The sequence below is a fragment of the Xenopus laevis genome, chromosome 4L (assembly GCF_017654675.1).
Source record: "Xenopus laevis strain J_2021 chromosome 4L, Xenopus_laevis_v10.1, whole genome shotgun sequence".
Lineage (NCBI taxonomy): Eukaryota > Metazoa > Chordata > Amphibia > Anura > Pipidae > Xenopus > Xenopus laevis.
Genome location: NC_054377.1, coordinates 40,093,969 through 40,166,057, shown reverse-complemented (window position 1 = coordinate 40,166,057; position 72,089 = coordinate 40,093,969). Strand labels below are relative to the sequence as shown.

Sequence of the window (72,089 nt, the reverse complement as noted above, 5' to 3'; positions counted from 1 at the left end):
CCAGGCCTCCAAAGTTCAGCCTTCGCTATAGTGACATATATATTTTATATATTCAGTGTCTTGTGCATTGGACCCTATGCTCAGTAACTGACAGCAGCACAGAGCATGTGCAGTGAATCAGCAGAAAAAAAGATGAGGAGCTACAAGGTCATTTTTAGGCTGGTATAGTAGCCCAAAACATAATGTACAACATTTCTATCCTACTTCTTTAGTTAAGCTTTAGTTCTCTTTAACTTTGATATAGCTATTATATCCCTCATTAAGCACCTCTTCTCGGTTGTGAACAATCCTAGTTCAGCCAAGCTTACTTTCATACCTAATATCAGCTTAGCTCCAGTGCTCTTCTTTAGAGTTTCTAACTCTCCTCCCATGAAGCTATACCCCTTTTAATGCAAGGCATTACCTGGCTGGTCCTACCTGCTGCTGACTGGCATTACTTGCTACAGTTGTGGTTTAATAAAAAGGATCCCTAGGGGCACTCTCTCGCTAGCAGACAAGGTCTTTGGGCCATCTGCACTGGCCATGTGGGGGGGGGGATGTATAATTTCTCTAGGATGGCCTTAGATATTCAAAATTTAGTGACTCCTACCTAATGATAATAGTGCTTCACTTGTGCTTATCCTGCTATAGCATTTTGTCACTAAAGTTTGTATCATAGATCAGGTGATTGCATACTGGAGGGGTGTAATACTCCAAATAAGGCTTCTACCAAAGTAGCTCACCATTTCCATTTATTATCACACAATGCAGAACTGTATTTTGTCTCAAGCTGTGAGCAACCTAGGCATTGTTTTCCTCTGGCAGTATATGTAAAATACAGGATTCTTTATAGTTTAGGAGATTTCAACACCAATCCCTAGCCTGATCGTTAATCTCATGCAAAAAATATTCTAAAAACAATCTTCTTTTTATATAATGCCAGGATTATTTGCTTTAGACTAATAACGTGACTAAAATGTATAATCGCTACTGTGTAACAGAAGAAATAACCTACTAATGTGGGCCTGAAATTGAACTTAGCATTTTGGGCAAGCATAACACTGATAAATCTTACATAATTCTTACTGGTTATAACCTTTTCTCCACCAAGCAATCACGTGATGCTGGGAAATTTAATATAGCCCAGACATATAGATTCTGTTGTCAGTAGGCTGCTGACCCCTTTGCTAACAATGTAGAATCTACAACTTCACAGTTCCAACAAAACTCCTTTTGTTTACTTGAGCTAATTCACGGTTATTGTTATAATTTGATATGCTTAAAGGACATGTAAAGCCTACATTTTCCTACCATGTATATAAGTTTGGCACATCTCCACCACCCAAATGGCATTATTTGTTCTGCATACATCTCCTCCGTTTTCCAGCGTCTTTAAATTTCCCTAAAACAAATAGCAGCTTTCACCAGGAGGCCATTTTCCCTCTGACACATCATCAGTGCATTTATATCTGCAAACAGCACATATGCAATGTAACGTTCATGCAATTAAAGAATGCAGGCGCTTGGATTGAGCACAGTAATGGTGAATCTGAGCTCAGGAGAGGGATTTAAAAATAGGAGCAGACAGCTAAAGCAGAGATTCTATTGGAACCAGCAATACTCTACTCCATTGCAATCTGTCTTCGAAGTTACAGATCTACTCCACTACCTTTGGTATTATTAATCCCCTGTTGAGTCTTCTCATATTGGGCTAACTGCTTCCTTACAGTATAACCAAGCCATGGAGCCCAAAGGAGAGTCATCTTCGCTGCAGGATTTATCTTAGCAAATAGCAGCACACACTCAGGCAGTTATAGTTTTTCAGGGAGTATATCAAGTTATGCAAAGCCAACTTCAAGTCCTTCTTTCCCTGCCGCTCCTGCTCTGTCTGTCTCGACCTCTGGGGACCCAGCTGTTCCTTCTTCTCCCTCTGAGACTAAAGTTGCCACACCAGACAAATTTTCTGGGGACCAAAGATCTTTTCAGACTTTCATCAACAGCTGTCGATTACTATTTACTGTACATTAAAACCTCAGTCTTACCGAAATGATTGAACTGATTGAACAGATTTGAATGGGAGTTAACAAATTATCCCTCTTCTGGCAGCATTGACACTTCCATTCAAGCTTTGGCCACTCTGTATGATGGCCACTCTGAGTCCACTCTACGCTCTCTTTGTCAGCGCCACAGATCTGTTGGAGAATATGTTGCTTTGTCCATTGTTATGGCTTTGGACACTCAGTGGAACAATAGGGCCACCAAATACCAGATCCATATGAGCCTATCTGAGCTCCTCAGGGATGAATTAGCCAGGGTGGGTATCCCTGACTCTCTTGAAGACTTGCTCAAGCTTTCTGTACAAATTGATAGATATCTTAACGGAGAGACGTCCTGGTCTTCTTTTCCAGAATGGGTTCTTCCAAAGTTTTGCCTCCTATCCTACTATCCTTCTTCAAAACCTGAACCAATGCTAATTTGGGTAGTCCGTAGCTCCCTATCTGCAGAAGAAAGACTCTGGCACTGACGATTAAATTTGTCCCTCTATTGTGGTCACATACTCAAGAATTGTCCCACACGGCCTGAGGGTAAACCTCCTTCCCATTGTTCCTTGACTGTAAATTTCCCTCCTCAGCTGCACCCTTATCTTCTACTCCATCTCTCCTTACAGTGGGACCGAGGAAAGATTGATGTGGATGCCATTGTTGATTCCTCTTCTTCCTAAAGACTAATCAGTTCCCATTAAGATGGCAGATGGTCCAGTTTTCGTTGAGACTGCACATATTTTTCCTTCCTCTTTGCTTGTGCACTGTGAGTTAATAAAGTTTGATGTGGTGGAATCTCTGCTCTTCCCTGTCATCCTTGGAATTCCATGGTTGAAAGCTCACAACCCTAGCATCGACTAGCATTCAGGGATCATTACTTTCCACTCTTCTGTCATAATATTTGTTTTCCTCCTCCCAAAGCCTTGAATGTTGCATACTTTGATGAGGATACACAACAATTTGTCCCACAGGTATACAATGTCTTATCGGATGATTTTAAAAAGAAAAAATTGGATTCTCTGTCTCCTCACAGAAGTTCCGATTACCCTGACTACTTGCTTTCTGGAGTAGCTATACCTTTTTTGTAGAGAATTTATCCTCTTGAAGGATTTTATTGATGAAAATCTCAAGAAAGGCTTTATTCTCCCGCTGGGGTCGGTATCTTTTTCGTAGAGAAATAGGATCATTCATTGAGACCATGCATTGATTACCGCAAATTGAATAAAATAACCGTCAAGAATCGCTTCCCATTACCTCTTATCTCAGAACTGTTTCAAAGAATCAGTCATTTCAAAATTTTCTCCAAACCTGATCTCAGGTGTATTTTTACAATTTTAGCTCAGAGAAAACTGATTTTTTAGGCTTACAAATTTACATAGAAGAGGTCCAAATCTATACACGTACTTTTTTAAAACTGTTGAATAATTGTTAACAATTATTTTCTGGCCACAAGCAATCATAACCCTCAATGGATCTAAAAGATTACACAGGGACAGTTTAGGCGAATAAGGAAAAACTGTAGTAATTTGGAAAATTATGATGCACAATCCAGGGTTCTAACAGTTTTTAGAAAGAGGCAATAAAGAAAAAGATATACAGGAAGCATATAAGACAGTTAGACAACAAGATAGAGGTAAGATGCTAGAATACAAGAGTGTGGCATCCAATATGTATGTAAGACCAATAGAAAATTGAAAGAGCGAATAGGAGAGCATATTAATAATATATTTAAGGGAAATAGAAAAAAATTCAGTTTCCAAGCATTTCTCTGAAAACACAACAGATGCCCAGTTGGCCTAAGATGGTTTGGCATTGAGAGGGTTAAAGTCCATTGGGGGGGGGTGAATTGGTAACTAATACATTGCAAAGGGAGAGCTGGTAGATACATAAGTTAAAATTGTTATATCTAAATGGTCTAAATGTTGATTTTGATTTGTTTGGTGGCAAACAAATTAAGAATACTCCACTATATTATTTTTCTGTTTTTTCCCCCTCAAATATTTTTTTTAGGTATACAGCAATTTATTTTGAAACTGTTGATCTCAGGGGTACTTACAACTTGATCCATATTCGGGAAGGCGATGAATTGAAGAATGCTTTCCGTTCCAGTTATGGACAAGTACACTGTAATGCTCTTCGGACTTCGCAATGCCCCTGCCACATTTCAACATTTTGTAAACAATATATTTCATGATTAACTGAATTAATTTGTCATTGTATATCTTGACAACATTCTTCTCCTCTTCTTTAAAAATAACACAGAAGACTATTCAATTTTTAGCATTTCGTGTTTCCAACCAAGGTTTCAAAATGGATTCTAAGAAAGTTGAAGCTACTCTGAATTGGCCTCCTCCTGCTGACCATAAAGGTGTACAACAATTTATAGGTTTCCATAACTTCTATAGAAAGTGTATTAATGGCTTCTCTGCTATTATTAAACCTCTTACTGACTAGTAATAAAATTAAGTTGTTGTGGTCCACGTGGCTCAACAAGCTTTTGAATATTTAAAGAAGCTTTTTACTTCTACTATTTTGGTACACCCAGATTCCTCTTAGCCTTTTATCCTTGAGGTCGATACCTCTGAAGTAGTTATCGGAGCTGTACTCAAGATCCAGTCTTAAAGAGTTGCTACACCCAGTAGCCTTCTTTTCCAGGAAACTAAGCCCTACTGAGAGGAATTATGATGTTGGGGATCAAGTGTGCTCTGGAAGAGTGATGTCATCTTCTTGAAGGGATGCTTCATCTTCACAGATCACAAAAATTTAGAATATCTTCGTTCCGCAAGATGACTTAATCCTCGTCAAGCTATATGGGCACGTTTCCTTTCCGTTTTCCATTCCACATCACTTACAAGCCTGGTTCCAAAAATACTAAAGCAGATGCTTTGTCTAGACTATTTCCGGTGGAAGAGGTTACCACAGTCACAGATACCATTTTTCAGCCTGGACACTTTCTTTTACTTCATTCTTCATTTATTGAAAAACTTAGAAAGAACCCTCAGTCCATCCAAGACTATTTCAACTCTGGGAACTTCTATCAACAAGACACTCTTCTGTTTTATAACAATAGATTAGTAGTTCATCCTACCTTACATGCCTTGAAATTAATTCACAATCATCCTTTGGCAGGACATACGGGATCCATAAGACTTTGGAACTGGTGAGACGTTCTTTTTCTGGTGGCCTTCTATTGTGAAAGACTGCATTGCTTATGTACGTTCCTGTGAGTTGTGTGCAAGGTTTAAGTCTTCCTGTACCAAACCTAGTGGGTTACTATGCCCTCTGCCTCTTCCTTAGATACCTTGGAGTTCTATATCTATGGATTTCATTGTAAAACTTCCTCCATCCAGTGAATGTAATACTTTTTTCGTGGTAGTGGATCGTCTCACTAAGATAACTCACTTCATTCCCCTTCCTCGTCTATCTTCTGCCTCAACTACTGCAGACATCTTCATTAAGGAGATTGTAAGATTACACAGTATGCCTAGAGAAATTATCTCAGATTGTGGTACTCAGTTTTCTCGAAATTTTTGACTGCCAGCTATGGCCTGACTGGAGGCCAGGAATCCATAATCTGTATTGTCACACTGCCTTGCCACACTATACCATAGATACTATGACATCTACTCTCCCCAAATGACTGATTATATATATATATATACACTGATACTTGGGTGCCTCATAAATATTGTGTCCTTAAAACATTATTTCAGACACCGTCAGCTGACTCAATGACTTAATATGCAAGACACAATACTGTGTATGTATATGCTGCCATCCTTACCCCGGGTCTAGAGCATTGGTTTAAGACTCAAGGTATGGGTAAAGATTGAGAAAGTATACTGCTAATGGTATAGTTGCTATCATGGAATGTATGAGGTCTCAATTCTAAAATAAAAAGGGGCCTGATATTTCTGGAAGTCATCTCTGGACCTCTTCTTACAAGAGATAAACTTAACAGGTCAACATATTTTAGGCCCAAAGAAATCAAGGGTCTCTATAGCATATAATTCTATTTATTCAAAATATGCCAGAGAGGTGTCTATTCTTTTTAAAAAGAGAACTCACTTTACATTATGCAGTCTATCTGACAAATTTGATAGCTATCTTATACATTGTAAGTTGCATAATATATAGCTGACTCTACTTAATGTTTATATACCACCCCCCATTCAACTCCACAATCCTAGATAAAATAGCATCTAAAGTACTAGAACTTCCAGCAGTTCCACTGAGCATTATTGGTGACTTTAACTGCATGATGAACCCCAGACAGACAAGAGCCCTCTAGGAACAAGAATTTGAACTCCTCTCAGCGATGGCGCATATGGGAAAAACAGATGTATGGAAGTGGCGACATACCACAAGCAGACTTACTGTCTAGAGCTCTATCAGACTATTCCCCCGGTACTTTTAAAACTCAGTTTGGGGACAATTTAGCCTTCACACACCTGGAGACTAACCCCCACCTGGCTCAAGGAGAAAGAAAGTCAGAAAGTAGCAGCAGACTTTAAAAAATACTGGAGCTCAACCCAATATGATCCCAATATGATCTGGGACTCAGCCAAAGCAGTGCTCGAGGGGTCCTTTACCAATCAATAAAAAAAAGCGCAGGTACCATGAAACTAGATCCCTGTAATGGAAATGGAAGTCATTACACCCAAGATGGCTATGGCATCCAAGATGGCGACGGCATCCAAAATGGCGACTCCCTGCCTCTCCATGTGGATCCTGCTGGTTGCAGCGCTATGACGGCAGCGTCTTCCCGCCTGCCGATAGGTCGCAGGCGAAGGAATGGTCACCGGTGTCAGAATGTGCGCCGGAGCCTAAACGGCAGCGTCAGAAGATGCGCCGGCGTCTAAACGCCAGCGTCCTGACGCCATTGCGCTCAAACTTTGGCGCCAATCCTGGCCTATATAAGCCTTCTGGACATTGTAGACATTGCCCAAGTATAGGTTTAACTTCGTGTATTCCTGGGTGTGTTATTACTGATTGATTCCTGTGTACCAACCTTGCCTGTTATTCGGATTGAACCTTCTCTGCCTGGATTGAACTATTGCCTGGACTTTTGACAACTCTCTTGCCTTACCCTTCTGATACCGCAAACTTTGGTTTTACTACCTGCCTCCTCCTTGGTCCGCACTACAACTGTGCCTTCGGGCTCTTACAATCCCATTTCGAGACACAAATAGATGCAGCAGAACAGAAATATAGTGAAAATATTAGTCAGGAAAATAAACAAAACCTAAAGGTGGCTCAACAAAAATTGGAATTAATGCTGACCAGCTCTAGACTGAGATTCAAAATAGGCCCCGGCATTTCAGGTACAGTACACAGAGGCCCAAATAGGCCACACAGAAGCCCAAACAGCCTCACTAGCCCAATAAGTCTGTCTATGGTAATTTACAGCATCCCATCTGGCATTTGCCAGAACCCAGAACCCGCTGCCAATGCATATTTAAAAATAGTGTAAAATGCCCACTTGAAACTACCCTCCAGGGGATTAGTTATCAATTCACAGAATATCGCAAGGACTTTCTTGGAAAACTATTATGATCTATTTAAATCTGCTATGAATGTCACAGCTGAGCAAAAAGACATTCTTAGAAGTAATGTACTTGCTTCTGATATCCCTCTGACAACAGCTCCTAACACAATTAAAAATTGCACAGGCAATTACACAATTAACCCCAAATAAAAGCCCTGGCCCAGATGGGTTACTTATCGTAAAATAAGTGGTCCCCAGACTGGAACAGACATACAACCTATCATACATATTTCTACTACTACTTTCTATGACACACAGATGTTGTCATATCCAAGCTAGACAGGGATCCCTAATACTTCAGCTCCTACAGATCCATATCTCTGCTACAGTAAATGTAGACATCAAAATACTAGCAAAACTTTTACCCATATGACTCAAAGGTGATCACAGATATCATACCCCCAGACCAAGTGGGATTCATGCCAGGAAAATCACAACAGTAAACATCAGGTGTTTCTTCACAAATATACAAACTAGATACGAGAACATAGGCTCCAGGGTAATACTGTCTCTTGACACCAATAAAACATTCATTACTGTAGAATAACACTTTCTTGGTGCTGTCTTGCAAAAGTTTGGATTTGGGACAGGTTTTACAAAATGTAACAAAATGCTGTATAAACAAGCCATGGCACAAGTATATACAAATGGGGTACAGTCACCGCAGGTGAAACTAGGTAGAGTCAAAAATTTGTCGCACATCAAAAAAAATTTCTTGCCCATAGAGTTTAATGCATTTTGGAGAATTTTTGCAGTTTCACAAATTTTTGGCGAAGCAAAATGGGTCAGATTCACCCTCTTCACCTTTTAGTAAATTGACGATGTCCCTGGGAATTGTCTTTCTGTCTAATTTTTGCAAGAAAAGCCCACTTCACCCTTTAGTAAATCTGCCCCCAAATTTCCAGCTTTGTATGAGAAAGGGCATATAGACATACCCAGCTTAATGGCCGAAGACTGGGAGGAAACTGTTGAGGACCCATATACCCATTTCATGTCTGTCTAATCCAATGTAAATTCTTGCACAGAGTATACATTACACTACAAAAACTGCACTCCATTGGGGCCAAAGAAAATTGGATCCACATGCGGTGGGACTGCCCCACATTACCAAATACTGCGACACAGTCACAAAATATCTAATGGATGATCTAGGCTTAGCACCAATAACAGATATTAAAGGGGTTGTTCACCTTTAAATTAACTTTTAGTATGATGTATGTGATATTCTGAGACAATTTGCAATTGGTTTTCATTTTAAATTATTTGTGATTTTTGAGTTATTTAGCATTTTATTCAGCAGTGATCCATTTTGCAGTTTCAGCACTCTGGTTGCTAGGGTCCAAATTACCCTACCAATCATGCACTGATTTGAATAAGAGACTGGAATATGAAAAGAAGAGGCCCCGAATAGAAAAAGTAGGCCCAATACAAAACCCTGTGTCACCCTCTGTACACTCACGTGCAGGTGGGCCATATGTCAGCCATGGCACTTGACATTTGGCTTTTTTTTCCACTTGACAAATATAGTACCTACACCTTGTTCTGATTTCTCCACTTGATAAATACAGTACCTTCACCTTGTTTTAATTCCTGGCTGAATAGACAAGGCTTAGTAAGTATGTATACTGAAATCAAATTGCAGGGCAGCAGTAAAGAAAGACATCAGCATTTGTAAGCACATGTAGGCAGTGTAGGAGCCCTGTCCTAATGACCTATGGACTGATCCAGGGACTGCTCCGATTGCCTTCTTGGAGTCAGGAAGGACATTTTTTCCATTTATGAAAAATATAGTTGCAGAGGTTAGGCATTTTAATCTCACAATAAAGCACAGAGGTCTGGAAAATCCAGTTTTTCTTCAAAGTATCTCAATTAGAGTGAATAAATCTCTCCAGACACATGGTTGGCTAAAATACATCTCCCAAAGGGGCCTGTCATTAACGCATTTAAAGTGCACTTTTGATTCTGTGTCATGCTTTTCTGCCTATAACAACATTTTTAATCCATATTAAATTGTCCATTACTCAGTGACTGCCATGATTTTTTTTAGAGCAGAAAAGGATTATGACACAGCTGGATCAAGTAATTGCTGTGAACAGGAACATACGCATTGATGGTTGGAAAATTAAAGATTGTAAATAGTACATTTACACAATGCAGTGAATTTAACTACAGGTTGTACATGCTCATCAAAATATTCCCGAAAACCATTAAAATCATGAATGCTACTCTTTTCAGAATAAGTGCAGGGATGTTGCATAAATAGTGCATACTTTCAATCATACAGAATACAGTTTCTAAAGTAAATAAAAGAAAATATATATATATTATAGCATTAGGAGTTTCTATTAGATATTAGTTTATATTAACACTCTGTGGTGTAGCTATGGGGGTAGCCATTCAAGCACAGTATTCAGAAGATAGCAGATAAGTTCTGAAGAATACCATTGTTTACTACAGAGCTTATCTGTTATCTGCTGTGTATCCTGCACATTTTCTTAGCTTTAAAATTGCTGCCCCGTGGCTACACAGCAGCTTGTTTATATAAAATATAGTAGTGTTTCTGAAGCAAACACATCAGTTGTAGCAGAGCACTGAACAGTACACTATATTTTAATTTTTTCTTACTGTTCCTTTAAGAGTTTGTAGGCACAACAGTGATGGAGCCCTCCAACTATAAATGGGATTTCAATTAAGGGGAGTAAGAAACTAATGAAGTATAAGGGAAAACACACATATATATATATGTGTAGGGACATACACCAAAGTTAGGTGGACATACACATGGTACTGCAAAAGAACTAGTAGTACACACAATACATCACACAGCACAAAATATCTCAGTTCAAGTGATTTATTAAGGTGAATTAGGGCATAGCATCTTATAGCAATATTTGTGCATAGCAGAATGTAATCTGCCCACTAAAAGTTGGTTAATTTCATGTTTTTGGAGTGACATGCTTCAGCCACTTCTTATTCCAGATTTTTTTTTTAACCAGTAATGGTTACCCAAGGGTATAATTGTGGCATTTCATTATTATACACCCATGCATAATTTAAGCAGGCTTCAGGAACTTGCCATACATAATTTAAGCAGGCTTCAGAAAGGTTCAAGAACTATATATATATATATATATAGACAAATACAAGATTCCTCTGCACTCAACCCATTATCAATATATTTAAGACAGCGACATTTTGTGCATACTGCTACTGAAAAATGCCTTACCCTTTAAACAAAACAGGGATTGTTTGTCCATATATTGCAATATATTTAAGCTGGCCAACTACGTCAAAGTCATCCCATATCTGGCCAGTCCTATGCTCAATTTTCATCTGATTCATTAAGAATTCTATGGTTTAATTATACATTTTATAAAAGGGACGAATACGTTTTACCTGCAACTTACTAGCTGCTTTCAAAGTAAAACTCCCAAACTTGGCTGCCCTTTTATTAGACACCAGTGGGATCACCTGACTATAGTTGGAGGGGGTGGGAGCTACAACATGGAGCTGGTCACTGCTCCTGTATAACTATAACAAACAGGGGAAAGTTGTGCTCACCACTAGTTTTTTAAATCATTAGGCGGGGGTGCAATGAGGGTGTGACCACAAAAAACATATAGACAAATACAAGATTCCTCTGCACTCAACCCATTATCAATATATTTAAGACAGCGACATTTTGTGCATACTGCTACTGAAAAATGCCTTACCCTTTAAACAAAACAGGGATTGTTTGTCCATATATTGCAATATATTTAAGATGAAAATTGAGCATAGGACTGGCCAGATATGGGATGACTTTGACGTAGTTGGCCAGCTTAAATATATTGCAATATATGGACAAACAATCCCTGTTTTGTTTAAAGGGTAAGGCATTTTTCAGTAGCAGTATGCACAAAATGTCTTAAATATATTGATAATGGGTTGAGTGCAGAGGAATCTTGTATTTGTCTATATGTTTTTTGTGGTCACACCCTCATTGCACCCCCGCCTAATGATTTTAAAAACTAGTGGTGGGCACAACTTTCCCCTGTTTGTTATATATATATATATATATATATATATATATATATATATATATATATATATATATATAGATATATATAGATATATATAGATATATATATATCTATATATATATAAAAGAGCTATACTGTGGTAAGTTTTTGCAGATATTAACTCCACCTTCACTCTTCATGATAATGTTTTTACAGGTCCTAGTGATTTAACAAAGCTACTAAAATCATATTCTATTGAATAAACCCCATAATCTGATATAATTGACAATATTTTCCAATAGGCATAAGGAATAAAGTTCAACAAAATGTACTATATAAATACATATTTTATTCACAGAATATACTAATCATAACTTTCATATTTTATGAGACATATCTTACCATATGCCATAAGCACAATGGTTATACAGGTAGAATATAGCACTATTGTGACATCAGAACCTAGATATTGATTTTTCACCACAAAATAAAAAACTGCAGGGTAAAAGGTTACTACACAGTCCCACATCCAGGAGCTCTGGTTGTGGGGTCCACTGTCAGCAGTATAAAAGAATTAGTTACATTTAGACACTTTTTGGGGAGCAACATGCAAAATATTAAAGCATTTGCATTTCTGTATTAACTAAAGTACAGAACAAAGGATCAGCTCTAAAATAAATAATTTAGCTTTTTTCCAAGTTCACTGAGACTTCAAGCTACAAAATTGACCTATGTGCCCTTTACTTTCACATAGGCTGGGCAATTAATATGCAGTTTACATTGAAATATGTTTAGCAGCATCCCACTTCCTACTATTATAATATCTTTGCTGCTTTTTGCTGTAAATGACAAAAATAATAACCTTTAAAAAAACATGCTTAGCATGTGAACCATTCCATAGTACATTGCAGAGCATTAGATATTTGAAGGTTCTGCCTTCTATCTTTAATCTGGTAGCTTTCTAGCACAAGTGAGCCATTCCAAATAACCACCTGTACCTATAAATTCCAGAAGCGCATCCAGATTACAGAATAATACTGTTCACCCTCTTCTTGCTTTTTGACCATATCTTTAACTAAATCTGTAGCACCCGAGTGTTTCTAGAATAGCCCGTGAAGCCTCTTCTCCTTTTCCACAGCACATGTCCAGGCACTCTCTAGCTCTCTCTGTAAGAGTCATTTTTGAATTGATATTCTCATAGTCACCTCTAGAGAGGACCTTAGATGATCTCATGATGTCTAGAATCTTGTTGAGTTGTCCTTCTGTTACACCATTTAAAATGCTTTCTCGATTTTTGATCAATATCTCTGCACAGCTTTCACTCTTGTAGAAACCTAAATAGAGCAAAAGTGGAGAGAATAATAAAAAAACGAAAGATGTGGTATGGAATAAAATGTGGGCAATATTACCCAGTCTACACATTCTTTCATTATTTCTTTAGAATGGACCTATATCATTGATCTTCTTTAACCCTACTGAATAACATTTTACATGGCAAAGGGCAGAACAGCAAAGTTGTAAAGTTTGTAACATATATATAATCAAAAAAATCTTCAAGTTGCTGGAATGACTGACCCTGACAACCAGAATTTTAAAATGCAGAATTTTAAAATGCAGGTATCAAAACAGTTTAGGTAGCATAAAAGTGGCAAAAGGTCAAACAGTGAAAGCAGTGAGGTGGAGATGGAGGTTGTTGCTAAAATTGTAGGTCCTGGCGGGTGATGTGGTCATACATCTGAGACGGTTAATAAATGATTTTTCTGATTTGAACACAATTAGAAGTGGATTTTGCTTTGCAGGAATTGCGCAAGACAGTTTTTTCTTTGCCTCGCTACAAAACCTTGTCATAAATTTACACTTGTAGCTCATAAAGTATAATAATCCCTTCTATAATGTTAAAGATGTAGGGGTCATACAACTCTTTGTTGACTTCTAAAAACCTAAAATTTACATAACTTATAGTAGTGGACACATTATGCTCTATACATTTGTTGGATTGGGCTCTAAGTTAACTAGTGACCACCATGGTTTTTTTTTCCAGGGAAAAGTAGCAGCAACAAAATGCGTAGAAACCTCACAGGTCATTTTCTACTGAGTAAAATAGTAAGTGTAATAAAAGCTCATGGTCCCCAGGTGAATTTCAGGTGATTGTCACTACCCTAGAGTTACTCAACTCTACTCAAGAGTTGTTCAATTTTCAGTCACTGGGAAGCAACTCATTATAACTTTTTGCTAAGAAAGTAGGCGTGGACTTTGGACTTTGCTAAAGCATTCAATAAAATACCACACAGAAGGTTAATGGTTAAATTAAGATATGTTAGCCTGGAACATAGTATTTGTACCTGGATAGAGAACTGGCTGAAGGATAGATTACAAAGAATGGTAGTAAATTGAACATTTTCTGATTGGACCAGTGTTGTTAGTGGAGTACTGCAGGGCTCTGTACTTGGCCCTTTGCTTTTCAACTTGTTTATTAATGACCTACTGATGATACTAAATTGTGCAGAACTATAAGTTTCATGCAGTCTGTTACCACTTTGCAGAGTGATTTGACTAGATTAGAAAACTGGGCAGCAACCTGGAAAATGAGGTTCAATGTAGATAAATGCAAGGCTATGCACTTTGGTAGAAACAATATAATTGCAAGTTATACACTAAATTGCAGTGCGTTGGGGGTTTCCTTAATTGAGAAGGATCTATGGATTTTTGTAGTTAGCAAGATGTCTAATTCCAGGCAGTGTCATTCTGTGGCAAATAGTTCAGAATAGCAACTTTCTGTCTTTTATAAAAAGGGCATTAACTCAAGGGATGAAAACATAATTTTGCCTCTTTATATGCCCCTGGTGGTAAGGCCTCACCTGAAATATGCAGTGCAGTTTTGGGCTCCATTCCTTAAAAGGATATATGTAAGAAGATGATTGGGTTTGTGTATATGAACATGTGTATATTGTATGTGTTAAGGGTATGTTGAATGCTGTAAAAATGTTGAACTGGTTGAAAGTGTTAAATGGTTGAGACTGTAATGTGTAAAAATCACCACAAGGTGGTAGTGGTGTCAAGCAAGTGAATCTTTAAGGTTTCATGTGGTGACCTGGGGAAAGGCACATGCACTGAAGTAAGAACAGCACATGTACAGTAGATGTTAAAGGGATGGTTAATTAAGGAAAGTATATAAAGGGAAAACATATTCATGGGTGGTCAATGGATGCATCTGAAAGTAGATAGTAGTAAGGCTACAAGTACAAGTACTAGCTACTATAGATAGTTAGTTGAACACTAGAATGGGTAGCCAAGACCCCAACGAGGAGTTAGTGGCTTAGGAGCCAAGGCTTTGCCAGTGAGGGCCGGAGTGTTAGGGGAACACGAACATCCTGAAGGAGGGGGCGAAAGAAAATCCTATCTGGAGTAGGCCAGAGGGGCATAGGACGTATGCCGGACTGGTAGGACCAGAAGGTGGAAGAAAAGTCCTACCCTGAAAGGTCAGTGGAAGCAGGGAGGTGGTAAGTGACCCTGGAAAAGGGTGTTCCTGTGTCTCCGGTGACTCTGTGTGAGGGGTTCGCTATATAAAGAAGTTATTGCTCTGTAAGAAAGGGAGTTATTGACACCTTGGGAATGTGCTTGGACTGTACAAAAGTTAATGGATCTTGTTGAAGTGTTCCAATAAATATTCTTCGTTTTATTAACCATCGGTGTGGATTCCCATCCTTGGAGTAAAGTCTGGTTTCCATGGTGACAGCGGAGCATTAACCCTTTACCCCCTTACATATACATGAGCTGGAGTGAGTGCAGAGACTAAACTGGTTAAGGGGATGGAATATTTTAACTATGAGGGTAGGGTAGGTAGGGTAGAGGTTGCAGAATGCACTGCCGGATGATGTTGTGATGGCTGATTTTTCTTAATCACCTTTAAGAGGGGCTTGGATGATTCTTGGAAAAGCCTAATATCCAAGGCTATAATGATACTAAAATCTACAGTTAATAAAGATATTGGTATACAGTATATACTTTCAGTGGTTGTATGTAGGTATGTGCACTGGGTTGGAGGGGTTGAACTTGATGGACTTTGGTCTTTTTTTATTTTATTTTTTTAAATAATTTTTATTTCGTTTTGCAATAACATACAGAAAGGGGAAAAAAAGCATAGACATAATGGCAAGGACTTTGGTCTTTTTTAATCCAACTTAACTATGTAACTATGATCAAACTGCCTTATATGTAACGTAATTGGAGAATTCTAGTTTGTATTCTCACCTTTGGATGCTGAGTGAATATTTATCCTTTGGGACCACCTGTAGCAATGAGATCTGTCAGGATTTTGACACTCAATGGTTGGCAAGAAATGGGTAATTGGAGAGTACTTTCCGGTTGCAGGCAGACTAGCTATAGGAAAGAAAAACAAGTTAACTTTTTAATATATTTGTGCAGCAGTATTCTGTTAGCATTAGACATTCTGACAAGTTGAGAAGGGTCAGTCAGGTTAGCAAAACAGCCAGATTTAGGAACTTAACCTATAGGTAGATTTTAAGGGGTTATTTACTAAACTCGGGCAAAAACTAACATTTTTTGAAGAAAAAAACCCTTGAATTTTTAGTGATTTATTATACCCAAAAGCTGCAAATAGTCAGAATCTGAAAATCTGCCATCTCAAACCTGTTGAGGTCATGTATAAGACAATGGGAGATGCCCCTTTTACAATTTGAAGATATTGCAATCTGCGATGGCTTTCGTTCGATAATCTGAAAAATTCGGGGGTTTCAGGCATTTTTTCCCCCACACGACTTTTTCAAGTTATTTTATTGATAAATAGTATAATATTGTGGATGGAATTTTGGTCCAACTTGGTTTAGTAAAAATATGAGATAAACTCGAGATTTAGTAAATAACCCCCTTAATATACATTAATATTTTGAAAAATAGTTTTTCCCACAACTTGGGAACCTCTTCTAGGGGTATATTATCACTTACCGCTCCTTTGCTCCCGGGGATGTTCTAGGCCTTTAAATAATAATGCCTGACTCTCATCGGGAACACTCTGTGCTCGACTTCTCTGAACAGATTTACTGTTGCTCACCGAGCAGGAAATCTGCAATGAAGGAAATGAAAAATTGTTTTACATCTTGGTTGCTAGGCAGTCACAAAGAACAGTATATTATTATTTATGTAATTCATACAGAGAGCATCTGTCATTTTGGGGTCAAAGAAGGGATTTTCCCCCAATGAGCTTGAACTTGATCTGATTATGAGTGGAAAAGGCTTATTAGTCCAGGAGCAAAATTTTGTTTAGCGAACACTAAAATATTGATGACATTCTATTTCCATCTATATCCCTCGTCCTCTGCATTCTTACATAAAACATACATCCTTCTGGATCAGTTACAGGTTATGTAGGATTTGAAGTAGCAAATCTTATAAGCATTCTCTTTTTCATTAAGTTATTAAAAATTAGTATTTATTTAGTTTATTATAACAAAATACATTTTTTTCAATGATGTATAAAGCACAAGGAAGTCTGAAGACCAAAACATCCTTCATGGACACTTACATCCAAGAACCGAATATCAAACTCTTGTGCAGAAGTTGGTAAAGTCTGTTCTGCCCTCTCCTGTAACAAAATATTATTACAATCAGTTCAAACATTTGGGCGTTAGGGCTATAGTTTTGACCTTTAGTGTATACTGTTGTGTATAGTGTATACTGTTTTTTTGTGAAAAAAGCAGTCCACCAATAACACTCTAGATCGATCGCAGCCGAGAATGGGCCTTTGCATATGCTGCCATGGGTGTAGGAATATTCTGTACCAGTGGTGCTTTTACTAAACAGCTCACTTCTACTTCTACCCTTAGTTTAAAAAGCTGAGGTCATACTAAACAGAGACTTTTTGCTGTTTGGCTGCACAAGTCTGACTTTCTAGGAACTTCATTGCTTATACTGCTTGGTCAGAATTCAGAGGACTCCTTACACAAATGAATAACTGGGGCCCTATGTATAGGTTTTGCAGACATACCTCTCTTTATGTATCCTGTGCCTGTTGTCCTTGGGAGGTGAAAGGAGGTCTTAACACGTTTTTCCCCTTAAGAACAAGGGCATTAGGACCCCATCATGTTGTTTAAAGAAACAGTAACATCGAAAAAACAAAGTGTTTCAAAGTAATATTATTTATTATTAATATGTATTTATAGAGCGCCAACATATTGCACAGCACTGAAGTAATAAAAAATTGAATGCAATGTTGCCCTGCACTGGTAAAACTGCTTCAGAAACACTACTATTGTTTAAATAAGCTGCTGTGTAGCAACGAGGGCATCCATTAAAAGGAGAAAAGGTTCAGGTTACACAGCAGATAGCAGATGAGCCCTATAGAACATAATGATGTTATCTTTTATCCACTATTTAATCTGTGCCATATGGCCTTTTTTCATTGTCCGCCATTGCTACACAGCAGCTTGTTTATATGAACTATAGTAGTGTTTGTGAAGAAAATTTTTACCAGTGCAGGGCAACAGTACATGATATTTTCATTACTTTAAAACACTTTCATTTTTGGTGTTACAGTTCCTTTAAGTTGTCAATAACTGTTGATTTTTGCCTTTCTCTTCTAGGTTGTGTCAGGCAGCCTCGAGCTGATTCTTGTATAGTTCTGTTTCATTGTGGGTGGGAGGCACCAGTCGTTCGTTTTGTGGAGAGCCAGGGTGTGCAAGCGTGGTGACTTTCCATTAATCCTTGGTGGGTGACTTGCCACTGTACGTATGAGTAGGGTTGTCACCTTTCTGTTGCTCATGATCTGGGTATGGGGCGGTGTGATAATGTCACAGGGGTGGTTAAGTGACATTGCGGGTGGGGTGAGAGGAGTCTCGGGGGCGGGGCTATGACATTGTGATCAGCGACTGGCCGGTCTCCATGTCAATCAAGGGAGATCGTGCCCGGTTTCCCTTATTTGGAAAACTGGGCAGACTGTCTTGACACAGGCAGCCTTTCTGAAAACCAGGCTGTCCAGTTCAAATCTGGACTGGTGGCAACCCTATGTATGAGTATGGTTGTGTCTATGTATGAGAGAGATTGAGGGGCAAATCATTAATATTAAATCTAAATTTTTTACCACAATTTGGCCAGATGTCTTTTAAAATATTATAAAAAAAAGAAAATATGGCAATTATAAGAGTTGCCATAAAAGTCAGGGAATTGTATCTTCAGTTAAGCTGATAATTGTATGTTATGCCAGTCAGGTTATCAATGTGCTTGAAAATGAATGAAAAAAATATGATTCCCTATTAATCGATATTTAATGCAATTGTGGTTAAGGCATTTTACATTGTACCAAGAATTTAATAAACTAGCCCAATAGATAACATACCTGTCAACTATACTGCAGTCCCAGATAGCAGTCTTGCAAGATGAGACTTTGCAGACAAGCAATTTAAGGAACAATAGTGGACACAGGCCAGTGCTGCACTCTTTACACTTTTGCACCCCATAGCACCCTTGAACTTGACTCTTGGATGGATGGTTATTTAATTCTAGTATACATTACATGGCAGTGTAGACCCCAAGTTTATTCTTCAATAAAATTAATTAATAATCATCCCTGTAGCATCAACTCCTATGTCAAATATTTTTTATCCTAAAACTTAGCCTCACAACATCAGCCTATGTTACACTGAGCATTTACGGTGTCACTAATACTCTAAACATATCTTAACAAGATGGGGAGCTGCTGTGGACAACACTGAAAGGCATTCTCTATCCCAGGCTCATACAGGTTTTTTTCTAAGGCATTCTATGTTTGGGCTATGCATATGTGCCTCACATTGCTATTTGCTGTGATAGCTTATACATGGAAAAAGTTCATGAAAGTCACAAGAGTTCCAACCTTATTTCTGATGAGGCAATCAACCGATTTCTGTATCATATCACTACTAAAGTTTTGTAAGACCCGTTGGAAGTGGTTAAAGCACACTGAAAGAAAAAGAAAAATATAAATAAAGAAATACTTGACTTAATATCTAAATCAGTCATGTGGGTTGGATTGAAGCCAGAAATATCACTAAGTATTTAAATGCACAAATAAGGTATAAGACAAGGTGCGTAAACTGTAAAATCTTTCAGCTTGAAATCATGCTAAGAGTCAGTAACACTATAAAAAAGTTATACAAAAAATGTAAAGAAGCTGTAGATTTGGATTTAAACCCCATCTGTAAAAACCCCAACTTTTATTTTGATTGCTGGGCCCCTATAGTAACTGCTTTAAATACATTCAGTACAGGGTTTCCTTGTCTGTGACAGAACTCTGCACTTTGTGCTGGATTTTTAATCTAGCACAAGATGCACAGTGCACCCATTGCTCTTGATGAAAGTACTCTGGACATGGATACAGTTTTGCACCCTTCAGTGCTCATGGCCTATAGTAAATACTGACAGCATTTGAAATACAATGGCTTTAGTACCTAATAGGTGATAAATGGAGATCAAGTTATTTGTACAACCTGGGGGACATAGTACACTCATAATACTTTTTACAGGTTTTTTTACCAAAAATGCATTCATTATTCTTTCCCAGTATTGTACTGCAATTGTGCCTGTCACTATCAGTAAAAATCTTTGAACAAATGTATTTTCTAGGTAGTAAATGGGTGCATTTTGGTACAATTTATGTCACCATGTAAAGGGTACCTTATTGGTGGTATATAGGTGTTCATTGCATATATATGTTTACCGCATATTTTTCCCTTCCGCTGTGTAGTTCACCTTTAAGTTAACTTTTAGTATGTTATAGATTGCCTAATTCTAAGCAGCTTTTCAATTGGCCTTAACTTTCTTTATTTTTATAGTTTGTAAATTATTTCCCTTCTTCTTTCAAATGGGGGGGGGCACTGACCCATCTAAAACAAAACTGTTCTGTAAGACTACAAATTAATTGTCATTGCTACTTTTTATTATTCATTTTTCTATCTGGGGCCTCTCCTATTCCTTCTAGTCTCTTATTCAAAACAATGTATGCTTGCTAGGATAATTTTTTTACATTTTTGCTGAACCGGAGAGCTGCTGAATAATAAAATTTATTACAAATAATAAAAAATGGAAACCAATTGTAAACTATCTCAGAATATCACTCTCTGTATCAACCTAATTTAAAGGTGAACAAACCCTTTAAACAGATACCCCACTTCACCCTAACATCTGGAGATGAAAACGAATGAAAATGAATACGTTAAAGGGGCTCTATCGCGAAAATGAAAATTTAATATAAGCTTCATCTTACTGATATACAAAACTTTCTAAATACAGTCTATTAAAAGTCTGTACTGTTTATGAAATAATCAAGTTACTCTTCACTCTCCTCCTCTGAGTAACATGTCAGTCTTAATTCTGTCTTCATGCAGTAGGTGTAGTCAGTTTTTAATTGACAGTTAGGTCGAATACATCTGTTGGGGGGTTGCACCCACACTTTATAAAAAACAACTGGATCTGTTGGAAATCATGTTTCTCTGCGTGCGCGGTGTTTGCCAGAGTCTGTTATTTTGTAACCTTTTGTTTGTGAGTTGGTTATTTGACTTATTCTGCTAAGAAAGGGAGCCCCCCCCAACAGACATTAGACCTACCTGTCAATCAAAATCTGACCCAGACCTCAGCATGAACAGAGCACGGGGTTATGGAGAGTGAGCTACTGGACTAATTTGATTTCTTAACAGTACAGAATTTTTAATTGATCCTATGCAATTTTCCCAGCGCTTCCCTTAACTTTTCATTTTCTCAATAGATGCTCTTTAAGAAAATGGTGCAGTCCAAACTGAGTCACACTGCAAAAGACTTGTAAAAGAAGTGTTTAACAACTTGTAGTAGCTAAGAAAATTGCCATAAACAGTGCTGGCCGCTTCTGTTCTCCAGAGGATCATGCTCAAGATCAGTGATCCCCAACCAATGGCTTGTGAGCAACATGTTGCTCACTGACCCCTTGGATATTGCTCCTAGTGACCTCAAACCAGGTGCTTGTTTTTCATTCCTGGCTTGGAGACGAGAAGTTTTGGTTGCATTAAAATCAGGTGTACTGCCAAATAAAGCCTCCTGTAGGCTGACAGTTCACATAAGGGCTACCAAATCATAGCCAATAATAGGCTTTATTTGGCATCCCCAGGAACTTTTTTCATGCTTGTGTTGCTCCTCAACTCTGTTTTTATATTTGGTGGCTCATGTGTAAAAAAGGTTGGGAACCCCTACTTTAGATATATGTAAGCCATGGCAAATAATGCATATACCAGACAAGTGTTCTTAGAATGTGATGCTGCCATCAGCTCCCTCAATGATGCTTGGGCGATTTCCAAGTGGCCACCAAGTCCTTATGGACATGGTTCAGAGGATATCAGCCATTGTTACCATGGTACGGACAGAAAATTAAGGATGGGTGGAGGTGAAGGGGGTGCTGTTCGTGACTTTTGATTAGTCATTTTGGTTTTGACTGTGCTACAACAGAGTAACTGTAAATAATAACCCATTTTGTGCTACCTATAGGAATATCTATAATTTTAAATTACCCTTTAATAAGCAGGCTTGTATAAGTAGATATGAATGCTGTTTCATATTGGAATGTAATATGAAAATATTATAATTATTATAATGCATAATAAAGAAATATCATAGCATAATTAACAAGCATTCTTTAAAACCAAATCCTGGCACACCAGTCATTGAGGGTCTCATGTGAGGGTCTTGGTGCCAGCAGAAGTTAACAAACTGAGTGAGGTCCTCAAGTCGAGCAGACTGGATATTTTCTGCATTTAAAAGTAATTCCAAGTTGGGTTGTGGTCTAAGGCCTCTACTGATACAAGTTGCCAGCTTCAAAGAATTGGAAATATCTGTGACAAAGAGAAAAGGGTTTCAATAGTGTCAAAACAAAAAGAGTATTAGTTTGATACAAAGAGGCATTAATGTTAGGGTTTGGGTGGAGGGAGCCCTTGGGGTTTTTAGGGGACCCCTAGCATTCATATTTAGGACATTTTATGCAGATACGTTACAAAATGGGGCATATAATGGGGTAAAATGCAAGCTTTGTGACGATTTTCAGAAATTTTATCAAAACACTTTGATTGCCAATATGCATAGATTTACCAAACTATGTGGCGTACAAAGGCATCCAAATGAAAACAGCGCATGTGAAATTTTCATCCTGGCTGTTGCAATCTGAGCACTAAGGGGGCGATTCATCAAGCTCGAGTGAAGGATTCGAATTAAAAAACTTCGAATTTCGAGTGGTTTTTTGTGCTCCTCGACTATCGTATTGGCGTAAATTCGCCTGAGTAGAATGATTCGAATAGATCGAGCGCAAAAATGCTGCGACTATTCGCCATTCGATAGTCGAAGTACTGGATCGAGCGCAAAAACGCTGCGAATATTCGCACATTCGATAATCGAAGTACTGTCTCTTTTAAAAATACTTCGACTGCCTACTTCGGCACCTAAAACCTACCGAATTGCTTTAAAAGCCTATGGGAAAGTCCCATAGACTTGTTTTCCAAGTTTTTGATCGAATAAAAAGGCATTCGATCGATGAAAATCCTTCAAGCGAATATTCGATCGGGCGCCTTTTCGCCTGGCGAATATTCGCCAATTCGACTATTCGCCAGCGCGTAAATTCGCCCGAATTGCCTATTCGATTCTATTCCCCAGTCGAATTTCGAGGGATTTAACCCCTCGAAATTCGACCATTGATACATCTGCCCCTTAGTGTGTGTATTATGTGCCATAAGACTCCCTAACAGTATGGAGACCCTAGAAAACCATATATTTTCAAAATTCTGACAAATCCAAAATGGATAAATATATCCTTCTACTGCAAACTACCAAACTGCAAAGCCATGCTGAATGTTTTGATGAAATTTTTGAAAATCATTACAAAGCTTACATTTTAACTCATAATATGCCCCATATTTTGTAACATATTAGCGTAAACATGAATTGCAGTGTGAAATGCAATGATAAATGCACCAAAATCCCCAAAATTGCAAATTAATCACCGAAATAACATACAAAAGGTATTGCGCAGTATGGTTAGCGATACGCTATATACGCAATAAAAATAATGGCAATAAAAAAATGTTGAGGCAAAAAAACAGACGATGCAATAAGAAAAAAAAGCCACAAAATACTATAAGTGCATATGCGTGTGTACACTTGGCAAATTGCGTGTTATTTGTGTGTGTAAGTAGGTGTGTGCTGTGCTGTGAATGTGTGTGACACCTCCCGAATAATGTGTGTTTAAAGGAGAACCCTTATTCATAAATACCCCTTCCCTACACAGTCCTCCCCCTGCTCCCCCCAGCCTAGGTGTAAACTCCGGTAATTGCTCTTAAGTATTTACTTACCTCTCTTTGCAGTTTTAAAGCAGTGGAGCTCACGGGCGCCATCTTCCAGCACTTTGGGTCTTCTTTCTTCCCTTCGGCTATTTCACTGACTTTCGGCGCATGCGCAGTTGTTTGGAACTGGAATATTGCTACAACTGTGCATGCGCCGATACGGCACTTACTGAAGCACCGAAGATGGCCCCCGTGAGCTCCGCTGCGCTGAATCTGCAAAGAGATGTAAGTAAAGACTTTGGGGCAATTACCGGAGTTTACACCTAGGTTGGAGGGGAGCAGGGGGAGGGACTATTTAGGGTAGGGGGGTAGGTATGTATTAGTGTAATAAGTGTGTGTTTGTGTGTGTGTAACACTAACCTGGATAGAGGCTGAAAATTCGGGTGGGGGAGCTGGAGAGGGTCCCACCAAGAGGTAGCCTTTGCCCAGGATTCGGTGGGGGCAGCACTGAGAGTTCAGAAAGCTCTTGCAGCAGCGCAGTAAATATATTGACCTTTTATATATATATTCCTTACCATGAGCCACTATTTTATGATGGTCTTTGTGCTCCCTCAGAAATCACCTGACCAGAAATACTGCAGCTATAACCCTTAGTAGTTAAAATAGCGATTTTGTATTTAAAATTACCAAATAGCATATACTGCTAGAAAGGTATATTTTTGTGAAAATGGTGTGAAGCAGGGTTTTACATATGGCCAGTTCTGAAATGTTTTATACCAATGTTGTTGGTATAGTTTTCCTTTAAAGGGACAGCGTTTAAATTTGTGGCCAGACAGAACATACATATAATCCTATAATCACATAGATCTGAAGCATTAGTTTTGGAGTTTTTTTCTACGAATTTGAAAACAAGAATAGGAGTCTTTATTTTATAGTAAATAATCCTACATTATATTAAATGACTTTACTGATAATAATTTCTGATTATGAATTGTATTCTCTCTGTATTGCTAAATAAAGTGTTGTTTAATGAACCATATGCTGATTCATAATTATAATATGAATTCATATGAATGAATACGTACTCTCCTAATGAATGTTCTGTTTTGGTAACAGTTACAGAATTAGGCAATAATTTGAGTAAAGGTATAGGATCTGTTATCTAGAAACTTGTTATCCAAAAAGCTTCAAATTACGGAAAGGCTGTCTCCCATAGATTCCATTTTAACAAAATAATTAAATGTTTTTTCTTTTTCTCTGTAACAATAAAACAGTACCTTATACTTGATCCCAACTAAGATATAATTAATCGTTATTGGATGCAAAACCAACCAATTGGGTTTATTTAATATTTAAATTAATTTTTAGTAGACGAGGTATGAAGTTCCAAATTAAGGAAAGATCCAATATCTAGAAAAGCTCATGTCCCGAGCATGTCTTTCCCTGGGTGAAGGTGCAGTTACCACATTCTACTATGTTTCCCAACAAGAGTTAGAGAGGATCTATGTGGTATTCTAACATAGGTGTTGTTTTATTTTTATCCTTTTTAGCCAAATATAAATCAATTGCTGTATGTTATTTATCATTGTCTACACGATGAGGGTGAAAAAAAAAATAATGCTTTACAATTATAATACTCCTTTACCAGTATTCTGTTTGGAATTACAGGTCCCATACCTGTACTACTTATATTAGTGGCACTTGCCTTGAAAAGGAACTTTCCTGCTGAACATTTCCCAGGCAATTATCCCAAAACTAGGGAAAAAAATAAAGAATATTAAATTCAGAAAGGCAGTTACATTGAAAAGCTTATCCAACAAGTAGGAATTGAGTATACAGATATGTATAAAATCATATGTATATATATATATATATATATATATATATATATATATATATATATATATATATATATATATATATATATATATATATATATATATATATATATATATATATATATAGAACTGGAAATGCCTGTATTAGTATTTACAATGGCTCAAAAGAAGCTAGCACACACAGGAATTATGGAGAAAAAAAAAGGTTTGAATTTTAACAGAAAAAAACTAACCTAACTAGCCGAAACGTTAGTTTTTTTCTGTTAAAATAAAAACCTTTTTTTCTCCATAAGTCCTGTGTGTGCTAGCTTCTTTTGAGCCATTATATATATATATATATATATATATATATATATCTATATATATATATATATATATATATATATATATATATATATATATATATATATACACACACACACACACACACACACACACTTATTTGACAAGTTAAAAAAGTTTATAGTCGAAGTTGATGCAGAAAAAGTCACATCCATTAAGTTCTCCCTTTCCATCAAATACTTGTTTTACTTGTGTTTACTGATCAAGAAGAGGGTGAAACATATTCCTATAAAGTTTCTGCTGACCCCCCCCCAAAGATATTTATCCTTTTTTTTTACAACTTAAAAATAATAATCATACCCTTTTGTGCCACTGTATCCAACATAAAGAGACACTTGGATTCCAGTCTTAGTTATAAGATTACCCTCACTCTTTTCACCTTAATTACTTTATTTATTCCAATTGAAATCTATGTTATGGGCGGCTGGGCCTACACTATGCATGAATTATAATGGAGGGTATATAAGGGAAATTACCTCCTCTGATGAAGTGCCCAATGGCACTAAACATGTAAAGAGGGCAAAACATGGCGACCATTTGGCACTAAGATGCACCTTTTAGTCATTTGGTATGATGTTTGGTTCCACTGTATAGAGCACTTGTAAGGCCCCATCTAGAATATGCCGAACAGTTTTGGTCTCCATCACTCAAACAGGACATTATTGTATTAGAGAGGGTACAGAGAAGGTCAACTAAGCTGGTAAAAGGTATGGAAAATCTTAGCTATGAGGCAAGACTGGCCAAATTGGGGAAGTTCACGCTGGAGAAGAGGAGTTTAAGGGAAGATATGATAACTATGTATAAATATATAAGGGGATCATATAATAATATCTCTAATGCTTTATTTACCAGTAGGTCTTTGCAGCTGACACAAGGGCACCCATTCCGATTAGAAGAAAAGAGGTTCTGCCTAAATATTCGGAAGGGGTTTTTTACATAAGAGCTGTGAAGATGTGGAATTCTCTCCCTGAATCAATTGTAGAGGCTGATACATTAGATAGCTTTAAGAAGGGGTTGGACTGGTTTTTAGCAAGTGAGGGAATACAGGGTTATGTAAGATAGTTCATAGTACAGTGAACTGTACAGTTAATCCAGGGACTAGTCCGATTGCCATTTTGGAGTCAGGAAGGAATTTTTCCCCCCTTTGAGGCAAATTGGAGAGACTTCAGATGTTTTTTTTTGCCTTCCTCTGGATCAACTAGCAATTAGGCAGATTAAAAAAAACCAAAAAAAACTAAAAGGTTGAACTTGATGGACCTGTGTCTTTTTTCAACCTTACTTACTATGTTACTATGTGCATAAATAATTTAAGTATCTGTAAACAATATGACAATATTCACTAAAGGGCAAAGTGACTAACGTTCGTGAAAATTCAATTCAAAATTCATATCTTTTCGGGACTTCGCCGATTTACTAACGGGCGCAGGCGTAACTTCGCTAGCGAAGTAGATAGACTTTAGTGTTACTTTGCACTCTTACGCCAGACGAAGCTTTGCTCTGGCGAAAGAGCGTTACTTTGCTAATTCACTAAGATGCACCTTTTACTCAACGTTACCTGTTCCGCCAGACTTGCCTTTGCCAGCTCAGACCAGGCGAAGTGCAATGGAATGTATAAGGCTTCTTCAATTTTTAGTTGTCCCAAAAAACAGATATGGGTATCCGGCCTCCCCCATACATTTCCTAACATATGGTGCATAAACTATACACTGGGCACATGTGTAGGGCATTATAACAACTTTATTTTATTTTATTAATAATGTAATGTAATGTATTTGCTGCAACATATACATCCATTCAAATTTAACTTCCCGCCGTGTGCAAATTAGCCAACGTTAGCAAAACTTTGTTTCGCTTAACTTCGGATTTTAGTGAATTAGCGTTGTCCTGGCAAATCTACACCTGGCGAGGTGTTGCCATGTGAGTGAAGCCGGCGCTGGCGAATTTCCGCAGGTTAGTGAATTTGCCCCTATATGTTTTGGTAATTGACCACGCTAATTTGATTGCCTATTATTGCATATTCAGGGCCTTAGTGGAAAACTTCACACATTTGATGACTTGTTTCTATCCTATTCTTTTTTTTAAATTCTTTTTTAAAATTGTTATGTGAATGGGATCTGTTGAGCTGATAGCATGCAATTAGCTGTCTAAAACAGGTTATATCTCAGAAACAACTAATTTGAAAATGAATGTAAATTGCAAATATAAATAGAGAATCTATTTTAGTAATTTTACCAAATGGATTTTTTTGGGTTTGGGTCTAAGGTTGGATAACATAACCAAGAAAGATACAATGCTCATGTATCATACACGCACAGAACATACTTCCTGTGTCTGCAGAAACCCAGTGAAAAATTTATTTTTGACTTGGGTGAGTCACATGAACCTTGTCTTATGATTTACAGGAAAAAGTACTAACTGGTGTTAAGTAAAAGGGAGTTGCAATATTGTGGTCTGCATTGCGTCACCATGAAACATTCACTGGAAATCAGACAGCAAAATAAATAGTTCTCAAAAGCAGATGTTTTTTTCATATTATTTTTTAGTACATTCTGTGATGCTACAGGTACAGCAATGTATTCTGCCAACTGGAATTACAGTATTGCCAAAATAATATTAAGTTTTAATGATATTTAGATTTGTTGGAGATGCACTGTAGCAGTGGCTCATCATTTGAATCTGATGGTTAATGCCTAATGCCTTGAAGAGTGGCTGGGAACACTTCTTGGACAAGCATAATGTCCAAGGCTACAGTAATCTCAAGATCTATAATTTGTTTTACATATGTATGAGTGTATCAATAGGTCTATATATGTATGTGTATATACGTGCACTGGGAGTCATTTAGAAAGGTTGAACTTGATGGCCTGTTTAACCAAAATTAACAGCATCTCTCAATAAGATCATAAATGACAAAACCATTATGCATTATATTAATGTCATTTATGTTAATATGCACATGTGTATATTAACCTGTAAGTATCATCTGCCAGTGTTGGTACAGCACTCTTTAGCCTATCAGGTGATAGGTACACAATACTGTCTTCATCATCTTTATTACCACCTTCTGAAGTAGGCAAGAAGCTTGTTTGCATCCTTAATAGCCCATATTTTGATATCTGTGGTATGGGAAAAAAATTGAAGTAGTAAATGTAAATACAAAATTTAGAAATAACAGTTCTATTTTTAAAAATACCTTGGAATTTTAGACTAAATGACAACTATGTACAAAAGCATGCTTAGTGCACTAACATTGCCATCTTAATGTAATTATGGTGTAAAAATGTGTTAGTGATGTGTTAGCATGAAAAAAGATGCAGAATAACCAGTACTGAGTGTTGTCACTTATAGGATTTTATTTCAAGTCTGAGGTTGTATAAATAATTGGCATAATTTTCATTATTAGTCTAGTATAAAATATATTATACACCTTTATAAATATACATATTTTCCTGAGTAAGTGTCTCCTCACCTTTGCATGATACTTTGCATCCAAGTGGATGTTAGATGGCTTCAGTGTCCTGTGCATGACAGGACAGGGCAGATTGTGTAGATAATGCAATCCCTCTGCAATGTCTGAAAGAATCCGAACACACACACACACTGGCAGCACAGGATATAGTTCCCGCTGAAATCAGAAACAGAAACAGGTCAAAATATAAACTTCATTATGGTGTATCCTGCAACCTTTTGCTGCCAATTAAATAATGGCTAAATGTATTGCTCTTTGTTGTTTTGACATTGTTAAAGTTACATTCTCTTGCTAAAATAAGCAATCGCACATCAATTTTAGGACTGAATAGGCGCATACCCTAAAGAAATATACTCTGTCTAAATAAAATAAAAATCAACAGTTTCCTGAATATATACAATTTTTAGTGCTCTCTTGTTTGTCTCATCATAGATAGATAGACACAGATACATATAAAATACTCAAAAGACATGTAAACTCATACCTCCCAACATTTTGGAAATAAAAAGAGGGATAAAAAAGTTGCCATGGGCAGTGTGGGAAAAATGTTTTGATCACGCCCATTTTGTGGCCACACCCCCTAATTACCATGTTAATTTTACAAAAATTGGCAGGTTATGAAAGTCTGAACATATTTCTTTTTTTTCCAGTTATTACAGTTTTGCTAATGAAGGTGAGTTGCCCTTTTAGCTATGAGGCTAACTTCTGTTAAGAGACCTGTTATATTATATTGTTACAATTACCGTATATACTCGAGTATAAGCCGATCCGAGTATAAGCCGAGGTACCTAATTTTACCTACGAAAACTGGGAAAACTTATTGACTCTAGTATAAGCCTAGACACAACTACAGCCCTGTCTCCCAGCAGCGCACCTTCCGCCAAAGAGACTCCCCCAGCGATCGACCGGACTTCTTTAAAAAGTTGATGGTGACAGAGAATTGTGCAGAGAGTGCTGTGTGTCATAAAACCATCACTGATCTTTCGTATAACCAACAGATGGCGCTGTGTGATATTGCCATCACTGTTAATCCTTTATTCAACCAACAGATGGCGCTGTGTGATATTGCAGTTACTGTTATTCTTTGATATAACCAACAGATGGCGCTGTGTGATATTGCAGTCACTGTTATTCTTTGATACAACCAACAGATGGCGCTGTGTGATATTGCAGTCACTGTTATTCTTTGATATAACCAACAGATGGCGCTGTGTGATATTGCAGTCACTGTTATTCTTTGATATAACCAACAGAGGGCGCACTGTTATTCTTTCATAAAACCAACAGAGGGCATTGTGGGATATTGCAGTCTCTCCCCAAGTGAACTGTTGGTATAGGAATGATTAAAAGTGACTGCAATCTCAGCTACTGCCCGCTCACCCGAGTATAAGCCGAGGTAGACTTTTTCAGCACATTTTGGATGCTGAAAAACTCGGCTTATACTCGAGTATATACGGTACTTATTTGCTTATCTAGAAATTGTTACAAAAGTATCTTAGCTGCAGCTATTCTGGGCTCTCTGCCAAAAGCCAAATAAGTTAGAAATATTCTTTCTTTTTCTGGCTGTTCAGTGCGAGAAAATCGTGACTTTCCAGTACAAACGAGGGACTGCGGGTTGAGCTGTCAAAAGAGGGACTGTCCCTCTGAAACTGGACAGTTGGGAGGTATGCAAACCTGTAAGAAAAAGCACATATATGGCGGTGTGTTGCCTACCCTAAGTCCAAGCCCTTGCCCCCCCCTCCCCATCTAGTCAGTGAGTGCCTGGAGTGCTGACTTTAAAATATAAATCCAGGGCTGGAACCAGGGGTAGGCAGAAAAGGCCCTGGACTTTAAATTTAAAGTCTACAGAATACTATTATCATTTATATAATGTAGTTATTGAAGCTGTACACCATATATGTGCATACCTCCCAACTGTCCTGTTTTCAGAAGGACAGTCCCTCTTTTGAGAGTCCCTCGTTTGCACAGGAAAGTCACGATTTTCACAGCCTGCAGCTGCTCCTCCTCCCACATTTTTTCTGTAAGACCATTCCAAAGCTCTTCTTAGCTGTTTTCATGTGGTGGATGGTTTTCCAGAAATTCATAAAATTAACAAATAGGAGACATGGAATTACCACTGTGCTGTGCTGCTAAGTTCTGGGGGTGTTTATACATGGAATTGCCACTGTGTCATCTTGCTATGAGTTCTGGAGGTATTTATACACTGTACATGGAATTGCCACTGTATAATTCTGTTTTGAGTTCTGGGGGTATTATACATGGAATTGCCTTGCCACTATGCCATCCTGCTGTGTGTTTTGGGTGTATTTACAGTATACTAGAAATCACAACTTTATCATCATGCTGTGTAATATATATAGTGAATAAAGTACCCCCTCTTGTAAAATATAAGGATATTATAAGTTACCGAGGAGTTTCATGACCATATAAAAACACGAGGCCGAAGGGGGTACTTTATTTATTATAATACACAAATTTTAGTGAGTCATGTGACAGAAATTACATAACTACTCACCGTTTATAACTGATGACATCACTACTCACCGTTTATAAGGATATAATTTACAAGATATTCACGGCTTTTGTGTATTATATACAAATAATAATTGGAAAAAAAAAAGTTCTGGATTCCTAGTCCACATATACAAAAGATGAGCTGTAAAATTGATTAATTCTGACCTGGTGAATAAATGAGTGTAATGATCCATTCTCCATCCAGTCTGTCAGGATCCCAAAAGTATTTGGACTTTTGTACACCCCAAATATTTGCACCAGCCGTTCGGATTTTAGTTGCCCAATAAATTCCATTTTGCTGAGTATCTCCTGTATTTCCCTGCAAAGATCAACAGTGTTATTATAAATACCATTTCAGATTAGTATAAGGGAAACATACTTTGCTGTCTTTTCATTACTATTTTTTCCACAACTTAGATATTTGGAGGCTAGGAGATATATTTTGGGGTTTCCTACAAGAGCAAATAATGCTACATTTGCTCTTCCATTAATAATAATGTTCCAGACCATTTTAATTCTTATATACTATATTATTGGTTGGCTTCCTAGAGTGAAGTAAGACATATTTACCTTACCTGATAAGCCCATTCTTTTTTAGTTAACTGCATGTCAATCTCCACTATCTTCTTTCCAGTACTTGTAGAAGGATACAAAACTGTCATTTTATATGCATTGATTGCAAGGGCCATACTCGGTTGGGCTCAAAGATTGTACTGCTATTACTTCAGCCTCATGTTCTGTGATTTTTCAGGATATCATTAGCATAAAGATGCACGCTAGATTGTACTTACAAGGTGCAGACAGATCTGGGTGATTCAGTGGATATAGCCTGTGGAATCTGGACAGTTGCAGATACTTTATGCTTGCCAGCCAGTTGTTGAGATACCTCTTATTGCTTCACCTTCCAATTTTCACTGGAAAGGCTAGAAAACCTATTTTCAACTCTCTGAAGTTGAAGGATAGTGTTCTCTCCATGCTGTCCCTGCAGCCCTGGACCCCTATTCGGATATGCGCATCTAAGCTAAACAACTAAATTGTTGCAGCATTTCCTCTGGTATAATCTGGATTTTTGTGTCCACCATCTTTGGTGGGACCTGGTTAATTAAATCAGATCCAGGTTGAGGTTCAAGGAGCTCAGGCATTTGTCCAATCTATCTAGAATTTCCAGCTATAAAGGTCTTCTATCGAACTGAACCACCTGAACAGAAAATGTAATTATGCCCAGTGCTTTCATTGCCTTTTTTAGGGCACCTTCTATTTTTGTGTGTGCATTGCAGTTTTAAAGCATAATACTTCATTAGTACTACGTTAGTTCTAATGATTTAGGCTTGCATCAAAATAAAATAGAATGTATTTTAACACAAAGTAGAAATTATTGACTTCAGTCTCATAAACACATACAAATTAACTTTTAGAGTAGAACACAAACTGTAACAATTATTAAAGGCTTATTTATCATAACATTAAAGATAGAATTGTATTAAGTCATTCAGACATCTAAATGTATACATTAACCTATTCATTATTGACTTCATCAACTAGGGAAACTTCTCTTCTCGATCTGAGAAACAAGGGTCTTTATTGTTTCAGTCTCCTGTGAGCTTCTGTGAAGCCTGACTCAGTGGTGTTTACTTATCACATATACTATATTTATTATGAGTCAATTAACCTGCCTGTACTTTTTAGGAGTGTGGGACGAAACCCATGCAAGGATGAGAACACTGTACAAACTTTGCCCTGGCTGGACTACAATCTATGAATCTGGCACTGGAAAGCAACTCTGACAATTACTGCAACACCACCATACATATACTTTTGGTATATTCTGGGCTTTCATATAGATAGAATAATTTTTTAATTGAAGAAGTTATATAATACTTTTTTTTACACTAGAACACATCACTAGAACACACACTGATGTACATTTCTTCCACAAAGCTATTTTATTAAATGCAGAACTAGACCTAATATACTGTTTCTAGACCAAGTTGTGGTTTTCACCTTCTGATCAGTGGGAGCAAAAATGGGTTTTCTAATTTCACCACTGTGGATGCTCTACATTTTTAGAACCTGGGGCATTGTCTCAGGGAACATTTTACAAGTGCTGACTAAAGGCACAACATTTGACATGGTTAGAGGTTTAAAAATGTTACCAAACCCTCTTTCCTGTATGAGCAGCTTGTATTACATCAATAATTTTCTTTGACTAATGCCCCATCTATGACCTCTATCCCAGTTCTTGGCAGCAAACCCAGAACTCATGTGAAACTTTCCTTTATTTTTAATTTTAAGTGCCACAAGTAACAGCCATACTGCAGATACATTTCCAAATTTTTCTGCTGGTTTGCATTATAGTTGATTATCAAAAAGCCTACTTTATTAATAAGCAACACACAAAACATATCATGGCAATATAAATCTGAAAATGTTTCTGTAACAGATTAACCAAGTTTGCAAGAATAAAATCATTTGTAAGAGTCAACAAAAAAATGTAAACTAACCCCAATATTATGTATTATCTTATGCCCTAGGTACCCCACTGGATGTTGTGATGTCACAGTATAAATTGATTAAAATAAATGAATTAATGATAAACTTATTAAATACACACAAATCAGCAATCCTAACGAAATGGGGTTTAGGGTTAGAACAGTGTAAGAGAACCAATTAAAGTACTGTACTAGGGAGTTTATAAGTGCCCTAGACCATTCTGTGAAACCTATCAGTATTTATCTTACCTTTCGTTCATGCCAGTATAGGGAAGAAGCTTCAAAAAGACAATGTGGCCTGTGGGGCCATAAGCAGCTTTGTACACAAGTTTGGAGCCCATCTGCACCATCTGGACAGTCTTCAAATTTTTCCATGTGACAACAGGTACACTGCCAGACATTCCTGCTTGAGAATGCTCTCACTTTGGTGAAATAAAATGCACAATTTTATAATGATTGATTGCAGCACCTAAAAGGGACAAATATAATAAATGTTTCTTCAATAGAGAAAGTTACCTAAAATAATGCATTTATTGGCTTTAAAGAAGAAACTGGTTAGTTTGTTCATATGTAAGACAAAGGAGGGAAATTGTTTAAATAGATTTTTTTTCTGGGAGGTTGCAAAGCACTTTTACAGCAATCAAGACAGCCTTTATAGCCATAAGTTTGACATCCATGGTGGGCAAATTATTTGAAGACTTATTAGGTGTTACATTCAAAATGATGTTCTGGAGAATGGCATTATAAGCAGTAATCATCATGTCTTTATGAAGGATAGATCATGTCAGACAAATTTGATTGCTTAATATGATGAAGTTAGTGAGAAGCTGGACAGTGGGAGTGCAGTAAATGTGATCTATTTAGATTTTGCCAAAGGGTTTGATACAGTGCCCCCGAAACAACTCCTTTCTAAACTAAGGGCTGTTGGACTCAACAAAGTAGTTTGCACATCGCTACAGGATCAGGTACAGTGGATTGTTGTTAAGGGGACCTGTCACCCAGATATAAAAAGCTGTGTTATAAAAGTCCTTTTCAAATTAAACACAAAACCTAAACATTTTTTTTCTGTTAAAGCATCCATACCTGTTATAAACACAATTAAAAGTCTTAGCTGCCAATCATATAACATTAATTACTTTCACTTTCCATTCTGCACTTTTTAGATGTCATTGTCCTCTTCACAATCCCCCTCCCTCCTGTGAGGAACACTCACCCTGGTGGTCTAGTGGGCCGGCGGGGACGCCCGTCGCGCCTTTGGTGGGAACGCCCGCCACGCTGCTCCTCTTCTTCCTAGTGCCGATTCCTATGGTGCGCGCGGCGTGCACTTCCCCTTTTTATAGGCGCATTGGCACTGACGTGATGATGTCATCGCACAATGGAGACAAATTCAAAGGTATTTAAAGGGGCCTTTCATTCAAATTAATTGCCCTTTGTTAGGTTCATCCTGTGTGAGTTCCTGGGTGCTGTCCTGTGTAATCCTGTGTTCTGATTCCTGTTTTGACCCTGCCTGCCTGGCTTTCCTGATTTCTGTGATCCCAACCTCTGCCTGGTAAACCGACTATTCTGCTATCCGTATTCCGACCTGTGCCTGTCTTGACCATTCTGATTGTACCCCCGGCTTTGAACCTTGCCTGTCTGACTGTGCTTGAATTCTGCCCGCACCGACCCTACCTGTTTGACTACGTTTTACGTCTATTCCTTGAATTCTTCTGCCCAAAGACTTTTGTTTAACGATCTTGCCCCTCTGCTCGTCCAGAATCCTTCGCTTGGCTCCTCTCTTACTAAGACCTGGCGGCATCCAATTAGCCGATGGCTCCTCCCGAGCTGAAAGGCAGCTGTTAAAGGCAGAAGCAAGAGCCGAGACCAGGGAGCTTAGCATTGGTTCTGGATTCTGGGTGCTGATTGTGACACCTCCTCACCATCTAATTGTGCAACATGAGCATGGGCATCAGGTACAGCATTCTAGAGCATACATTGATGCAAAGCTTGCCTTAATAACAGTGTCCTGCTGTGATTGTGAATTCCAAGACTAAAAGAAACAAGATTTAACAAATTTAAGTAGTGACAGTGAAGTTTATTCTGCTTGACCAACATCATCAAATAGGGTTTGGAATTATTTTTTAGGGTGACAGGTCCCCTTTAAAGGGGAAGTAAAGTCTTTATTATGTATTTTAATTCAATAAGGCTAGAAATGCTGTATTTTGTATACTAAACATAAACATGAACTTACTGCACCACAAGTCTAATCAAACAAATGATTTATGCTTTCAAAGTTGACCACAGGTGGTCACCATCATGTAACTTTGTTAAACATCTTTGCAAGACCAAGACTGTGCACATGCTCAGTGTGGTCTGCTCTGCTTAGGGATCATCATAAATTATCAAAACAGCACAGGTCAAATAATATCTGCCAGAAGCTGATACAGTAAGACTGATTAATAATCAGGACATGCAAACTGCACTGGGTCCTGTGTTGTCATGTAATCTAATGTGGAGTTTATAGTTTTTGTATTGTTTAATACAAACTTTCTCTAACTCTGCAGAACCAGTGGTTGCAGCAAAATAATCCTCCAAATAGAATCCCAGTTTATCTGTTTAAATCTGGCTCCATGATCATTGTCCCTGAAGCTGGAGTTGGAAACAGTAAAGGGAAAGTGAAGGCAAAAATAAAATCCAATCCAAATCTCTACACAGTCGCAGACAGAGAAAAAAAACAAAGCTGCTTGAGTTCTGCATTAGTGATGTGCGGGCCTGGACGATACCCACAGGACCTGCGGGTTTACCAGCAGGTCGGTCGGTTTTGGGCCGAACATTACACTTCCGACTTTCCGACTCACCGGTTTTATAGCTGCGAGCCTGCTCGCCCCGCCCCTTTTGTGACATCCGTGGGGTGGGTCATCGCGGGTCTATAAAAGGAACCAGGAAGTCGGGTGGGCGTGGGTGGGCGCGGGTGGGCGCGGGTGGTGGGAGGTCAGACTTCGGGCGGGTGCGGGTCCGACCCACACATCACTATTCTGCATGGCTTGGAAGAAAAGCTGGGGCTACCCCTGCTATTCATAGTATGATTGTTTCCCTGCCCATCAGTTAGGGACCGTCTGACAATTCCTATTAACTGCAGTAAATGAAGGTAGAATTTCACTGCATAAAGTCAGGTTTCTTATAAAAAGGTACACATTTTTTAATCAAAGTATTTTGGAGATAGGTTTCTTTTTCATAAAAAAAAAAGTAAAAATGGGACTTTCGGGGGGCGGACCCAAAGGTGATCGCATATAAGAAGAGCTCCTGAAATCTGAAATCAAAAGCCATCACAACCTTTCAATATACGGCTAGCGAAAAATCTCAGCCTCCCAACAAGAGGATAGTGAGGGGAAAATATAGTAGCGGCTATTTAGCTCATCCCTCGATTGCAACCCGGAAGTCAACGCGACCACTAATGCGCCCATCTCACGGACCCGAACCGGACCGCCATCAACAACAACCCACATCAGGATACAGATCGGTAAGTGGAGATCCCCCCGATCATAAAAAAATAAAGGCGAGATCCGGTTACGGGAGGACGGGGAAGACATAACCAGAGGCCCTTACAAACTTAAGGGCACCGGAAGCGTGGACCTGAACCGGAAAGCACAGGGAAGTGGCAGGGAGGAGACAACCGGTGAGTGGGGATCCACCCGACCCACAATACAAAGGGAAAACACGTTCTGACTGACAAAGTGGATGACCTAGAGAACAGAACCAAAAGGAACAAACTGCATATTAGGCATCCCAGAATCGATTAAAGGAACAGAATTAGAAATATTTCTGCACTCCAAACTACCATCCATATTAAAAATGGAAGAAGCTCAATCTCAATTCCTGATCGAAAGGTTCCATAAAATCAGTCCTCCATTGACCACAGACTCGACTAAACCAAGACAAGTTATATTCAAACTCCTCAACTACACAGACAAAATAAACATTATTTCAATTACAGGAAAACAAGAAATCTATGATTAAAATATGAAAACAATCGAATTTTGATATTTCAAGATTTTTCAGCTTCTGTCACCACGAAAAGGAAGGAATTTTCATTGATCTGCATAACCCTCTTCAACTCAGTATACCGATTTTCCTTGTTATTCACAGCAAAACTAAAAATCATAGACAAAGACAACGGGAAAACCCTGATTTTTGAAAACCCAAAACAAGCTACCGAATACTATGAAAGGAAAACAAAAGATAAAGATCAAACCTAATTTGACAGCTATATAAAATTTGGGTAAAATACAGTGAAGAAATATCCATATCTATTATTGGAAAATATGTGGCTCACAAGGAAAATCTTAAAGGAACATATATCTTCCACCAGGGCCGGAACTAGGGGTAGGCAGAGTAGGCACGTGCCTAGGGCGCAAAGCTGGGAGGGCGCCAGGCACGTACCTCCTCTGTCGCCTAACCCAATCCGGTTCCCTTCTCTGGCAGGCTACGTACCTCCTCTGTCGCCTACCCCAATCCGGTTCCCTTCTCTGGCAGGCTACGTAGTGTTCGCGCTTTGTGCGCTCCTGCGCATGCGCACGCGAGCGCAAATTCGCGCATGCGCAGATTCGCGCATGCACACGTGCGCGTACACTAAATAGGCGCTGCAACTGCCGGGCCTGCCTAGGGCTCCTGCCCAACATGGCCCGGCTCTGTCTTCCACCCTTGATACTAGTCTCCTCAGTATCAGTGAAATACTAAGGTTAAAAAATATATGATATACGGTTTTAGCTCAAAACCCTATGTGGACCATAATCAAGGGATTTGGCCTGCTCACTGGGACAGACCAACCCTCTACTACACTCACACTCTAACTATTGGCCACTTCAAAAACTAGAGTAGGTTAAAACATATGACTGTTATGACACATACAGTAGGAACTAAAAACCTACCCGAGAAACCTATTGATCATTTCAAGATAATTTCCTGGAATGTGGGAGGCCTTTGTGGTGTTTGTGCAGATGGCCTGTAGATGTCACTGTGCTCAGACTTATACTGTGCATGCTTCCTGGACAGCTTAAAAGTGAAAGTTACTGTTGTGTAATGGCTGCATGAGAGCCTGCTAATAAAGCACTTTTATACTCATCCTCTGCTACCCAAAACATAACAAATTGACGACAAGATGGCTCTTCTACCTCTGCAGCAGCCTGCACCTTTTCTTCCAAACCCTGGTGAGCCTACCATACCTTTTACTGCTTGGATTCGTATGTTTGAAAATTACATTATTGCTGCTGACCAAGGGGAGATTTCTGCTGCTAGAAAGCATACTTTACTTATTCACTGCCTGGGAGCAGAGGGACAGTGTATATTCTATATATTACCATTACCTGATGATACTTATCAGTGTCAGACTGGCTCATCGGGATACCAGGAAAACTCCCGTAGGGCCCAGGTTTCAGTGGGCCCTTGCGTTGCTAAACATTTGGCCTATTTCATGGTAATTTCCTATACTATAAGAACAAAGATGCTAAATAGATGGAATAATTGATTATAGTATGTAAAAAAAGGAGACTAGGAGAATGAGGTTGACTGAGTAGAGGAAGAATAATAGTACTGAGAGTGGGCCCCTGGTCTAAGGTTTTTTGGTGGGCCCTTGGTCTAAGGTTTTTGGGTGGGCCCCTAGTGTCCCAGTCCGACACTGATACTTATGAAACTGCTCTTACTGCTATAAAGAACTTTTTCGTGCCAAGAGTAAATGTGGTTGCTGAACGATATAAATTCCGCCAACGTAGACAGCGTAATGGTGAATCCACAGAACAATTTGTAGCAGCTTTGAGAGAGCTAGTTGTTACCTGAGTTTGGGAATCTAACAGATGAAATGTTAAGAGACCAAATAGTGGAAAAAACGAACTCACCTCGCATTAGAGAGAGACTGCTCTTAGAGAAGGATTTAACCCTTGCAAAGGCTATTATAGTTGCTAGCCAAATTGAAACAGCAGTGGCAGAGGCTAAAACTCTCAGATTGTGAACAGATTGTACAGATTGTGAATTCAACATTGTGGCCTAATAATGCAAAGTCACAGGAAAAATACAGTGCTAAGGAAAGGGATTCACCTACACTGCAAAACCGTGCAGCAAATACAAATAGAAAATACTGCTTTTGCTGTGGTTCAACACAACACACTGCAAATCATGTTACATGTCCTGCAAAAGCTGTATGGTGCTGCAAATGCAAAAAGGTAGGACATTTTGCTAAGATCTGCCTAGTTCTGCTAAAGATGTTCATGTTCACTACTACAAATGTCACAGTATTAAGTGTGGATAAAGCTGGTACATTTATTCCAGACAAATTTATATGCACTGTCAGTGTCAGTACTGCTTCTGCTGACAAGGGGCACTCCATTAACCTGATGCTTGATACAGGTTCACCTGTTTCTATACTATCAAAGTATATTTTCTTGAAATACTTTGCAAAAGATCCACTTGTTGCACCTGCCCTGAAACTGGTCAGTTACTTAAAGGATCCAATCCCTGTGCTTGGTTGCTTGCCAGTGACAATTTGAATAAAATACTGCAAAATGTGACTTTTACATTGTGAATAAGGGTACTGCTATACTCGGAAGGGATCTATTTGCTGCATTAAACCTACAATTAGTTGATGGTCCCATTACTACAGCACCAGTGCCTGCCACACAGCCAGTGTCCAAAATTTCACCACAAAGCAACATTCCACTGGGCTGTGCAAAGAACTTTGTACACAAAGTTAAGTTGAGACCAGATGTAAAACCAGTGCCGTTTCCTGATTCAGCATGGGAAAAGCTTGCTGTTGGTGCTGTCGGTCCTTTTGCAGATGCTCCTAGAGACTGCAGATTTGCTATAGCCTTGATAGACTATAACAGTAAATGGCCTGAAATTGCATTTGTTTCTCATATAACATCAGCTACAGTAATAACATTTCTGTCTACAGTCTTCAGCATAGAAGGTAATTCAAAGGAGTTAATATCAGAAAACGGACCACAGTTTGTCTCATATGAGTTTGAATCCTTTCTGAGAGAGAAAGGAATATTGTGCATAGGAAATCTTCAGTATATTACCCATGAGCAAATGGAGAGATCGAGCGATTCAACAGAAGTCTGAAAGAAGCACTACAGACAGCAAATCTTACTGGGAAATCTTGGAAAGTATTTACAACAGAGTTCCTACATAACTACAGAGCAACGTGCCATGCAACAACCCAATCATCTCCTGCTGAATTATTACATGGCAGACAGATACGCACTAAGTTACATGTTGCAGAATCAAACTTCCACAAAATACTGTGCCTACAAAATCATCTACTGCTGACATTGTCAAACGTCAACAAGCCAAATGCAAGGCTTATACTGAGAGAAAACGTGGTGCCAGAGAAGTACACTTTCAGCCTGGATCTTTAGTCAGAATTAAGAAACCAGGAATACTGATACAAGAACAATCTAAATTTACTACACCTCTTGAAGTGACACGCCATCGAGGACCAAACACATATGAACTGTCTGATGGACGCATATGGAATGCAAGTCGTCTTGCTCCTGTTAGATATGACTTTGGAGAAGCTCCATTTGATGAAGGACATTTTCCTACTTCTGATGTCAACTGCAATAGTCCTGAAGAAAGTGAACCTATAAGGCACACTGAGAGAATCAGAAAACTACCTGCATGGACCAAGGACTTTGTGATGTGACGAATGTATAATATTGTTTTAAAATGCATACTGTTTAATTGTTGCTGTTATTATAGTTGTCCAAATGCTTTCCTACTATAGGGGGAATATGTGGTGTTTGTGCAGATGGCCTGTAGATGTAACTGTCTTATACTGTGCATGCTTCCGGGACAGCTTAAAAGGGAAAGTTACTGTTGTGTAATGGCTGTAAGAGTCTGCTAATAAAGCACTTTTATACTCTACTCATCCTCGGCTATCAAAACATAACAGCCTTAACTCTCCAAATGAAAGGAGAAAGGTTTTAGATAAACTACAGATAGAAAAAGCTCAAAGAAAGTAAAAATGGAATTAAATTTTTTTGCCTTTACACGCCCTTTAATGGTACGTTCTCTTCTTGGAGTAAGGTTCTTAGTAGGGCTCTGTATTGGATCCATTTTTATTTATTTATTTTTAAATTCCTTTATTACAATCCGTGACTTGCCAATAGTTCTCTTACATGATATCATTTTAAGAGCAATAGCATGTCATACAGAAGAAAAATTAATAAATTCAATTAAATTATAAGGAAAAGAAAAAGAACAGAGAGTAGAGGACCATAAGTTAACATGACCAGAGGCTCCTATTAGACCTGGCTATTATGCCCTAAAAGGCTACCTTATTGTTTATTCTTCTCACAAAGGGATTAGTCCTTAATATTCTCTTGAATCTACAAAGAGAGCCCATTAATGCCATTTGCGAGAGAACTGTGTTTGTTGAATTTGTTCCACTTTATTATTTTTAAGTCTTTTGAACTGATAGATTTCCTGTACTCTAATAATTGGGCTATTTGGAGATTTCCAGTATTTTGGTATGAAAGGCAGCCACATTAATATGGTTACTAATAACAATATAATAATAATAAGGTTAGATGCCACAGTTTTTTTATATTGAGGTGCAGTCAAATAATTTTTATGTAAGAACAAAAGCAGACGAGTGCTCTATCTGTGAATTTTATTAATAATCGTTGTATTTCAAGTCGATAAGATCTTATTCTAGGAACAAAAAATATGGCTTAAATTAGCTTTTGCTTGGTTGCATCTCCAGCAGTTATCTGTTATATTCTCATTCATCTTTGCCAGAACCGTAGGAACTCTATACCAATACGAAAGTATCTCAAAGTTGTTTTCTTGAACTTTGCAACAAGAGGTAACCTTCAAAGCACGCTCATTATACAATTTTACTCCAGTTATGTAAATGTTACACTTAGTTCCTGTTCCCATTTTTGACGGAATCTACTTAAAGGACATGTAAAGCATACATTTACCTACCATGTATATAAGTTGGGCACATCTCCCCCTCCCAAGTGCCATCATTTGTACTGAATACATCCCCTCCGTTTGCCAGCGTCTTTATGTCCCTAAAAAAATATGACAATCCCTCATGGAGGTTAAATCTGACCTCACAGCAATGGATCAAAGAGTACAACACCTGGAACAACCCCAAGATTCAATCCAAGAATCCTCCTCCAACATGGAAACTCTAATCTCAGACACAACTAAAAGAGCTTCAGGATGCTCATGAGGACTTGGAAAATCACACCAGGAGGAACAACATTAGATTCCGAGACATACCAGAAATAGTACAATTGGATTCCTTCCTACCGAGACTTCTTAAAGCCCTAGCCCCCAGCCTTGAGAGCAAGTACCTTCTACTAGACAGAGCACATAGAGCACCAGAGACCTGGACCAGAGACATTGATCGGCCTCCTGACAATAGAATATTCTGTGGAAACCTTCCAAAATCTTTAACTTGCCCACCACAGGTGGAAATAAGACTATAATGCATTGGGCGTCAAGCAAACTTGAATCCACACATGGAGATTATGTTATCAGGACCTAAGATCATGATGACAACAAGACAATACTTCCAAACTTAATCCAAACCCTGGATCAATTACAGCGCATCTCAGGATACAAAATGAATCCCACAAAATCACACGCACTACCGTTAAAAATGTCAGCGCCAGAATTGAAATTAATACAACTTAACTTCGACTATAAATGGGAGACAAATTCCCTTGCATATCTAGGGATATAACTAAGGCCATCTTACGACACCCTATAAAGGCCAATTATCCTAAACTTCTAGACAAACTAAAAAGAGACATCCACTTGGCACACACACCACCTTTCCTGGTTAGGTAGAATAGCAAAGGTCAAGATCACAATACTTCCGCAACTCCTATATTTATTCAGGACACTGCCAATCCATTTCCCTGAAAAAACATCTTCCGCTTTTCTAAAAGCCACATCAAGTTTTATTTGAGAAGGAAAACAGAAACAGAGCAGCAACTATGACAAAACCTAAATCACTAGGAGGACTGGGAGTTCCCAACAAATAACGATATTACTTAGCAAGCAGAATAGAAGCCATGATACATATAAATGCCCCAACTAGTGAACCATGGAAGGAAATTGAAAATCACATCTCCAATTCAATTAGCCTATCTATTTTGGATATCTAAGACTTCCAGAATCACCCCACAGAATATTCTACCCACATCACAAAAAGCCATTGATCTATGGGACTCAATGGCTACTGCACCGAATTCCGCCGGTGGGCAGTGGAAACTGGGTGGAATGATTTGGCTCTAAGGAGTCAATTCCGGTTGGGGTTATCCGATTCTGTAAAGGATAGTCTGGTTAATTACCCCCTACCTTCTAACCTGGATGTCTCATGTCCCTCGCCATCCAGGTAGATAGAAGGCAAAGGGAGAGAAGGGGTGAGAGGAGTACAAACTTCTCTGGGGTTACTAATATAAGATCTAATGTGGTGACCAATGTAAAATCTCCTAACCCCTTTGTGCCTCTACCTCAGGAGGAGCCTATGTAATTAGGCATATCCCACCTAACTCCTGAGGAAAAGGCACGCAGGCGTTCCCTTGGTCTCTGTATGTACTGTGGTGAGAGGGGACATTTTCTGAACCAATGTTCTAAGAGGCCGGGAAACTCCGAAGCCTAAATGGAGAAGGGGAGCTCCATTTGGGTGCAGGAGTTTCCTCTCCCCAATCTGCCTCTAAAGTTTTGTTACCAGTTAAACTAACTTGGCCTACGGGCTCTGTCAAACTGTCCGCATTTGTGGACTCAGGGGCGGAGGGTAATTTTCTGGATACTGCTTTTGCAGCTAAATTCTGTATCCCTGTAGTTCCTCTAAGTGCACCCATGAGAATAATGGCAGTGGACAGAAGACCCTTAGGGTCAGGTGTAATCTCTAAGGAGACGGTAACTCTTTCCATGTGTGTTAATAATTTGCATTGTGAGGAGATAGCTTTTTACCTCATAGAGGGTGCTTCCTCTCCTCTTATTTTGGGGTTACCGTGGCTCCAGAGGCATAACCCTCTGATTGACTGGGTCTCAAGGGAGGTGGTTCAATGGGGTACTATGTGTGGTGGTGTATGTTTTCCCTCTGTAGTTGCAACTACATCACTTGAAGGGTTAGCTGCTGCATATGCAGAATTCGCTGATGTCTTTTCTAAAAAGGCAGCAGAAACCTTACCCCCACACCGGCAGTATGACTGCCCAATAGATCTGGTCCCTGGGTCAACTCCTCCTCGTGGTAGAACCTATCCTCTTTCATTGCCCGAAGCCCAGGCAATGAAAGAGTATATAAAGGAGAACCTAGAAAGGGGTTTCATCAGACCTTCTAGTTCCCCTGCGGGGGCAGGCTTCTTTTTCGTTGGGAAAAAAGATGGTGGTCTTCGCCCCTGTATTGATTATAGGGGGCTCAATAAGATTACCATAAAAAATCGCTATCCTCTCCCTCTAATTTCTGAACTTTTCGATCAAGTTAAAAATGGAAAAGTCTTTACCAAGCTTGATCTTAGGGGGGCTTATAACTTGATTCGAATCAGGGAGGGGGATGAGTGGAAGACTGAATTTAACACCAGGGATGGCCACTACGAGTATCTTGTTATGCCTTTTGGTCTTTGTAACGCCCCCGCAGTGTTCCCGGAGTTTGTCAATGACATCTTCAGGGACCTGCTGGGGATCTTCGTAGTGGTCTACCTAGACGATATTCTTATTTTTTCCTCCAACATGAAGGAACATCAAAATCATGTTTGTGAAGTCTTACAAAGGCTAAGGGGGAATAATCTTTATGTGAAACTAGAGAAATGTACTTTTGGGGTTTCTTCTGTTCAGTAACTAAAAAGGTTGCTGACCCCAGCATGTGGCCCCCTGAGGCCGTTCAAGCATTTGAATTCCTCAAAAAGGAATTCAGTTCAGCCCCCATTCTCAGACACCCCGATACTGCACTACCTTTTGTTGTTGAGGTTGATGCCTCTGAGGTAGGAGCTGGGGCAGTCCTTTCTCAAAGGCACCCGACTACCAACAAATTACATCCCTGTGCCTTTTTCTCCAGGAAATTCTCACCTGCTGAGATGAATTACGATATAGGTAACAGGGAATTGTTGGCAGTTAAGTGGGCCTTTGAGGAATGGCGGCATCTCCTGGAGGGTGCTAAACATCTGGTGACGGTCTATACTGACCACAAAAATCTTCTATATATAGAGTCTGCTAAACGCCTTAATCCGAGGCAGGCTAGGTGGGCTCTATTTTTCACAAGGTTTAATTTTTTTTACCCATTCCTCCTCGGGAGAGTCCCCTTTCTTCGTGGTTAATGGGTTGCACCCCAAGGCATTCTCATTTTCCGGTACTGGCTCCCTGGTTCCCTCTGCTAATTCTTGTGTTGAACGTTTTTCTAGGGTTTGGTCGCAGGTTCACGACTCTTTGTCCGCAGCTGCCTCTGCTCAGAAAAAAGCTGCTGACAGATCTTGTAGAGAGGCACCCCAGTATAAAGTGGGAGACTCAGTGTGGCTTTCTACCAAAAAAATTAAACTAAAGGTTCCCTCTCTCAAACTGGGGCCTAGGTTCATTGGTCCATACCCTATTTCTGAAATTATCAACCCTTCTCGTGTTCGTCTTAAGTTGCCTGTTAATTTTAAGATTTCTGACTCATTTCACGTTTCTTTGTTAAAACCTGCTAACAATGTCCTTTTTGTTTCTGTTCCTCCCCCAGTGTTAGTTGAAGGTCAGCCTGAATTTGAGATCCAGGAGTTTCTAGATTCCTGCCTTGTGCGTGGTAAGTTACAGAATCTTACCAGGTGGAAGGGCTTTGGCCCCGAGGAGATCTCCTGGGTCTCAGTCGAAGACATCAGGCCTGACCGCCTCAGGAAGCAATTCCATCAAAAATTTCCTGGGGGTCTGGTGGCCCCCCCCTAGAGGGGGGGGTAATGTAATAAAACTACCTGCCGCAGGGACACCAGCCGTGTGGTTCTTGTCCGGAGCCTGCGCCATCTTTGATCCTTAGGGCGCACGCGGCGCGCCTGCGCACGCGGCGCACCTGCGCGCCCCTTAAAGGTACAGGCGCGCTGGCGTGATTACGCCAGCGCGCATTGGCGCACGTTTTGGCGCGAAAATTAAAGGTATATAAGGCCCATTCATACTCCCAGCCAGTGCCCGTGATAGAATCTTTATTCTGTGGTTCCTGAAGCCTTGTGCTGTCTGTTCCTGTGTACTTTGTATCTGTGATTCCTGGTTTTTGATCCCTGCCTGTTCCTGACTATTCTGATATCCGAACTCTGACCTTTGCCTGCATTTCGATTACCTTCTGCCTGATCCCTTCTGTTTGAATACCCGGTTTTGACCCTTGCCTGCCTGACGATTCTTGTTATCTGCCTGCCTCGACCCAACCTGTCTGACGATTCTCTCGCTTTCTCCATTTGTACCGTGACCTTCGGCCCAAAAGACTCTGCTAAACAGCCGTGCCCCTACGCCAGCCAGAACATCTCGCCTTGCACCCCTCGTTAAGTCCAGGTGGCACCCAAGTAAGCTGAGGGCTCCTCCCGAAGCCCAACGGTGGTCACACTACTGGTGAAGTCGAGCCGAGACCAGGGTGCTTGTTCTGGCATCGGGTGCCGGCCGTGACAGTTATTTCACTATCAATGACCTGTGGGCTTTGAGGTTTACAGCAATCTATTTGTGGAAAGTATCTTCATTGAGGGCGGAGGAGAGCCCTATTGATTGCCAGATTGGGGAGACACCGTTTGTTTTTGGGAATCAACCATTTGCACTCCAATAGACTTTAGCCCATGGTTGGAAGAAAATATGCTCACCATCAATGCCTTCCTGGTAGAACAAAAGGTCATATCCTTCCAACAATGCAAAGAGAAACACAACATCCCATACTTACAGTTCTTCTGATACTTACAAATTATACATTGGAAACGGTCCTCAAAACCCAAACAAACAAAACGTTTACCTATTTTGAGACCATTTGGCAAAACCACTCCTACCAGCAACACTTGATCTCTTCCTTATATAGTAGTTTTGTGGCAGACACTACTGAAATGCACCATCCATACATGACAAAATGGGAGGAAAACCTAGGTCTCACAATCACTGGAAAATGATGGTCATATATATGGGACACGGCCAAAAAAACATCCATCTGTGCAACTGCTAGCGAAAGGGCATATAAGATCATATTCAAATGGTACAACACCCCCAAATGGTACTAGTAAACTTAGTGGAAATGCAGACCTAGTGACCTGTTTTAGAGGATGTGGGGAACGAGGATCTTTCATACACACTCGGTGGACTTGTACAGTAGCTCAAGAGTTCTGGAGGATGGTAGCGACCCTGCTCTCCAAGATTTTTCACTGTACCATACAAACAGCCCCCACACATTTCTCCTGGGCATGAGAATCAGAGCCCTACGCTCCCAAAGCACACGCAAGCTAGCTACACATATCCTAACAGCAGCAAGATCTCTCCTTGCAGCAAACTGGAAAAAACACAACTTCCAGGAATGCAAACACTAACCACTAAGATGAATTGGATTAGGGCGATGAAAGCAATCATAGACACTATTTTGGATAGAGGCTATGAGGGGGAGCTGGAGTGGCACCCATGGACCCAACACCTGGAGAGCCTTCAACAGAGGACTAATACCGTAACATAAGGTACTTTATGTAGAAAACATGTAGAACTGAGCTGCTAAGTTGATGTATGCAGAAAGCTGAAAAACTACCCCCATTCTGTTCTTCCTCCCTTTCTCCTAATCCTCATCTTCTCCTACCCCCTTCCCCCAGTTCTTCTCCCACCTCTTATCCCCCTTCTAAATCCTCCACCCCCCCTTAAAATGTTAACCCCCCCCCACTGTTTAACTCCTTTTGGATACATAAAGACACAAGCTGATGAAAGATAGAACAAGCCTTCTAAGGATTTAACCTAACTACAATAACTATATTAGATGACATGTGAGGTGAACATGTCATCCAGTGATGACATGTAATAGGCATGTAATTCTAAGAATGTTGTTTCACTAATGTACTTTGGCTGTGTCAAGAAAACCAATAAAATTTCAAATAATGAATAAAATAAAAATGGATATCCTTCCTCGGTTCTTGTATCTGTTTCAGACTTAACCATTTATTTTTTGAGCCTTCCAAACCAAGAAAATCCACTTCTTTCTCTTATGCATGTACTTGTTTAAGCTGACACTTTAATACCCAGGTATGTGAAAAATTTATTTTCTTTAGCAAATGAAAAAGAGACTCTGATTTCTGCCATCTGTACAACATTTAGGGGCAGATTTATCAAAGGTCGAGGTGAATTTTCGAATGAAAAAAATTAGAATTTTGAGCTATTTTTTGTTGTGTACTTCGACTAGGGAATAGTCCAAATTCAATTAGAATTTGAAAAAAAAAATCAAAAATTCAAATATCGAAATGTATCATGTACTGTCTCTTTAAAAATTCAACTTCGACCATTCGCCATCTAAAACCAGTTAAATTGCTGTTTTAGCCTATGGGGGACCTCCTAGAACATATTTGGAATCAATTGGTGGACTTTGAAAAATCAAAGGTTTTTTTGGGAAAAACTTAGAATCGAATTCGATCAAATGCACTATTCCTTCGATTTGTACGATTCTAGTTCGGCCGAATACAAACCTATTCGCTATAAAACGGACCCATTTTTCAATTCAAAATTCAACCCTTGATAAATATGCCCCTAAGTATACTAGATTTCTGGTAGTTAATTTTAAGATTGTAAATTTTATTAAAGCTCTAAAATTCTTGCACTAGAGAGTGTTGAAATTGGATATGTTATTTGAAAAAAGGCATATCATCTGCATATGCAGCTACTTTATGTTGATAATTGATGTTGAGGCCAGTGATATTGCATACCATTAATCTGAAGACGAGCCTGTGGATTGATGTATAAATTCTTAACATATCGAATAAAATTAGGACCCAATCCGATCCACAAGCTTTAGAGAATAAGATTCAGTCGACTCTATCAAATGCCTTCTCAGCATCGGTAGTCAATAAAACCAATGGTATACCATGTTGTTTACTGGAATGAAGAAGACTATATAAACGCAGTGTGTTATCGTGAACCTCGCTTTTTGATACAAAGCCCATCTGATCAGTATGTATCACCTTTGTTACAATTGGTTTAAGGCGGTTTGCCAATACTTTTGCAAAAGGTTTTATGTCCACATTTAGCAATGAAATAGGCCTCTATCCCTTTACATCCATAGGATATTTTCTTTTTTTGTGTATGAGAGCAATGTGTGCCATAGTCGCAGAAGCAAACTTTTTTATAATAAGAGCACTTAAATCCATCAGGTTTTAATAGATGAAGTAGATCTCAATGCTAAGCCAATTTCTTGAAGTGTAATGGGAGTTTCCAAAATATCCAAGCAGTTTTGAGATAATTCCAGTTTTACTAGCTTAAGAAAATACTGCTTTATCGCCTCACTATGTTGCGATTCTGATATGGAATGTTCACGTAGATTATATAATGTCTTATAGTAGTCTCTAAATGCAGCTGCAATTGTATTAGAACTTGAAACTGTGTTTTAGCAATAATATTTTTTCTATGTTTACGTCTCAGGAAAGCTGCCAGCATCCATCCGCATTTGTCGCTGATACCAGATAGCTTTTTCTGTATACACATTAAAAAGATCCTAAATTTTATTTCTAATTGCAGAGATTTGTTGTAGAATTATATCCGTTAAAGATGACTTTTGAGTCTGTTCCAGCGCTATTAAATCTGCATACAGCTTGTTATATCTTTGTTTTCATTTCTTCTTTTCGGTTGCGAGTTTTATAATTTCCCCTCTCACAACGCATTTATGGGCGTCCCACACCATTAATTTACTGTAGCATTTTTCTGCATTCTCTGTTACATTATGAATCTTAGTTGAAATCTCTGGATCTTCCAATAACGACTCATTCAGTTTCCACTGCCATGTTCTAGTCTGAGTATTTAATATATCCACAGAACACAAATTTGGAGCATGGTCAGCCATGTTATAGGACCTATACATGCTTTCTTAAATGATGGTAGATGATCTTGTGAAATAAAAAAATAATCAATGCATGAATTTAAGTAGTAAGGATAGGCTCTTGCATTAGGATTTAAAGAGCTCCAAATATCCATCATCATGTAAGAATGCATTAATTTTTTTACAGGTATGCATGTGAGATGATGGTTTTCTGTAGGGTCTAGTCAACAATCAGTTCCAACACCAAATTTAAGTCTCCTCCTATAATCAAGATATCTTCTGTAAAGCCTTCCAACATATATAATATGGATTTTAAGGACTGCAATTGGTCCGTGTTTGGTAGGTACGCAGAGGTAAGTGTATACATCTTATTCCTAATATTGCCCTTAGCTGCTACACAGTGACCTAATAATCTAAAATATTGTATTGAGTATCAAAATTGCCCTCCTCTAACCTTCTTCTCTTGTGGTTTGGTGACGTATATTGTATTCAATCCTCTAAAGTTTAACTTGGGCATTGCATTGACCTTAAAATGGGTCTCTTGTATAAAAGCGATTACAATTTCGTTATTTTTCCTTTCTAGTTTTAGTCTATTGCTTTTTACATATGAGTTCAGCCCTCTCACATTGAGAGATAATAAATTCAGAAGACTATCAGTCATATCTTAATAATAAGTAGGTACTGCTTAAATAAGGTAGCACCTCACCTCCATTTCACCCACTCCTGGTCCTCTCATACTAAGCTTAACATAAATTTAGATGACATTATCTCAATTGTGGCCTGGTTCAAAAAAGAAGAAAGAAAGAAAGAAAGAAAGAAAGAAAGAAAGAAAGAAAGAAAGAAAGAAAGAAAGAAAGAAAGAAAGGAAGAAAGAAAGAGAAAAAAAGAAGAAAAAAAGGGAGAACAATCTCTTATTTATATAAACTAAATTTCCACTTCAGTTAATATCTCCAAGACAGTTCCTTAATATCTCTGCTACACAGACACCCCAGTAGGGAAAGAAGAGGAAAAAAAATGTATGCTGTAGATGGTCTGGGGGGTGGGGGGAACCGCAACATAATCCCACTATATTACAGGGAAAAAAAAATAAGAGAAAACAGACCAAAAAAAAAGAAAAATCCAGTCTCTATCCATCAGCTTTACAGTTTCAGAAAACAGCTAGATTATTAGCGAAAATATTAAAAAATATTGGTCTACTGTATATACCTCCGACCTATTTTACTAAACTTCATATGATTATGATGATAGGGCTTATTTTTGTATCCTACATTGTGGAAACACTAAATCACCATAGAGGGCCTCTTTTTGTATCCTGTTTTATCCCTTAATTTCTCAATCAGTTACTACATTGTGGAAACACTAAATCAGGATAGAGGGGGACACACCCCATAGTGATTTACAGCTTCATATATACATACTAATACAAATAAGATTGAAATTCTTAAACCATCTGTAAAATACAGTATATTGTCTATACTTTAGTGCCCAGGGGAAGAAAAAAAAGGGAGGGTGGGGAAGAAGAAGAATAAAAAAAAGGAAAGAGAGGAAGAAAACGTCCCCCCTTTCCAGTGAATGTGATCCATCTAAGAGAGCACTATACACCCAATGTATAAACCTGCAGGGAAAAAGTACATGTAATTACTTCCCCATCACCTAAAAATTTTAAGATAAATTTATCTAATATAGTGCATCGAAGAGAAAAAAAAAGGGAAAGGGGAATTTAGTGCATCTCATCTACACCTCTGTTGAAATATTCTGTGTAAATTGTGACATACAGTGAAATGGTGAGTACTAATAGTAAAGAAAAAAAGGGGGAGGGGAACCCCTATGGCATATTAACATATCTCAAGCTAATAAGTGTAAGCTACCTATTCTTCTTAGGCAGCATAGGGGAGATATAAGAGGAAAGGGGTAAAAAAGCATTCCAACAGCAATGTACTATTTTATTGCCTTCACAATACTATATATAATAAGTGTCTCGCAGCCAGTACCTCTCACTTTAAACATCGCTCTCAGTTTTATCAAAGTTTCTCTAGCCGCTGTAATTTTACTGAGCTGGAGAACTGTTTCCTCTGTACTTTTGACCAGTCCTGTGTACTGACATTGGGTAATTCATCTCCACAGTAAACTAATTGTCTCCATTACTTTATCCAGTATTGGCAAGTGTAAACCACAACAAAAACTTTCAACTCCTCTGGCTGGGCAGATAAATAAAATGGATAATTCCATATATATCTGATGCCCTGTGAGGATAGTTGTTATTGGGAGTAAAAATCTATGTTGCTGCAAAGTCATCCAGGACAAATCCTGAAATATCTATTCTTTATTGCCCTGGAACATGCATTTATCTGCCTTATTAAAGGGGTTGTTCACCTTCAATGTACAAATCTTATGAAACCACTAACAATGCTCTCAATGTGTTAGAAAACCCATTTTCCATAACAAAAAGTAAAAATGCCATTGTAAAAGCTAATTTTTTATACCTATTAACTCAGTCCTTCTCCTGTCTCTCTGACCAGTTTTCTGAAGTGATGGGAGTGGCCTATTTTGAACCTGACACACCAAGAACTTCCTATATGATGACATCATCATGCCCAGGCTTTGCCCTTACTTGTTTCCTATTGGATGTTGATACTGCCCTCCTCCTAGTAATTTATTGGGTGCTTGTGAACTGTAACCGGTCACATAATTTGAATGGTCATTGGTTGATTACTCAATTGTAATGGCAGAGGTTAACAGACGCAGCATATAAACAAACCTGCTTTGTAACAAACAATCACACAGCCATGCAGACAAATACTGCAGAAAAGGAAGGAGCAACATTGTTCTCCCAATTCTGGCACTCTCCTTCTGCCTAGACTAAAACTGAATGGAGTGCAACCTCTGGGAATAAATACTGGCTTTTCTATATTTTTATCTTTTAATACCTTTGGCATTAAGCATAATGTCAGTTATTTACAAAATTGCAACAAAAACCAGCACTGACTTGCTTAGAAACGTATGTAACATCTAGCAGGGACAGTAGGGCTGCCACCTCACCCTTTTAAAACCAAACACATATGAAATCCACAGCCTGCATGGCTAATTATCAACTCATTTAGATGCTGCAGACTGAACTGATTTCTGTGCAGCCATGTATCATGCATCTAAATTAATTGCTAATTAGCCATGCAGGCTGTGGATTTCATATGTGTTTGGTTTTAAAAGGGTGAGGTGGAAACCCTAAGTGATTTTGTGCGCTCTCCCGAGGGGGGGGGCAGTAATTTACCTAGGAAAACTATACCTTTTTTAAGTGTTTAAGTGTTCCACTTCTGGAACAAGATTTAGAGCTCTAAATACCAAAAAATTAAAAAGTTATATTTTTCATGATACAGGGATCTATACCAGAAAAATATTTTACTTTATGCACAAAAATTCAACTCATTTGGAAAGCCTCAAGCTCATACAAATAGTCAGCTGCTGAATAATGATTTTTTATGAGGTAAATACACAAAATAATACATGCCCCCCCCAAATAATATATTTCTGGAAAGTACAAGTGTCATCTCCCATAGTATCCATTTTAAAAATGATTTTTTTTAATAAAATAGTCGCTTGTACTTGAGCCCAACTAAGATATAATCTTTATTGGAAGCAAAACCAGCCTATTGGGTTTATTTAATGTTTACATGATTTTCTAGTAGACTTAAGGTATGAAGATCCAAATTATGGAAAGATCCATTATCCGTAAAACTCCAGGTCCCAAGCACCTCGATCCCCCCCATCTGCACAGTTGAAGTCTCTGCTGCACACAGCCCACACTCCCCCTCCCTCTCACAAACTTGTAACAGTTTCTCTTAAGTACCTGAATGCTGCTCAAATTCCCCAGCACAGCCCAGCACAGGAAGCAGTGGCAGATTGACAGCAGACATAGCCAATAGGAGTTAAGTTAGCTGCCAGTACAATGTGTAATGTCATATAAGGAAGAGGAAGTGAACACTGTAGTGTTTTTGGGGGTCAGTGACCCCCTCCCAGCACAGGGTCTGTGTGCAACTGAAGGATTAGTACAGGGACACTTCTGAGGTGAATATCTCTTGAACTGTACTTTTTCTGTTAACTATTTCTATGGAAAAGTTTGTTCTATTCATGTGAACTGTTAGATTTGTCATTTTGTTACAAAGGTGAACAACCCCTTTAAGGCGACATATTACATCTCATGGCCGGTGATTACGTGCAGCGGTGCCCATTGATCTATGTACCCTCTCAAATTCAATTACCATGTCCTTCAACTGTTTAAGAAGCAAATTAAAGATGTCTCTCAGAGCAGCCTCTAGTTCTCCCGGATCCATGTACTCCGGTAAGCCTATTATCCGCAAGTTATTCTGTCGCCCATGGATGTTGAGGTCCTCTATCTGGTTATTTTAAGCCCCCTTTTTCAATAACTGTACCATACACTCAAACTGCAGAAAAGAAGAACTGAATGGTCATAAAATAACTGGATTCTTCAAAGTATCAGAACAATTTGAAGTGAAACAAGTCTAAACTAGGGACTCTCCCTGAAAATAGGGACAATTTTCTGTTGTGAAATTACACACTATATATAGAATCTGAATAGACCATCTATGAAAGTGAAACCTTACTCACTGAGGTGTGTGACTCAACAGCTTTGATTTAGAAACTTGCGGCTATTCAAATGTGTAGTCAATGCAATCAACAAATCTACCTACATTTCATCATAAAACTTGTAATATATGCATAAAATCCCCCCCCAGCAGCCCATTTGTAAATGCTGTTGAATGTGTGGAAGAGTAGAATTGATATTTAACTGAACACTAACCCCAATACTCCTCTGTTCTTTCTTTCTCTGATGATAATAAGGGTGCTCTTTTCCATGTTTATTAATATTTTTAAACAATTATTCTGTTACCTTGAAAAAGACCCCTACACAGGCAGAGACTCCTGCATTAGGCGATGTATAATAAACCTTAGCATTTCTAAGCATTTTTTGTGTTTCTAAGCAACATTTCATTATACTTTGATTACACATGTCAATTCTTAAAGTTTTTTTAATATAATTTCTATTCAAAGTAGTATCTATCTGCCCCTCCATTTAATGCACTGCTGATTATATAGTTAAGTAGTTTATGTGGGTTGAAAAAAATACAAAACTTTCAACACCTCCAAATGACCTCAGTGTATTTACACACACATAGACAGACCTATCAATGCATTCCTATGTAAAACTATATATACAAATACCTTTACTTCACTAACTGTATGAATATTATGCTTACAAGCCACTCACAATAGCTTTCATGCAAAATGGTACAGGTATTTTTTTTTTAATTGTTGCATAAAACTGTATGATACATTACAAATTGCAATTTGTAAAGAACAACATGATATTTCACCACCCCATATCAATATCTTTTTCAAATATGCAAATATATTCATATATAGTGCTGCATAATTTCTAATTTACTAGTACTATATTCTGATTTCAATTAAGCTATGTAATAAGCTATCCTCTATTGTTCAGTAAATTCAGTAATGCCTGTGTTTGATAAACACTGTGGGCTGATATGTGCCCTCCTTTCTACTGACTCCTTGCTCAGTGGTATAACTAGATGTTATAGAGCCCAACTGCAAATTCAATTTAAGTTGAGCTACTCAACCAAGATACACTGAAATTGCTAATTAAATGGAAGGTTCACCTTTATGTTAACTTTTAGTTTGTTATAAAATGACTAATTCTAAGCAGCTTTTTGGTTGGCCTTCTTTTTTATAGATTTGGAGTTATTTGATTTCTTCCTGCTTTCAAATGGGGGTCACTGGCCCCATCTAAAATACCTTTGCTCTTTATGGCTACAAATATATGTAATGTATGTTATTGCTACGTTTGATTACTCCTCTTTCTTTTCAGGTCCTCTCCTATTCATATTCCAGCCTTTTATTCAAATCGATGCATGGTTGCTAGGGTAATTTGGACCCTAGATTGCTGAAATTGCAAACTGGAGAGCTGCTGAATAAAAAGCTAAATAACTCAAAAATCACAATATTAAAAAAGTAAAACCAGTTTCAAATCAACTCAGAATATCACTCTCTACATCAGGCTAAAAGTTAATTTAAAGGTGAACAACCTATTTAATGACTTGGCCTTCTAAACTTCTGGGTTGCCCTGCAACTGCAGGGTCTGCTTCCTCTCTCCTTACTGTACCCTACTGCACAAGACATAAGTTCTAATATTCATACATACTACCTGTTTACAAAACAATTACTGTAAAATAAGAGATAAAATGACAGTATTCTTCATCTGATCTTAATCATTATCATACCACATTAGAAAATGCAACAGATTCCAGTCAAATTCCTACCTGCAAACTGCAAACAATCCAGTGGCACTGCAATGAGAAGAGAAATTAATTCTTTCTTATAGTACTGCAAGGCAGCATAAGGCAGGGATTGTGAAAGCTATGTTTGTGGCACACCCATCCATGAAATTCCCCTCTGCTGAGAGCAGAAGCCTCACGTGGTATCTGGGTGACACAATCATTCATAACAACATATGCTGAGTATACTTCCCTGTATGACAGTCTGCAGTACAATTGCATGGCGTCTGTTAATGCTTGCAAGCTGTGAAACTTCCAGCAGCCATCAAATTTAATATAAGCAGGTAAACCATGATTTGCTGTATTTCTGTTCAATTTATCTCGTCTCATTATTAGAAAAGATGCATCTTCAACAACCAGATAGCTGTAAAAATGCCAAGCCTAACAGCTGCAAACAAAATATGTAAATAATTTAAGAACACAAAAAATGTTTATTGAAGACCAATGCAAGACCAATGGGAGAGCTGGAGGTGCTGGAGGGAAAATATGATATGATTGGTGTGGCTGAGTCGCATGACTGGGCTGTCAATATCAGCAGCTAGAGGCAATATAAAAGGAGGAGGGGTATGTCTGTTTGTTAGGCAGGATTTAAAAGCTAATATAAAGGAGGAGGTGATGTTAGAAAATGAAGGGGCTGAAGTTTTATGGGTGGAGTTCTTCACCAATTGTAAAGAGTCCAGCAAATTAATTGAAGGCGTATGCTATAGACACCCTAATGCAAGTAAGGAGGCTAAGCTCCTGATGCAAATAGAAAAGACTGCTAGTTTGGGGAAAGTAATGATAATGGGGGATTTTTACTACCCAGATGTTGTGTACTGTCAGGTCAGTTAATGGGAACAAGTTTATATGTGCAAGTAATTGAACTGCTGGGTAATATAAGTGACCATAATGTGATATCATCTAATGTCTGGTGCAAAAAAAACAAATATACACTGGGGCAACAAAAACAATGAATTTCAGAAAAGCAAATTTTTGTGCCTTGAGGGCTGCCCTTCAGAGCATAGATTGGGGCATTATATTTTCTGCTAAAAACACAGAACAGAAATGGTTGTCATTTAAAATTATATTAAATTGTTACTGTGAGACTCACCCTATGTGGCATAATATAGAAGTAAAAAATGTATGTTGAGAGTGTTGTTCCTTTAAATAATGTTACCAGTATGGTTGATGAACAGATACAGAAATGTATCTGTAAATGTTTATGCTAAAACAGGTCTTATGTTCAGTGTATACAATAGAGACATCCGAGTTCCCATGCTCACTTTATAGCTGCACTGTTGGCTCAGCTCAATCTAGTCAGTGGCTGACTAGATATGATTCATAAAGCTTTAATAAAAAATAATGTAAACAAGGCGCCAGGGCCAGGTGGAATACACCCCCAGGATCTAAGAGAGCTTAGTTCAGTTTTAGACAGACCCCTATTTCTGATTTTCTCAGATTCGCTTTCATCTGGTATGTTGGTGGGCAAATTATTATACCAACAAATGACTGCTTTCTAAACTAAGGTCCGTTGGGCTTAATGAAGTAGTTTGCACATGGATAGGAAACTGGCTACAGGATCGGGTACAGAGGGTGGTTGTTAATGGTACATTCTCTACTTGGAGTAAGGTTCTTAGTGGGGTCCCTCAGGACTTGGTATTGGGTCCACTTTTATTTAACTTGTTCATTAATGACTTAGTGGAGGGTATTGTAAGTAATGTATCAGTGTTTGCAGATGACACAAAACTATCCAGCCCAATTTATTCCATCAAGAACGCTCCATCTTTGCAACAGGATCTTGACAATCTGAAATGTTGCTGTGATGCCCTAAAGCACTAATAAATATCCAGAACCCAAGCTAAGCTCCCTGGTCTCGGCTCTCACTTCTGCCTTTAACTGCCACCTTTCACCTCGGGAGGAGCCCTTGGCTAATTGGATGCCGCCAGGTCTTAAAAGAGAGAGGAGCAAAGCTAACGGTTCTGGACTAGCAAAGGGGCACGATCGTCTCACCAGGATACTGGAAGGAAGAACACTACCAGGAACAAGCAGGCCGGCCAGCACAAGCAGTTAGAATAGTCAGACAGGCCAGAATAAGGATTAGAGAACGTAGAATAGTCGGAGGACAGGCAAAGGTTCAGGATTGGAGAGATCAGCGTAGTCACAGACAGGCAAGGTCAGTATTGGAGAGGTCAGAGTAGTAAGCAGACAGGCAAGGGTCAAACGCAGTAGAATCAGTCAGGAATCGCTCAGGATAACACCCAGGAACTTGCTAATAGAACCTAACAATGGGCAAAGACCTAAAGCCCTAATGAGCCTTTTATACCATTTGAATTCCGCGCCAATGCGCGCTGGCATCAACACGCCAGCGCCTTTAAGAAATGAGCGCGCTCAGCGTGCGCGCCCTAAGGAGAACCAGAACCAGAAGGAAGGGAGCAGCCCAGCAGCCCAGGGACGCGGCGTTGGACCCCGCTGCTGCCCACTAGACCAGCAGGTAACTTCATTACAAACGTCTGCCGAATATATAGAGGGAACATATGCTGTAATAATCTCTCTAATGCTTTATTTACCAGTAGGTCTTTCCAGCTAACACAAAGTCACCCATTCCAATTAGAATGTTTCCCTGAATCAGTCGTACAGGCTGATACATTAGATAGCTTTAAGAAGGGGTTGGATGGCTTTTTAGCAAGGGAAGGAATACAGGATTATGAAAGATCGCTCACAATAGTGATTGCAATAAAAGTTGATCCAGGGACTAGGCCGATTGCCAGGAAGGATTTTTTTCCCCCTCATGAGGCAAATTGGAGAGGCTTCAGGAGGATTTTTTTGCCTTCCTCTGGATCAGCTAGCAGTTAGGCAGGTAAAAATAGCATTAAAAGGTTGAACTTAATGGACATGTGTCTTTTTTTAACCTAACTTACTATGTTACTATGTTCTTACTATGTACTACTACTGTATACTACTGTATTTGCAAATAGTTTTAGAATACCTTGTACTGTATCCTAACTAAGATATAAGTAATCCTTAGTGAAAACAAACCAATCCTATTTGGTTTAATTAATGTTTAAATAATTTTTTTTCTTATGCAGATCAACATTACAGAAAGATCCCTTATCTGGAAAACCCCAGTTCTCGAGTATTCTGGATAACAGGTCCCATACCTATAGTGTAATTACATAGGCTGATCAACTACAATAATACACAGTGCAGTATCAATAATGTGAACATAATTATCAGTATTCACTAATATATATGTAATGCCTGGGTGCTCAATGGGGCATTCCATTAACTTACTCTATTGTTATATCCCTGTCCTATTGGGTATTAACACTGCAACAATCTTTATTGAATCTAAAGTCTGCCAAGGCCAAAGTACCTCTTTTTCAATTAGTGACTCAAGATAGTGATATATCTGCACTGCCTATACTTTTTCACAAGGCCCCCTCTCTTAGACTGGAGCCTACCCACTGCATCTGTTGAATACATGTCCACAATGAAGCCTAAAAGGTTCCAAGAGACTGTTCTAGACTTTCCTTTTATATACAGTTGAGAGGGTCATATGGGATTTACAGTTTTTTGTTTTAGACTCTGTAGTTAGACAGAAGAGGCTCACAGCAACTGCTTGTAGAACAGGTTTTACCTTATGTTGAATACATGTCCACAATGAAACCTAAAAGGTTCCAAGAGACTGTTCTAGACTACTCCCTTTCCTTTTATATACAGTTGAGAGGGTCACATGGGATTTACAGTGTTTTGTTTTAGACTCTGTATTTAGACAGAAGAGGCTCACAGCAACTGCTTGAAGAACAGGTTTTACCTTACGTAAAAAGTATGGTAGAAATAAGACAGAAACCAGAGAGAGAGAGACATTTTTATTATTATGTATTCATGTATTTATAGAGCAACAACATATTTCGCAGTGCTGTAAAGTAAATGTGTTTATACAGATAAATCACATAAGTAACCTACGTAGAGCATATGAAGTTACATACATCACAACCAATACAGATACAAAAGGTGAGGAAGGCCCTGTGAAAATCTACAATTTAAAGGGAAGGGAATAAGACACAAGGTATGGGAATGGGCAACATCAGAATTAAGTGGATAAGAGATGTGGTACTGAATGTGGTATTGCATTTGGTTGTTAAGCAGATTTCTTGAAAGCAGAAAAGTTGGGAGAAAGTTGGACAGACCGTGGGAGAGAATTCCAGAGGAGGGTTGCAGCCCTGGCAAAGTCTTGAATGCGAGCATGTGAAGAGGTAATGAGAGAAGAGTTGAGTAGCAGGTCAGTAGAGGAGTGTAGTAAGCAGTTGGGTGAGTATATAGAGATGAGTTCAGAGATGTAGGGAGAGGCAGAGTTATGAAGTGCCTTGAATGTCAGGGTCATTAATTTCAATTTTATTCTGAAGGATAGAGGAAGCCAGTGCAGGAATTAGCAGAGGAGAAGTGGTTGCTGAGGTGTAAAAGCCTCATGGCAGTGTTCATTGTGGACTGGAGAGATGACAGTCTCTGGCGATGAATGTGATGAATTTTCAACCTGTTTACCTGCTGTGATACCAGTGGCGGAACTACTGGGGGAGCAGGGGGTGCGAGCGGGGCAGGGCCCGCACCCCCTCAGGGCCCCCGGCAGTCCGTGCGACACTAACAGATGCAGCCAAATGCGGCCGTATGGAGGGGGCGGGGCCGGCTGTGCGTCACGCACCAGAGCCCGCCCCCTCTAGGATTGCTACTGTGTGATACATTGGGGAAGAGGAGAGGGCGTGCGATTGTGTCTCCATGTGCTAATCAGAAATAGTATCACACTGGGCTCCTCTATCATTTGTACAGATAATCTATCATTTGGTGATCCTGGGGCCAGGTGTGATGTTCAGGGTGGCGGCTGGAATTCTGAGGACTGCAACAGTGAAATACTGACAGTCTGCTTTTACCCATGATGCAGCCTTACCACTCCAGTGCTAGGTTCCTTTTTTGCACCATTATATTACACAGAATGCTCCTCTTATAGCAGATTAAGGGGCAGATTCATTAAGGGTCGAATTTCGAAGTTAAAAATACTTCGAAATTCGACCCTCGAATTGAAATCCTTCGACTTCGAATATCGAAGTCGAAGGATTTAGCGCTAATCCTGCGATCGATCGATCGAACGATTAAATCCTTCGAATCGTTCGATTCGAAGGATTTTAATCCAACGATCAAAGGAAGTCGAAGGATTTAGCGCTAATCATGCGATCGATCGATCGAACAATTAAATCCTTCGAATCGTTCGATTCGAAGGATTTTAATCCAACGATCAAAGGAAAATCCTTCGATCAAAAAAAGGTTAGCAAACCTATGGGGACCTTCCCCATAGGCTAACATTGACTTCGGTAGGTTTTATCTGCCGAAGTAGGGGGTCGAAGTTTTTTTTAAAGGGAAAGTACTTCGACTATCGAATGGTCGAATAGTCGAACGATTTTTCGTTCGAAACGTTCGAATCGAAGTCGAAGGTCGTAGTCGAAGGTCGAAGTAGCCCATTCGATGGTCGAAGTACCCAAAAAATACTTCGAAATTCGAAGTATTTTTCATTCGAATCCTTCACTCGAGCTTAGTGAATGGGCCCCTAACTGTAACAGGAAGAAGTGAGGAAGCAAAAGGCAGAACTCTGTCTGTTAATTGGCTCATGCGACCTTACATGTGGTTTGTATGTGTGCACAGTGAATCTTATGATCTCGGGGGCCGGCCCTTATTTTTTAAAATGGCAATTTTCTATTTATGATTACCCAATGGCACATACTACTAAAAAAGTATATTATTATGATAATGGTTCATTTACATGAAGCAGGGTTTTACACATGAGCTTTTTTACTCAGTATCTTTTAATAGAGACCTACATTGTTTGGGGGGTATAGTTTTCCTTTAAGGCCCACAATCGGATCAGTCTGATATTGGAGGGAGAGATAGGGAGAGATTGTCAAATGAGTGATACCAGGGCAGCCAGCAGAGGGGGGAGCTGCTGACTTCGGGAAGGCAGGGCGGGAGCACAAGGGGAGGTATCTTCTGTCCATTACTTCCCCTTATTGGTCACTGAGTTTAAGTTCCGGTTGAGCTGCTCAGGGATTGGATAGCTGAGGTTTGAACTTCTCCTCCGGCTCATCCAATTACCATGACTTAAAATTCTGTGACCAATAAGGTGGGCCACACTAATGAAGTAAGTACAGCATGGCAGGGCCCCTCTAAAGGTAACCCTTTGTGGTCCCTGTTGTGTGCTGGGGCCCTGGGCACCACATTTTTTTTAAACTTCTGGGGGAGGGGGCAAGTTTTTTTACATAGACGTTTAAGGGGGGCCCTGGCCACCAATTTTCTTATAACGTGGGGGGGGGGCCCTGGCCACCAATTTTTTTCCCCATGTGGGGTCCTAGCCACCAATATTTTTTAATGAGGGGCCCTGACCACAAATTTTTTTTAATGGGGGGGCCCTGTCCACCAATATTTTTTTTTTTTTTTATTAACATGTGGGAACTATAGCCACGAATGTTTTTTTTTTTTGTGTGTGGGGGGTGGACCTGTGGGGTGTGGAGGGTGGACCTGTAGGTGGGACGTAGTGGGCGCAGCCCGGGGGGCCCAGGAAATTTTTTCTTATGGGGCCCTGCAATTTCTGATGGCGGCCCTGAGTGATACTATATGTGACAGCATAGTTATTCCCCTTTAATAAGCACAATTCAGGAAACAACCCCCAAGTTTGCTCGCTGCCTATACAGAGAAATATCATAAAACTATACCAGCATAGGTATTTACTATACAGCAGGAATGTGTTAAGTAAGTTCTCCTTTAATGAATGCATTTGAAGTTTCCACACACTAGGAAAATTGTCTGTGCTGTGTATGCATATAAAAAGCAACTTGTGATTTTTAAAGAATCTTTTTATCCTTGATGTTGCAAATTACATCAAATCATATTTCCAGCGCTATAAATAAATTTAAATGGGGAATATTTTTCTATATGGAATATTCTATAAGACCATACGGTAAATGCAAGGAAGGCTTATTAACGGTTCACCGGTTACTTTTATTGGTTGGACTTGCATGTTGTGTACTAAACTTCTTTCTACCAACTTGGAAATTACATTGTACAAAACAGATAAGCCCTGTCCAATACAATTGTGTTTTATCGGTTATCTGCTATGTAACCTATGCCTTTTCTCCTTATTTCCAGCATCTTCTCTGACCATATTAACATCACTTTTATTTATTTTTTATGTAATACTGTTAAAATCCATCCCTTTCATTCACAAGCAACATCTTAGACACTCATGCATGCTTTAATCCTTTCTGTTTAGAGTACCACTAACTGGCTCCCTATCTTCCATCTCACCCAACTACAGTCTTTATTACATTCTGCTGCAGAATTCTTCTCTCATATAAGAGAGAACAGGCCCCACCAGTGCTAAAGTCATTATCTTGGCTTCACATAATACAAAGAATAATGTATAAACTCCTTCTTATAACATTGAAGCCCCTTCATTATTCTGCACCTCACTACATCTCTTCTCTAGTGATTGGCGAATTTGCGCCGTTTTGCTTCGCTGAAATATTTGTGAATTTTGCGCGAAATTCGCGAAACTGCACAAAATTTCGCGAAAGGGCGAATTTCTTCCGCGAATTTCCGCGGGCGTTTCTCGAATTTATTCGCTGGCGGCGAATCGCGCAAATTCCCCGTGAATTTGCGCCTGGCAAATAAATTCGCCCATCACTACTCTTCTCTTGTGTCCCCACATGTTCCTGGCCAACTCCTCTGCTCCTGTCAGACTAACCCAATGGTTGCACCCGATGTTCCCCACAGGAAAGCCCACCACCTCCGAGGTACTGTCACAAATCTCCTATTGACCTGTTGCTGTGGAAAACTGTATCTTTATGCAAAAAGTAAACAGGGGAGAATACTGTATGTCCAAAGTAAATACCAAGATAGACTACTTATATTGGTATTTGAAGAACAACTCTTCACATACTCTTCATAAATCACATCTGCAAAGATAACAGTGTCATTTAAATTAAATGTAGTGCTTTACAAATATAATGTTTTGATCTTGTTTCCTTATTTGAGAGGTTTTTATGGAGATGTTCCAAAAGGCCATACACTCCTTTGCCTACAAGGTGCTATGCAATCACTCTTGGTTCACAACATTGAACTTCCAAGGTCTGATGACTTGACAGGTATTCAGCTGCCTCCATTAAGGATGCCAACATTTAAGATATCACTAATAAAGCTCTACAGTTTAGACATTGTTTCCAGAAGCATCGTTGCGTTTGCCAGAAGATTTGTTAAAAGGAGAAGGGACTCTTGCAACAGGTAATCCAACAATACTCCATGTTGCAGGGGCAGATAATATAAAATGATTGTAATAAGAAGACCACAATACAGTGGGAAGTCTCCCTGCTGGTTTACACATGCAAACTTTTCAGTGTTGGGGACCTAGCCCGCAGGAGATTTAAGGCACTAAAACGCCTTCATTTCCAGTCCTTAGAGCTTTATAAACGTATGTAGAGGTAGCTGGGAAGCTTGCTGCCCTGAAAATTGTGCCTCCCTACGCCTAGGCATTTATAGCCTTCCCACAAATCTGGCCCAGAGTGAGAAGATGATTGTTAGTTACATGGTATGTTAATCCGTCATCTGGAAGTTCAGTATTAAATACAGTACTGATTAAGTACTGTACTGATTAAGTACAGTGCAAGTTTATCGGAATTAAAATTGGCAGTAGCATGTATGTCAGAAGCAGCAGTGGATTTAAAATGGTTGGTTTCCAGGTCAATGTCTGGTGTCAGCAAGAAGAGCATTATGGCTCAGATCTTGGGGTGCAGATGCGGCATCTAAGCTAAGGCGGAAATCTACTTACATGCGAAAATCCGCCATCGCACATCGCAACACTTCGCCAGGCGTAAATTCGCCTGGACAATGCTAATTCATGAAGATCCGAAGTTGCGCACAGGGTACCGAACGCTTGCGAAGTTGTGCTAGCGGTAATACGATCAGCAGTTCGAAGCTTGGCTAATTTGTATACGGCGTGCAGTTAAAGTACAATGGCCGTATATGCTGCAGCAAATACATTACACTACACAAGGCCAGAGAACCTTAATAAAATTATATGGAGGTGTTATAATGCCCTACACATGTGCCCACAGTATAGTTTAGGTGCCATATGTTATCAAATGGAGGGGGGAAGGAGGGTACCCCAAAAATAAATTTCGATCTTTTTCAGCCTATCACCCCGTAAAAAAAAAAAGACACCAGTGTTTTTTGGGACTTACAAAAATGTTCAACTTTTTTTTTGAGGACCTCCTATTTACTCTATTGCACGTCGCCTGGTCTGAGGTGGTGAATGCAAGTCTGGCGCAAGAGGTAACGTCCTGAAAAATCCGCATCTTAGTGAATTAGCATAGTTACGTCCATTCGCCAGTGCGAAAATTGGCCTGGCGTTAGTGTGCGAAGTAGCGCTAGAGTCTATCTCCTTGGCAAAATGATGCTGGCAAGTTTTCACCAGCTTTAGCCACTTCGCCCTTTAGTAAATTTCCCCCTAAGTCTGTGTAACCTGCCTTATGTTGGAGAAAGTCTGTTTGGCCCTAAATTATAAGAGGTCATAGCAAAGGCGACAGGTGCGAAAAGTACTTTCCTGCCGCAAGAACAGAAGAAATCAAAACCCCAACCCTTTAAAAGTTCAGGTAGAGCTACAGTTTATGCCAGTAACTACAGATATTTTGGTAGAGACAGTCCAAATAAATCATCTTGGAGAGGAGGTCACTCCACAGTTTCTTCGCTTTGCAGGTGGTCACAGGCATTTTCAGATTCTGCCCTCCCCTTTGGCCTCTCAGCATCTCCAAGAATGTTTACCAAGGTCTTCATCACCTTGGTGGCAGAGCTGAGGAAACAGGACCTGACAGTCTGGCATTACTTGGACGATATCCTCCTGTCCGCAAGGTCTCCAGAAGTCCTTTTGTTTTACCGAGAGATTGCAATTTCTTTTCTTAAATCACACGGGTGACTTGTCAACTGGGAAAAAAGTCAGTTGCATCAATCTCAATCCCTGATTTACCTGAGGGCTCTATTCAACACGGCAGACAATGTAGTCCAATTGCCACAACAGAAGGTGGAGCACATGGTGAAAGAAATGAAAGTTTTCTGTTGCTACAGGGAAGTTTCAGCGAGACGATATATGTCTCTCCTAGGTTTGATGGTGGCCTCTATTCCAATGACCAAATGGGCCAGGTTCCATATGAGGGAGGCACAACATTATTTCCTGACTCATTGGAATTGATGGGAAATCAATTGGAATCAATTAATTCCTCTTTCTCCCCAACTCAAGGTCAACCTTCAGTGGTGGATGAGCCCTTCGAATTTGTCCAGGGGATTTCCCCTTACTTCAATAAATTGGAAGATAATAACAGCAGATGCCTCCTCCCAAGGTTGGGAGGAGGCAGTGTGGCTCAAGGAGTCTGGAAGTCTCCATTGAAAGTGCATGCAAATGTGTTACAGCTAAGAGCAGTGTCTCAAGCACTGAAAACCTTTGCTCCATGTTACATGTCTGGGATTTAGGAGGTGATGGTATTATGCTAATGGACAGAGAAGCAATGGGTTTAGGAAATGTAGCCAAGGATCCCTGTGTGCGTTTATACATGAAACGTGGGCTTAACACAATTGGGGCATTTTCCTTATTGCATTTAATTAGGGATTCTATTGCACAGACTATAGACAGTCCCTATGAATTAATAGACCAGACCCCCTGGAAAGTTACAACAGAGGGGATGCAGAGACTGAGAGCAATGGGATGTATGTCTGGTATCACTCCCGATCCTTTACCTGACAGAGGGGTGAGACATATAATGGTTGACTGGGGGGTCCTGACATGGCTGCTTTTACACCATTGATCAAAAGGAAATTGCTTATCACAGCACCAGAACAGTTAAAAGCCCCTCTTTTCACTATGTTGAGTGCTTTAGAGGCAAAAGAAGGAAGTACAATTTATGATGTGGCTGTGCTCTTGGGTCAAATGGGAGAAATGAATGTTGACAGAAGTGAAACGAAACAGCAAAGTATTGTAGATAAGGGGGGCCAGGAGGGGGATAAACGCTTTAAAATTACTCGCAGACAAATGTTTCTAGATTTGCTAAACAGTGGTGTGCCAATAGAAACTAAATTTCTGCTCACTATGTGGAGGGAACAAACAGCAAATGGGAAGTTGAGGCCAGCCAAGCCTAAAAAGGTTGCCCTCAGTGATGTTGAGGAATTAACTCCGTCTGCTCCTCCTATAATTGACTTAGATGAGGAGTTGAGCCCAGCCCCATTAACTCTTCCCTCCACATCGCCATATGCAGAGTGTAAGAATCTGTTAGATGACATGAAACACACAGAAGGGAAGGGGTGGCAGATTCCCAGGGCCTGCCATAACAAAAATCAATGCTATGAAACCTGGGGATTCATGCCTTTACATACCAGTCACTTTATATTGGCAGGGACACAACTCATTCCAAGGTATAGCTCAGCCAGACCAACAAAGTGCAGTTGCAATGACTGAAGGGTTGGGAGGCAAAGCTGCTGTTGCTGTACCTGTTCGAATGCAATTAGGTAAAAGTCTTATTTTTGAAGCACAAATCTTAATTTTCATAGTACCAGATAATATTGTGGAAATTGATATTTTTAAGGTACAATATGTGGTTATATGGTTGGGAACATTTATTGTTGGAGTCAGGAGTTTCACTATTAACGCTGTAAATGCCCAATGCCACCTTCCAGGTGGTCAAAAGGAGATAACAATGGCAAGTGAGATGATGGTGGAGGTGGGCATTTTCAGACTGGTAGTCAGTCTATTCATTGCCCCAATGTAGCCAGTAAAAGAGACAGATAGCACTTGGATTTTAATCATTGATTACAGCGAAGTGGATAAAGTAGAGTCTCCTTTGGCCGTATCAGTGCAAGAAATGGTAACACTCGCGGAACAAGTGACTGATGCATTTACCAGTTTGGTTACAAATCAAGGACTGGCTCAAAGTATGACTTTCATGACCATTATATGGACTGGCCCAATCAAAGTTATTCCACAACTGGTTTTGGACTGTACACAGCACATCACTGGACTGTTATCTTACTGGATACGTTATGTGCTACTGACTGTTTGTTCAATTTATTTTGTTACAAGGAAAAAGACTGTTTTTCAGTTGAGGGAAAAGGACACTGTGCCCTGCAAACTGCTATGGAAGAAAAACAATTCCTTGTACTGTACACTGCCCTGCAACTTGATGAAGAATCTATTATGGATGTACCTGTCACAGTCTGGACTGATTTAGCAATATCTGGATGGGTAAATGGTTATGAAATTAACTCGTGTGCAGCTTTTGCACAGAAACTCACTCTCCAGAAGTGGAAATTGTATGTACAAGTAAGGGGGGGGGAAGTCAAGTGAATCTTCATCTCAAGTGTCACATCAGATGTTTGGATTAGTACAGTTTGGATGTGATAGCTTTTTTTTTTTATAACTCTTTATTTATTTAACAGAGAGTTTTCATTTTCATCTGTACAACATCTATGCAATGACATTTATAGACCTCAGATCAGCACATTATTTCACAATATACAGAAAAAGTAATATAAAATAAAATAAAAACGCATGGCATCCAAAATAGGGAAAGAAGTCATGTGCATCCTAGGTGTGCCTGTGCCCAATAAAGGGAAAGCTCTTCAGGATAATTGCAAACAATGTCAGCATGGATGTGATAGCTTTGAGCAACCCATACTGACACTTTCTCAATCTACCATTAAGGAAGCAGTGATATGGGAGGACTTCATTTTATTGTTCACAGATAGATCTGCCACTATTGTTGCTGTCAGACAAATTTGGACTGCAGCTGTTTTCCAAACAACAGTCAATCAAACTGGAGTGTGTGGGTCCAGCCAATACGCTGAATTAATGGCAGTCGTGCCTGTACTGGCGGAAACACAAGGTTTGTTTATTATATATGCCGATGAATGGACAGTGTTCAGAGCTTTGACTGTGTGGAATGTACAATGGCAAAAAGACAAATGGACTGTCAATAGAAAACTCTTATGGGGTGGAGTATTAGACATTTGGTCTAATATTTGCGAAATTGCTGAAAGAGACAAATAAGTGGTATGTGTGGATGCCCATACTGGACAGCAACAAAATTAACTTGTAGACGGATTAGCAAAAATACTAATTCATCAAGAGGAAGAGACTGAGATACATATTTTAGCCCAATGGGCACATGAGCACTCTGGATATTGAGGAATTCAAGGCACTATAGACTATGCAAAGCATAAAGGAATACTTTTAACCATTGTACTTGCTAAAGACATTGTGCAACAATGCCCTGTATGTCAGAAAGTAAAGAAAATATATTATATGGAACACTACTGACAATGGGACTAATTTTACTGGAGTGGGCATCTCAACAAGAAGTATATTTGGTGTTTCTTATTTCATATTATCCGCAAGCCACAGGATTAACAGAATACATAAATGGTTTGTTAAAACAGCAGGTTAAACTTTTGGCTCCAACTCATACACTCAGGGGGTGGAACAAGGTACTGTTATGGGTGGATAATGGGAGCATGGAATATACTGCTGAGAGTAAATGTGTGTTTCAAGCTAGTAATAATAGTATGAAATGGGAAACTGAACCTGTTTGGGAGAATTGCCTTTTATACGTGCAGGGGGTTATGTAACATCTTTTTGGATGTGTGTGAAGAAGATACTAACCCTGTTATCTTCCAGTCTACTATGAATAGAGAGGGTCAATATCCTAAAAACATGACTGGCAACATGGTTATACCTTTTCTGGTGATTTGTGTGGTCTGCTGTGATATAACTTTTGGTTTATGGCAAGAGAACTTGATTCTACAAATGCTTATACAGACTGCAAGGCAGCAAAATTAATCTAATTGTTGGGGGGCATCATTAACATGGACTGAACTAAGGGACTGTTCTTAATTTCTCTTCAGTGGTTAATGCTTCATGGATGGATTATTGGAAGGAAAAACATATGAAAGGACTTGCTTGCTTGGACTACAAACTATAAAAGATACAGATTTGGTGGATAAACAAAGTTTTCCATAGAATAAGACACAAATTATTTACTACTGATGATATGATATGGACTTGGTTTGCATCTTGGACAGGGTGGGGCATGAAATTCTGAACAAGTGGGTTGCATGTATCTTCATCCCTGTAAGCCACATTGAGAAGGTTAAACTGTTGTAGGAAAAATCTA

General features: G+C 39.2%; 1 protein-coding gene across 2 annotated transcripts; it reads right to left on the bottom strand.

Annotated features, from left to right (window-relative positions):
* Window positions 1-11,899: 11,899 nt before the first annotated feature.
* LOC108713996 (receptor-interacting serine/threonine-protein kinase 2-like) lies at window positions 11,900-58,002 on the bottom strand. 2 transcript variants are annotated; one of them, XM_041590132.1, is made up of 12 exons: window positions 57,847-58,002; window positions 34,756-34,975; window positions 32,183-32,336; window positions 29,504-29,659; window positions 29,005-29,150; window positions 25,560-25,609; window positions 22,244-22,417; window positions 19,438-19,523; window positions 17,113-17,172; window positions 16,536-16,653; window positions 15,822-15,950; window positions 11,900-12,904 (listed from the first exon to the last, which is right to left on the bottom strand). In XM_041590132.1, exons 2-12 carry the CDS (start codon window positions 34,905-34,907, stop codon window positions 12,642-12,644), a joined length of 1,488 nt encoding a protein of 495 aa, XP_041446066.1. In that variant the 5' UTR covers window positions 34,908-34,975; window positions 57,847-58,002; the 3' UTR covers window positions 11,900-12,641. The 2 variants fall into 2 exon arrangements, with proteins under 2 accessions (XP_041446066.1, XP_018113292.2); XM_018257803.2 differs by lacking the exon at window positions 57,847-58,002 and adding an exon at window positions 32,809-32,931 and having other exon boundaries at window positions 34,756-34,839.
* Window positions 58,003-72,089: the final 14,087 nt, after the last annotated feature.

Bases quoted from the DNA above. Each gene is read 5' to 3' on its own strand.
- LOC108713996 (XM_041590132.1), bottom strand. From the start codon at position 34,907: ATGTCTGGCAGTGTACCTGTTGTCACATGGAAAAATTTGAAGACTGTC. The intron at 19,524-22,243 runs GTGTGCCAGGAT...TTTTTCTTTCAG, and splicing joins CATGAGACCCTCAATGACTG to TGTGCTTTAACCACTTCCAA. The intron at 17,173-19,437 runs GTTGGAACTCTT...ATTTTGTTACAG, and splicing joins ATTGCCTCATCAGAAATAAG to GAGAGGGCAGAACAGACTTT.